Here is a 72089-nt window from a genome sequence, read left to right as displayed (position 1 = left end):
TAACATGCTTATTGTCAAGAAATTTTAAATGTGAACTAGTTCTGGACTTAAAAGCTATAATACTTATAGAAACTTTCAAGAATGTGGAGTCAAAATCCACGCACAGTTTTAAAAGCTCGTGAAATTTATTATAATTTCTAAGGACCTTATTTCAAGGAAGTTCTGGGGAAAAATCAAATGCAATCTGATTTTTAGGTAGTTCTGATGAATTTTAGATTTAGATGTGAAGCCTGAAAGTTTTGAGTAGAATTTCAAGAAACCCTGAATAAATTTCTAATTTATGCTAATTTTAATGAAAACTCTGAAAATTTCTGAGTAGCACAACTCCTTTAGAGCAAAATTAGAGAATAATAGAGCCTTCTGAGGATTATTTTATAAAGTTGTGGGAGAAAACGAATCCGGAGGATAAGTCCTTGGAATCTTTTTGAAAATACTAAAAGGAGGATTACAATTGAATCTGAGAATAACTCCAGAAAATTTTCAAAGGGATTCGGAAAATAAATTCAGGAGGGTTTGCCATACAAATTATGAGAATAAATCTAAGGAATTTGTGAGGAGAAATGCCACTGAATTCTTTGAAGACTTTCAATGTGAGCAGAATTCCAAGAAATGAGATTCAAAAGGAGAATTTCAAGGTAATACCAAGGAAAACTAAAAGAAAATTGAATTAGGAGGATAGCTTTATTGAAATGATGGACTTGAAAGTACCCAAATTTTTCCTGAAGTTAATGAAACTGCCTTGAAGTTCTTTTGTAGTTTGAGAAACTAGCCGGACGCTCACAATACTTCTCATCCAATTCTTAAACTTCCCTGAACTTTATAGGACTTCCTAAAGTTCCTCAATGTTTCTAACGTTGCCTTGAAGTTTCGACAATTTTTCTTATGTATTATAAGCATTATAAACGCTCACTTATTTTTCCTGAACTTATCTATGGTTACCTGAACTTCTCTAAATTTATTAAACAAATTCTGGCAAATTTTCTGATATATATTCATAATTTCATAGAAGTCATGGAATACCCCATAATTCCACGGAACTCCTTGTAGGTCTCTGCAAATTTGCTTAAGTTAATGGGATTATTCTGAAGCTTTCTGATCGTCCTTGAAGTACTCGGAACTTTGCTGAATATCATGAAACTATCTAAATGTATAAGAAGTTCTCTGGAATTTCTTGAAGATATCACTGCTTGCTAAAAGTTCTTACATTTTTTAAATTAATGGAACTTCGTTGATATTCTCTAATAAATTTAACTAAATTTTCGTATTTTTTTAAGTTCTACTTACTAATACTCTCACGTTTTCCAGATGTTCATATAATTTTTATCACGTTCAAGAAATTATTTCGGAGCTTTGCTGAAGTTTCCAGATATTCCCTGAGTATTTCGCAACTTCTTTAAGGTTTCTACAATTTCCTTGAAATTATTCGAACTGCCCTTTGATTAGGAGTTGGTTGGAAATGCTAACATGAAGCTTTAGTGTGATAATTTATTAGCTAGAGAATGATCTTTTTTAGAAGAGAGTAGGTGGATAGTTCCGTTAGAGTACGGCAGTATGAAAATTGAATAGAAGTTGAAAATGAGCGAAGGGCCATTAATGCGACAATTTTTGAAGATAGACGCACATCTTTTGCCTAACCCGTACGATGTACGCGGAGACTTGAAGTATGTCTCCAAGTCTACAGGCAAAAAATGTGCGTCCCTCTTTTGCTCATAAACTGACTGCGGCTGTGGAATAGTTCTAGCGACGTTTTCATCACTACCTAAAGCCCCACGTTGCGAGAGCATTTCCAGTCGATGGTGTGTTATAATGCAATTCTTCTTTACCCAACTATTGTGTTGCTCCTCTCGTCATGACCAACGTGATCATCTCAGAGAGAAAGCAGTAGGGTGGTTGTTGCGTGCTGTACCATCATCAGCATTGTTGACGGCTACTCCCGCCGTGAGTTGTTACATTCAAAGTGTTTTTATGTTACTTCATACGCAAGTTAGCGATTTTCAGAGTTGGTTGGAAATGCTAACATGAAGCATTAGTGTGATAATGCCCTTTGATTCACTAATCTGTCTTGATGTTCTCGATCCTTTCCTAAAGCTCTCAATTCTATTGAAAATCTCGATTCTGCTCGGAAATAAATGGAATTCCCGTAAACATCTTTAAATTTCCCTGAAATTCACTGGACTTCTGTGAAGTATCTGGAAAATTTCTGAAGTTTTCATAAATTCTCGGAACATCTTGAGGGTTCCGATTTTTTTTAGCACATCATGGAACTATCCTGATTTCCATTTTTTTATTCCTGCTCCAAAAGTCTGGACTAAAGCTTCGGAAACTGCTCTTAAGATCTGAAATTCCCACAAAATTTCTAGCTTTTCTGAGGTACTTAGAACTTCTTAAAAAATTGCACAATACCCGTCATGTTTTCTATATTTCTCAAGTTCGCTTGACACCTGTGAAGTTCTTTGAAATTCTAGGAGCTTCATAAAAGTTCCCGAACATTTTCGGATGCTTAAAGAACTGCTTTGAGGTTCTTGAAGCTTCCAGTAAGTTCCCCATATTTTCAGCGTATTAGCTTCTCTTATGTTCCTGCAGTTTGTTTATGGAGCTTTACTGAAATTATCAGCATTTCTTTTTATTACTTAGAACTTCTCCAAAGTTCCTACACTTACGAATTTTGAAAAAAAAAAATTATTTTCTTGATTCTGGAGTTTTAAAATCTTTCAATATCTTGAACATGGAATACAAAACTTCAAGATATTGAAAAATTTTAGATCATAGACTTACTCAAATACAGTAAGATTTTTTTTAAACTTTATTAAGTGAGAAATTAAGTAAGCGTTAAGCTTAAACATTCAATGGATTTGATTGTAAAACTGTTTCTTTAAAACTGATTGCCATGTCTTAAAAAGTTAATGGAAATTGCTGTAGTTTTTTATCTACAAAAAAAAACATATTTTTAACGCATTTAAAGAATAGCTTTCATATTATAAAATACTGGAAAAACCTGGAAAACTCAGGTAAGTCTATTTAGAAAAATGAGTAGACACCCTGTAGATAGAGAAAGACGACTAAACGCCACAAAGCAAATAATGATCAATCTTGAAATAAATTCACGCTAAAATAGTTGAAAATAGTGACTGATTACAAGAAAAAGTGACTTTAGTTACTTCCCGGAAAAAAATAACCATACAATTACCATAAAATAAAATACAGTTACACGTAAATCTATTGCCAACAATCGATCTTATTGTGTGTATATAGTACACGAAGTTTTAACATATTGTTATTACAATAGATGTACAATAGGTCCCATATAGTAAGAGTTTTCAACAATAGAACAACAACACAATTAATGGTAAATGGTTCAAGTTTGTTCGGGAAAAAGTGATTTTTCGTATGGTTAAGATACATAATCTATTGTATATTCCCCCATTTACCATAGATCCTATTGTAGAAACAATACATTCTATTGTTATTTAATCGTTGTCGAGAATACGATTTATTGTAAATACCATAAACTATATTGTATGGTTACAATACATTTCATTGTACCTCTACGGTTCTTTTTTTTTACGGGTTGGCCTTAAAAAAGAGACTTTTTAGTGACTGGCTTGAAAAAAGTGACCAAGTCACTAAAAAGTGACTCGCTACCAGCCCTGGAAGGGGCTCATGGTACCACTCATCATGTATAGTCATCTTCTTCTTCTTCTTCAGGTTCTCCAATGTAATAGTTTTATCTGAATACCCAAATAACCGTATCTCAGTGACATTGTATCACTCTGAGCCCACATTCAAAGCTACTTTGTGATTATTTGGTTAATTTGGTAGTCACATGAAATTTTGTGCAAGCACCACAAGTTCAACAACGAAGAAGAGTTTCACTGGGTATTTTTTTTTCTTGGTGCTGGCGTTCTGCCTTCCGGAAGATGCACGCGAATGAGGTGTCAAGCAAAAATTCGGTGCAAATGGAAAACTTCAAATGTGATTCAAAATGTCGTGTTGGGTTGTAAAAACCACGCGGAAGATTTTTTCGATTACCGCGAGTGAACAAACCGGTCCTTTTTCGGAGGCAGAATTTGGTGAGATTCATCTGATTTATAATCAATCATAAATGCACACACTAATCGAGTCAGTACGGTTTTACCGAGTTTTTGAATTGCGGAACTGTTCGGTAAAAGTTTAAAAATCTGTGGAAAATTTATTAATGAGAATATTTGTTCTGAACTTGTACATACTTAGTTCTGTTAACTCCATTTAATGGTAGAAAATAAAATTGGTCGATTTCATTGATTCCTTACGGATAACGGTCATTTGAATTTTTACCGACTTTTTCAGTAATTCAAAAACCCAGTAAAAAAATACTGACTCCTGTAAAAAAATCTTAGTGTGCATATTTCCATATATTACTAAATACGCGCCAGATTTCGAAACATCACATTTCGAAATCTGGAAGTGTGTTTGCAGTACCATTATTCATATGATAACGGTAGTGTTTACACGCGGGGCTTATTGTATGTGAAAGTAACCTCGGAATGGACGTGAATTACCAGGCATTCTGAAATGAGTTGCTGGATCTGCAGTAGAGCTATCGCTTTCTAACTCCCGGACTAAACTTGCTTTAAATTATTACATCAAGGATTGTTGTAAGCAAATTTCTTCCATAATACCACTGCCGGCCAGTGGGGGTTAGATTGAATACACATACACACACACATACACATCACATGAACTTAAGTTTACTTTAATTGATTATAATTCAAATTGAAAAGACATAGAGGTTTTGGGCCTACGGGAGAAGAGGTAGTACAATTATTTTCACTTCCGCGAGTTTTCCTCTCAATCAATAGAAGAAAAAAAAAAGATAAAACACAACATATTTCCTTCATTTTAATTAGCTACGGGTGTGACAACGATGGCGAGTTCACTATGTTATATTTTCATTTTATTTCAGCAACCTTATCTTTCAGCAGATGATCCGGACAGCAATTTCAACATTAATAAAAAAAACTACATATGCCAGCAACACTGACTGGGTGTATCCTATGGCTTACCTTCCCTACTAACATAATTCCTAAATTCCCGAGACATTTATGAGGGGTCGTAGAGTTCTCTGCATCTCTCTTAAGTAAATGTTGGACTAACATACCTTTCCTATCCCTACCAGTTGTAAGGACGTGGCCAGGACAATCCTTAACTGTTGGAGCGGGATATGTCTTTATCTGGGAGATAGTAATTACTTCCTACTTACTATCTGTCCAGTAATAGATATCCGTCTTGCTCTTAATAGTTTTGAATTCGTACCACCTACGATATTGTGCAACTTGTTCGATGCTAATGCTAATGCTAATGCTAATGCACCACAAGTTCAACAACGCCCAACTATGGACAGCTCAATGTAAATACCATTTACTCTCTGAATCAACGTACACCAACAGGAGAATCTGCTAAGAAACACCTAAGAATGTATAGAAATAAAGCTCAAAAATACAGTTTTAACTGATGGTCCTTTATACACATCAAACTGTCCAATATTGGACCCCGCCAACACACGGCGCCTGCACGGCATTGTCAGAATGGTTTATCGGTTGCGAAGTGAAGTGTTTCTCAAACTGAAGCGATACATTTCTCAATTTTTCAACGTTATCCTAACGTAAACTTAATATTGTCTCCCATATGCCCGTCCACGCTCGAAACCCATCCACCACACAATCAAATAAAAATGTTTCTGTATGGCAAACACGTCTAGACAGAAACGAGAATATCTTTACTGTAACAACTACGGGAAATCATCGAAAGTACTTGCATTTTACTTAGGCACATTTGAGCAAACTGCAATCACTCTCTCATACTCGAAATGTGCCACGACCAAATTGGCACAACGACGCCCTATACGCTATCTGACTAAAGCGCAGGGTACCTGGTAACAATGATCGAGATTGGTGAAAAGTAAGGGAAGTTGTTAGTTGATTTTACCATCACAGAGTTTGGGAATAGCGTGATGGTATATTATTATGGTGCTGATTAGACGAATGCAGGGAAAGTATCATCCTCGTCATCAGAGAAACCTCTGAAATCCAGAATGTTCAGTTGATCATCGGTACTTGAATCGCTGAGAGTATCTTCCGAGTCTTCGTATTCTGATTCCGACATTTCAATGAACAATCTTTTCGCTTCTTTCTACATCCTACCTTGCGCTGGTTTTTCATGTGAAGCATGAACTACCAATTATCTTCTTCTCCGGGATCCAATACTGTAGGGTTTTCCTGATAAGCTGTTATGATGGTTCTGTTTTTATGAAAATAGAATGATGTTCTATCGCTCTATCATGACTATATGTTGATCCAGCGTGTAGATTATTAATATAGTAATCTTCTTCGAAACTTCATCGTTTTGATCTAAATATAAGAAAATCGCCAAACAATCATGTCAGATTCAAGGGTTGTACCTGTGTGATGACGCATTCCAAAAGTTGTGAACCAAAAAAAAAAAAAATCTTTTTGTAATTGTTGCAGCCATTAGACTCAATTATTTAGAAGGGGTGACCTCGGCGTAGTGATTAGCATCCATACCTGTCACGCCAAAGTCACGAGTTCAAATCTCACCCCCCGACAAGTTACAAATGATCTAAGAGCGTTTAACTTACTATAATTAAAAAAAATATATATATACAGCAATTCCATAGAAAAAAAGTTATAGTGGGTCTCAGAATTTCATGAAAATTGGTATAGTTCTACCTTATCAAAAAATATTAGACTCGTATTTTTTTTATTGCGCCATTAGGGTGACCATTTCCGTGTTAGGGTGGTCCGAAAAATCATTTTTTTTTCAAAAATGTATTTTTTCAAAAATTTATAACTTCTGAACCTTTTGACCGATTTGTACGATTGACCCTTCAAATGAAAGATGTTTTAATGTAGTTTTAAGAAAAATTATGAAACACTCAGAGATATTTGATTTTGTAGGAAAAAAATATGTTACAAATGCTTTTTCTTGATTTTCACTGCGAGGGTATTCAACAACTTCTTATTTTAGTATTTTTAATTGAAAGATCATTTAATTTTACATAACATATCAAAAAATTAGCGATGTCGGAGAAGCAGTTTTGGATATACAATTTTTTTTTAAATAAAAAAATATTGTTCCGCAATATATGCACCACACGTGCATGGAAACGATGAAGACGCAAGGTAGTTCACAATGCGTCTCCATCGAGTCACAGCAGCTGTGACTAATGAAATCTATGAGTAACTTACAAGCTGGGTGCAACATTCAGTTCAGCCTGGAGGCTGTCCATAAACCACGTAGACCAATTTTTAAACATTGCAGATCCTACCTCCCTACCTCGTATACTTTACTAAAATTTTAAAATATTTTTACCGAGCGTATACTGTGGCTGGACTCCCCTCCCCCATTGAAGTCTTCGTGGCTTTAAAACAGGCCCCAGTTTGACATTACTAATTTTGGTATCAAAATTCTGGGAGAATTACTTAAATGCTACAAATAATGACGAGGTCGAAGAAAAATAAGTAAAACATGAAGCATTTATTTTCTTTAATTACAATTTCACACATTTTTCTTCCGTTGAAAATGAATACCGTTTGACAATAATATACTTTTCGTTTTGATGCTTAAAACTATGGAATGACTGTGTCCCCGAAATTTGGTTCACATGTATATAACGGTTTTTCAATTTTCTTTCCATTTTATTGTAATCGGATTCCGAAAAAAACTGATAGTGTATTTTTGAATCTGGCTTAGAAATAGCCCATGAGTAAAGTTCTTAGGCCGTTGTTATATGGTGGCCTTGCAAACTCGCTTTCGCAGCGTTTCGTTTTAATACTCCTCCCAAAGCATCACAAGGGCCCTTTCCATGACAAGTTGCGAAAAAATTCCACTCGGCAGCAATGCCAAAATCTTTTTGCATGTTGCATAAATTAAAAGCGGTCATCTTATTTTTATATTGGCTTCCTGATCCATCTGAGAAAAAGTAAATCTGTTGTAAGCTTGGCAATTTACATTTTATGAACGCTAGACAATGCGTAAGAAATAAACGAACTGCGACATGATTATGTTTAGTGAAATCAGCAATTGCAATAAAACTAGTAAATTTCAAATCGTTAGATTCTTCGTCTTTAAAATAAATAGCACAAGGGTGAATAGTACATTGGGCGTTCGCCCAATGAAAGCCTTGAACTGCATCCGGCACAACGAAAGAATAGTTCTCCGAAAAATCACAGATTATGATGCATTCTGTAGCTTTCAAATTGCTTTTGACGTGTTTCATGTAATTTGCCTGTTGCTCAGCTATAAAGTTATGCGGCAATAAATTGAATAATTTTTCTAAAAAAGTATCAATAAATTCCTGTGTGTCCATTTTAACTAAGTCCATAATGCATCTCTCTACTTGACGCCATTGTTTGAATTGTATTGATTCAACATGTCCGTTACTAAGAATAGTCATTAGTTCTGTGGCCAAAATTTGCGTTCCTGAACAATTTTTGCAACACTGCAGCCAGCATTGTTCACTTGGATTTTGACAAATTATTTTTTTAAACAAATCGTGATAGGAATCAACACCATCTGGGAGTGATTGTCTGCTTTGTAGTGTTTTAAAAATAAGTTTAACGTTCTGATGATATATACAAACGCATACGGTATGCGTGCCACTTGTCCCTGCCAAAATGCAGTGTTTCGGACGGTTACTGGCGAACATGGAAAATCCTATTTTAATATCAGGATATGTATTTTTAAAGATGGAGTACCCCTCCTGCAAGTTACCCAAAACTAATCTTCTTTGTACGTAGATTTTGCCTTCATCATTTTTAGATATTAAATAATCTCTTTTCCCCGGACAAACACGACTTATATCGTCACTATTGTAAAAATCACGAACAAGCATTATCGTTGGTTCTCCTAATGAAGCTCTGCTTAACCTCTTTACAGGCACCGACATTATTCCTTTCTCTTGCCGCAGTGCTTTTGCTTGGTTGGCCATATGTTGGGAAACATTGAACTCCTTCATAATTCTATATGTAGACCAACTTTTGGGAAGTGTGGTTAAAATCCTGTATCGCTCATTGCTGTCTCTTGTTTCTTTATATTTATCCTTAAGTTGTATAAGGAATTCATTTTCGTCCGACAAAGGTGCGTTGTAGGTGGTAACGATCGATTCAGAACTGGTTGTTTCCACTGATTCTGAAAATAAATATAAAAAATGATTGATTATTAGAAAAAAAAACATACAAATGATTTATTTTTTATTATTTACCTTGGCAGGGAACAGGAACCATTCTGGACGGTCCCGCAACGGAAATTGATTCAATGCTGGTTGCTTCGATGGACTCTGAAAAATGATTGCAAAAAAGAAGAGTTTAAGTTAGTAGTTAGAAGAAAAGAATTGAAATTTAAAGAAGAATCACATGAATTTTCAAATAACGTACCTGCAGCAGCGATTCTGGATGGTCCTGCAACGGCTTCTTCGGTCACGGCATCATTGGGTTCATATAGTTTGTGGTAGAATCGTTGACAAATAAAGGAGCTACTCTCATCTATTTTAATCTTTTTTCCACTGCATAATCGTACAATGGATCACATCATTCGAGCAGTTTAAAATGACGTTTCCTACCACTCGAACTTTAACGTGGAACAATATTTTAATATTTTTTCTTCTACAACCTCGAGAAAATAGGGTCTTATTTGTAAAATGCTTGAAAAATTTGGAATTGATTGTTTCATTTCCGTAAAATCGCTGGTAGAAGGTCGTCCCAAAACTGCTCGACAATATGATTAATTTATTGGTGATTTTTCTGGCACATGAACTCAACATCCAAACATCACACATTGAACACTTACGTTTCATTTTTAGATATTCTTCAATTCAACTGTTCTAGTAGGAAACTTTGATTTCTAACTGTTTCTTTCATAACATTCGTTGTTTTATGTGAAGCATTATATCGTACCTACGAGTGAGTGATATACCTACGAGTCTAAGCTGTAACTCATAGGTATATCACCTGTTCGTAAGCAATGACGTCACTTCAAACAGCTGTTACAGGTAAATAGATGAATATTGCGAATAAATACAAACACCACCAAACATTTCCAAATGTCACTAACACCGCGAAGCCTATTGGACTGGAGCTTATGTAAAAGTCATTGCCTACGAACGAGTGATATACCTATGAGGTACAGCTTGGACTCTTAGGTACTGATGCAACATGCAAAAAAATGTTGGCATTGCTGCCGTGTGGCATTTTTTCGCAACTTGTCATGGAAAAGGCCCTATGGGAGGAGTATTGAAACGAAACGCTTTAAAATTTGAGTATACGAAGGGAAAGGTAGGATCTGCCATGTTTAAAACTTGGTCTACGTGGTTTATGGACGGCCCGCAGGTTGAACTGAATGTTGCACCCAGCTTGTAAGTTACTCATAGATTTCATTAGTCACAGCTGCTGTGACTCGATGGAGACGCATTGTGAACTACCTTCCGTCTTCATCGTTTCCATGCACGTGTGGTGCATATATTGCGGAACAATAATTTTTTATTTTGAAAAAATTGTATCTCCAAAACTGCTTCTCCGACATCGCTAATTTTTTGATATGTTATGTAAAATTAAATGATCTTTCAATTAAAAATACTAAAATAAGAAGTTGTTGAAGACCCTCGCAGTAAAAATCAAGAAAAAGCATTTGTAACAATTTTTTCCTACAAAATCAAATATCTCTGAGTGTTTCATAATTTTTCTTAAAACAACATTAAAACATCTTTCATTTGAAGGGTCAATCGTAAAAATCGGTCAAGAGGTTCAGAAGTTATAATTTTTTGAAAAAAAGACATTTTTGAAAAAAAATGATTTTTTGGACCACCCTAACACGGAAATGGTCACCCTAATGGCGCAATAAAAAATACTAGTCTAATATTTTTTGATAAGGAAGAACTATACCAATTTTCATGAAATTCTGATACCCACTATAACTTTTTTCTATGGAATTGCTGTATATATATATTTAGAAAAACAATTCATAACTCATCATAACTCTAAACTACACAATTATTTAAGTTAGGCTATTAGTGAAATTCCAACAAACTTTTGGCTCGCAGCATCACAACTGGCATCGCTAGCGTGCCTCTTTCAAAATGCAAAGATACAGACAAGCCCTGGGACCTGGTTGCAGTTAAGCAATACTTAAAGCTATGCCAATGCCCAGGGAACTTTTCACAACCTTTTAATTAAGCCAAATCAAAAAGAAAAATCATCATTACAAATTATTAGAATAGGCAGTAAAACGAACTACTACTCCTTACAGTGGTTGAAATAGAAGTGACGTTTTCATTTGCTAGTTTATGGGCCTTATTACGGGTGTCACTTCACGGTGAAAACGAAGTGAGGTGACCAGTTGTCACTCACGGTGAAGTGATTACCGTGTAAATCAAATGGGAATCACTTCACCGTGAGTGATAAGTTGTCACTTCACCGTGAAGTGACATCGGTAATAAGGGACTATTACAAGATTGCTTTGATTGTTACTTTGATCTGAACGCCTACTGCTACTAACACTCCTCCTCGATCAGATCCGGACGAATTCCTACCTCGATGCGTAACTTTTCTAGTCACATCCGTTGAAGTGGCTTCGTTAGTAAATCGGCCAACATGAATTCTGTTGGGCAATACTTCATTGTAATTATTTTCTTTTCTTGCAGATCGCGAACGAAGAAGAACTTTGTGTCAATGTGCTTGCTGCGTCGTTCGATACGGTCACCTTCAACCATTTTGATACAGCTTTGATTGTCCTCAAATATGGTGGTCGGATCTCCAGTTTCCTCACCGATTTCCTCCATCAGTCGTTTGGGCCAGACAAGTTCTTGGCACCCTTCAGCAAGCGCTACGAACTCCGCTTCAACGGAACACAATGCGACGCACGTTTGTTTGCGCTAACCCCAAGCAATTGGTCCACCACGGAACATAAGGAGGCTACCTGAGTTTGACTTCCTGTCACGTGAGTCTCCGGCCCAATCCGCATCAACAAACATTTCTAGTCCTTTGGTCGAAGTACCTAGATGGAGCTTATGATTACAGGTGGTATTTAAGTAGCGTAAGATCCTCTTTGCTTTAAACCAATCTTGAGTGTTTGGGCAGCTGGACTTCTGTGCCAAAATCGAGACACTTACTGCGATGTCCGGTCTTGTATGTACTGCTACGTACAGAAGACCCCCGATCAGACTCAAATAATCGTGGTTACTGGGTTGCTGATCCGTCTCCTCCTTCTGATGTAGGTAGCTGATGTCGAGCGGTATCTTCGACGGTTTCGCCTTGTCCAACCCAAAAACGTTGTCCCAACTTCCGGATGTACGTTGCTTGATTTACCTTGTACCCGGATGCACTTTTCTCTATCTCCATTCCAAGAAAATGACGGATGTCTCCTAGATCCGTCACGGTGAAACAAACTCGAAAATGCTTGAAAATCGTCTCGAATTCCCGCTCCGTCTGCGATGATCATATCGTCAACGTAGATAAGATTGTACGTAAATTCACCGTTAGTCCGTCGTACATATAAGCATGAATCCGATTTCGTTGGCTGGAATCCTAAGTCTTTGAAAACGGAATCCACTTTCCGGTTCCATACGCGCGCTGTGTGTAAAATCGAAGTACGTTAAATCGAGGATGCGTAAAATTTAGGAGCATAAAATCGAAGTATGCCTGTATTTAAAGTCGTTCATCTCCGTAAATTTGGCCTAATCATAATATGAGGCCAGTTTGCATTTTCCAAATCTTTCATTCCGTTTATCTCCGTAAATATGGCCTTTGAGGGCTATTTAGGTGTTCGAAATCTTTTAGGATTTGCGGGAAAACGAGGCGAGAGGCTTTCGAATATGTTATGAGAATATTTCCTGGAAAATTCGAGTTACGAAAAAAGCAATTTATTTTCAGTTTATTTCAACCTAGTTAACGATTAAATACCAGCGTTATCCGTTGGTCTTATCAACAAAATTCAACCGAAATAATTTTAAATGACGGGGCTAAATACATTTATAAATTTCATAAATTTTTTTATTGGCAATTTGGCAATGAACAAAATGCGTCACGGGTAATTTTTCTCGTTCCGCTTCACTTCACTGGTTCATAAAGTTATGGAATAAATAGGCTAACTCGTCATCTTTTCACAACAAACATGTCTTAAAGAGTTATAGTAAAAATTCACGCTGTCGACCTCTGAAACAGGTCGGCATCGTGCAGTCAGTCGTATCTAATTGCCCATAAGAATATTAAAGCTCCCATATGGTTCCAACAAAAAGGTCAACAACGAGAATCGTGAATGTGAAAGGCTCAGGCACTGTCACACTTCGCACTACATATTGTAGTTTTCTCCTATATTATTTTGAAGATTACATATATCCTGTGCATCACGCCACCAAACTTAGAATGGAATATATTATTTAAATAGGCGTATGTTGTTCGCGATTCTCTAAAGCTACTACCGACGACCGCATTTATTGGTGGTACTTGTTAAGCTTCCTAATATTCCAAAATTTTCAACTGCACTCTTATTAGAAATTTGATTTCGTCGTCATAGGCAGGGTCACATATGTTGTAGGTACTTACGCAGTTACTCACTCACAGAATTTAGTTACACCAAGCTAAAGCCCTGAGTTTGCTGAATGGCTTGCAGCAGCTTGTACTTGAGTTTCTCCTTCGTCTGGTACTGGGGCAGATCCAGCAGATTGAAGCAGGTATGCGCCACCGGGAGGAATTTGTCGTCTGGCGTCGGCTGGATGTTGATCTGAAATGATGCAAACATTTTCGTAAGGTAACCCCATAATCTTCTTCAACCAGTGGAACTAGTGAGAAAATTATTCCGGCACTCAACCCTTCCCTTCGCTCTTTCTGCGGAGGCTTAGCCGAATGAGTCAATCTTACCTCTACAGATTACCATCAAGGGGAACGAGACAAAACAAAAATAAATCTGTGCTTCCTTCAAAGAAAAATATTAACTGGAAGCACGCCACCGAATCAAACACGATTTTTTAAAAACTAGTTTGTTTATTTACTAGGCTCAGTCGTGTGTGACACTTTGCGGAGCCAAAAATCCGTAATTTTTTAATTAACATTTTAACCAACAGTAAATCTAGGTTAGTATTGGGTACCAATTACTCGTGGCGGGCTCGAGGTTAATGGGTAACAATTTTTATTGGAAGGAGCTAGGTAGGAAACAGGATTCTGAAACCTCCTTCAGATACTACTCTCGGTCGGGTGATCAAATCCTGGCTGGGCAGGGGCGAGTAGCACAGAAACAGGTGGATAATAAGACTGGGATACAATGGCTGAAAAATGTGTGGAAAGGAGGGGATGGTCACCTCAAACTCAAACATCAGACAAACAAAGGAATTCGTAGATCGCCTGCATGTAGAGAAGATCACGGGTTCCCAATACATCTCTTACTTCACGGAAGGGCCACTAGGGTATCCAATAGACATGCTCTGGAGGCGTCATTACCCGGGCAAAGCCAAACGGCGTGATCGATGTAATCATAACCGGTTCTGCAACTACATATATTGCTGTCAACGAGGTTTATTTAGTGGTTGGACATAAGTCTTGACATCACGCGAATTAATCCCCGACTTACATCCAGACCTTTGAACCACGCTCTCGAAGAAACATTTGGAGTAATGGAATGTATCCCCGGCCAAGAGAATTACTCGTCCAATCGTTTTGCCAACTTAGAAGAGAACTCTGATGTACTAATGGGAAACCTTCATCTTGTGAAATTCTTCTATCATAAATCTCACCTTGTTGTGCGCCCACCTTTGCGGGAGAGTTTGTCTTTTCATTGCCTGGGATTGAGCAACCCCCCTTATTCTGCGAGTCACGTGACTCTCTCTCACCGGTGAGGTGACAATTGTCACCTCGTGTGAGGTGACTCTCCATGCAAATCAAATGGAGAGTCACCTCACACGAGGTGACTATTGTCACCTCAACGGTGAGAGAGATTCACGTGACTCGCAGAATAGGGGGGAATGTGAGGGGACCCATACAAAGGTAATCATATATGATCTTTCAACCAGCAAACTCATCTGCTCCCTTACCTTTGAAAGGAAATAAGATGAGTGCCTACCTTATTTCATCGACCGAATAGCCTCAATCGAACTGAGACTATCCGCGAAGATGAAGTAATGGTCTGTGGGCATGTCGGAAATCATCCCCAATGCGAAGTTGATGCTGCTAGCTCAGCACCATAAACGGAACCCGATTTCTCTTAACTGCTAACTCACCCACGCAAACAAACACCATCTCCCATTGCAAGCAGTATCTAAGTGAAGATCAACATGGCTTCACCTCTGGTCGATCTACTACCACGAATCTACTGTGTCTGACATCGTACATCACGCAAAGTATGGTTGAAAGGTCACAAACAGACGTCATCTACACTGACTTGTCTGCTGCCTTCGATAAGATAAATCACCCCATCGCGATCGCCAAATTGGATAGACTTGGGATTAGCGGAAATCTCTGGAGATGGTTTTGCTCATATCTCGCCGATCGTCAGTTGGTGGTAGCCCATGGTGACTGCCAGTCCGACATTTTCGCAGCTACGTCAGGAATACCTCAATGAAGTCATCTAGGACCGTTGATGTTCTACTCTACTTCAATGGCGTGAATTTAGTTATCGAAGGTCCACGACTATCGTATGCAGACGATCTCAAAATCTACTTACGGATCTGCTCGATCGATGATTGTCAATTCCTCCAACGTCAGATTGAAGCGTTTGCCAGCTGGTGCCATTTGAACCGAATGACAGTAAATCCTGCAAAGTGTTCAGTCATCACTTTTATCCGAAAGAAAGAACCAGTTATTGTTCACTATGCTCTCCGGGACACCATTATTGAACGTGTGAGCCATGTAAAAGATCTAGGTGTCATCCTGGACTCTCAACTTACATATAAGCAACACATCTCGTACGTCGTCGACAAGTCGTCAAGGACATTGGGCTTTATCTTCAGAACAGCTAAGAATTTCTCCGACATCAATTGCTTTAAGTCACTGTATTGTTCCCTGGTACGTTCCATTCTAGAATATTGTTCTGTGGTTTGGAGTCCGAACTACAACAATGGTACTGAGAGAGTCGAGTCCGTTCAACGCCGCTTTCTGCGATACGCGTTGAGAATGTTACCTTGGAGAAACCCGTTTAATTTGCCCAGCTATGAAAGTCGCTGCCAGCTGATCGACTTGGAGCCTCTTCGCACCAGAAGAGATACTTCAAAAGCCCTGCTTGTCACGGACACGTTACATGGCAGAATTGATTGCATGGCAATCTTGGAGCAAGTAAACATTAACGTCCAACCCCGAATGCTTCGTAACAATGTTATGCTGAGAATGCCACTACGTAGGACAAACTATGCAATCAACGGTGCAATAGGCGGACTGCAGCGAGTATTTAACCGAGTTTCATCAGTATTCGATTTTCACCTGCCACGACTAACACTTCGGAGACGTTTCTCTTCATTCTTCTCCCAGAAATGGAAACAGTCAATGATCATGTTTTAATGTTTTGTAGTTTTAACTTATGACTTCAATTTTAATTTTAAGTTAAACCATCACTGGAACCATATCGAGTCTGTTGATGCTGACAAATAAATAGCAAAATCAGATACGTCAATTTGATTAGTTACGCTTGTCTTTTTCTTCTAGGCTTTTTACACTTCTGTAGCGATCAACTTAGTAGTGTTCTAGATGAACTGCATGATTTTGTATATTGAGTGGCAAGCACAATGATATTCTATGCCCAGGGAAACCTAGCCCCCTTGGTAAAGCTTTCCAGCAATCCACTGAACATGCCCGATCCATGTCCAAAATCCAACAATCAAACCGCACAAAATCGCTGACAAGACTCACCAACTCACCTTGATTGCTTTCATGCCTTGAATCGGTATACGATCACAGCCCGTCAGGAAGAGCAAGAACTTCTTCTTCTCCTCCAGCGTTAGCTCGTGGAAGACCTCCCAGAACCACCGGATCTGCAAGAAATAAACGATTAAATCCACCACCCACACCCACCAGCATCGGTCCATCCTCAAAAACATACCGAGCGATCACCGGAGCTGTATCCATTCTTGTACTCGGCATTCTCCTCCAGTATGTGCCAGTCGTACTCCTCGTTGCCGATGACCACCGCCATCAGTTCATGGGCCTTGAACAGCTTAAGCACACGGCCACCGCACACCTTCATGAAGCCGAACCGGAACTGCTTGAACGACTTGTCCACCGATTTGTTCAGCACATAGTCGATGTACAGTTTGGCGAATTCTTCTCTGCAATGAAAAATTCCATTCCAAATAAAACCGCTTCGCTCGGAAAGCGTGTCTCCAAAAACACCTACTTATTATCCAGCGTCACCCGAATCCGCTCGCCACCCGGTTTCAGTTCAATGGTTTGCATTTCGCCAAAGTAGTCCCGCGTGGTCGAAAACGTCAGATCGAACACCTTTTCAAAGTCCGGTTCCGTGTAGTCCAGAATGCTTTGCATCGATTGCGCCACCATCGGTGAGAGATCCTTCAGGTCGGTGAGATCTACTTCCTCGTCCAGAAGCTTCTTGTACAGTGCCAGCGGGAAAGGCAAATTGATGATCGTGAAATTGTAGATGGCCAATCCGCACAGTATTCCGATCAGAGCGAACATGGTGTCTTCGTTTTCGAAGTAGTCTTCCGTAAACCAAATCGCTCGGGAATCTTCGTACGTTTTGAACATCCCGTACTTGGGATCAAGGATGTCTTTGAGTAGCAACATGAAGAACTCCTTCCGCAGGCCACCGGCGTCCTCGGCTTCCTCGCCGTGGAACTTAATCTTCAGTGGTTTCTTCAAATCGTTCGCCGTGTATTGCGCCAATTCTCGAATCGTGTCCTGGACGATGTTTTCTCTCGACACGTTTAACACGATGAACTGCGGGACGCCTAGATCCGGGTGGAAAACGGACATAAAACTCGCATGGGCTGCATCCTGCATCGCTTGATGCATCTGCAGTCCCTGATCCGTCTGCAGCAGGTAAGTCTTGGCGGAAGCGTTGAAGATAAAAGGATAATTGCACAGCGAGAAATAGGTCCCGTTTGTGTCCGTCACCCAGCGCAAGTAGTCCAGCCGGATGTCGATCAGATCGTCAATTTCGTGGATGTGGAATTGTTCGTAAAGCAGTTTTTGTCGCCGATCGGTGTGGTTGATTTTGTATAGAATTGCTACCACGTTCAACATCGCTGCCAGGTTGGCTTCGTAGCGAATTTCCTGCTTTTCCACGTTACAACCGATCGCTTTCGGGAACTTGAAGTTGAGTATGTATACTATAACGTTTTTAAAATTCTCCAACATGCGTTCGAAGTACTCCACCGATTGATTCGCCCACCAACGGGCCACGATCGTAAAGGGGTTCTTCTGAAGGTTCTGCACGGCCTGGCTGAAGGGTGTATGCAGCTTCTGGTAGTTTTTGGAGTTGATAAATTCGTGGTACATTGGCAGCATCAGATAGACTCGCAACGTTTCCACATCTGCCGGTGAAGCTACGAGCGAGCTGATCAGATCCGTGGAGATCGATTCCCAAATCAGCTGCTTCAGAGTATCGTGTTCAATTTTGCGAATGCATTCGAACGATTCTTCCACGGCTTCCATGTTCACTCCGGAATGCTTGGATGTGCAGCAAAAGTGCTGTTCGTTGGGTAGCAGCCAGGATCCGTTGAAGCATGCCAAACTTCTGAATACGGTTTCTACCACGGTCAGCAGGTCGATGTCTACGGTTTCGTCCGGTTGGATCCGGCACAGGCTTTTGCTGATGTCACTCGACATGGAAAGGATCTGGGAGTTGGGATCGTGCAGACGGTAGTCGGCGGAGCCTATATTGTCGGAATCGTTGGCTTGCAGCGAAACGAAGCACTGATCACCACCGGAGAAGATTCGTCCCACGATCAGTTTGACCGGGGGTCCGGGGTTTATAGTGACGATTTTATCCGATCCGGAATCGATCTGGGGATGCGAAAGGGATTGGAGAAAAAGAAGACAATGGTCAACATTGAGAAGGCTTCAACGATTAAATGGTAGTAAGGTAGTCGATATTACCGAATATTTCCCACCGTCTGTACTTACCCATGGTCCGCGAACGATCTGCGGCGTATTGGAGCTGGTACTGATTCCCACGCCCAGCTGCCCAACTCCACCTAGGCCAAATCCGTAGATCTTCCCCCTGGAAGGCACAAACGCCAACGTATGCCTCCGTCCGCATGCAATCTGTGTAATCTTGCTTCCCATCAGTTCAAACACCATCCTCGGGAGAATCTCGTTGCTGCACGTCCCATGTCCCAGCTGACCAAACGTCCCCGCTCCACAAGTGAACACTCCCCCTTCCTGGGTGAGAAACACGGAGAAGTCATCTCCGCAGCTTATGTACCGAACGCCTAGATTTCGCAACGTTTTCAATTGATGTGGATAACACCGAGAGACGAGATCGTTCAGACCCAGCTGACCGAAGGTATTTTTGCCCCAGCCGAATATGGCACCAGATCTGAAAGGGAATCAAAATATATAGTTAAATCTAACCTAACGCCGCCATAAAGCGAGCAGATCTTACTTGGAAACAGCGAAACTGTGATTACCTCCGCAGGCTATAAATGCGATGGGGATTCCCGCAAGCGACTTGACTAACGTCGGGGTCACAATCTTTTCGCTGGTCGTTCCCAGACCCAGTTGGCCGTAACCGTTGGCTCCCCAAGAGAACAGCTCGCCACTGTTGGTCAATGCAAGGGAATGGAACAGACCGGATGCAATTTGGACCACCGTTTTCGCGGCAATCGTTTTGATCGTCCGCGGAATGTTGTAGTTGAGCTGGTCCGTATCGTGACCCAACTGTCCGATGGAGTTAGAGCCCCAGCTGAACACCTGTCCCCAGTTGGTCAGGGCCAGCGAGTGCGCCGTGCCACAGCTGACGTGCGTTATGATGTAATTCTCGAGCGCAGAGATTAATTCTGTCGGGTTAAGAGCAAACAGAGACGTGAGAAAGATTAAGCGTAAGTTGCAGTTGCTTCAATTATAACAACCAAAACAAAACAGACATAGATAGAGGACAGGCAATGCAATTAATGGGATGATTCACGATTTCATGTGGCAAAAATATCACATACTAAATCGGCACGTACGTGGCCGTTTGTTGGGCAGATTGTCGGTATCGTGCCCCAGCTGACCGTGGTCGTTGTTGCCGCAGGAGAACAGCTTCCCATCCTTGGTCAGGAGCAGGGTGTGTGTAATACCACAAGCCGCTTGCTGGACGCTCGATGCATGGCACCAGTCCATTTCCCGGGGAAGCAGCACCTTCAGGAGAAATGAGAACCGAAGATCACGGCATGTTGAAAATGATTGTGCCTTTGTGTTCGAAAGTTGTTTACCTGCTCTTCCTCGATACCGCCTAGACCCAATTCACCGTAGACGGTGTTGCCCCAGCAATAAACTGCCATACCGTTTCAGTAGTGTGGCTTTCGTTGCAGTGCGTTCAATGTACTGAAATGGAAACAAACATCGATAAGCGGATTTCTCCTTTGAAACAGCTCGCTATTCCAGAACGACAATTTCTTTCGGTTATTGTGGTTTCTCGTTTGTTGAACCGATTTGGTTTAAATCAATGCGATCTATTGCGTCACTTTCTCGCAAACAAACCAAATGAGAAAGAAATCTTCATGAACGACCTTTTTGAAAATGCTCTTTCACAAATAGTTCATTGAAGACCCGCGATGCCACGAATGAAAGTGAAAATCAATATTTATTAGGATGAGGAGGATAACCTGCTTCCGCACTATCCGCTGATGTTCGCACCGTGAAATTGCAACCCAATGGTGAACACACAAAATGTTCTAGAAGCATCTCTCAAGTACTCAAGAGAAATCCGGAAAGGTCTTGCGTTCGATCGTACGCTACACGGGACAAATACATTCTACAGCTGTAGATGGAACTACCATTATATGCCTTTAGCAAGGAAAGGTCGCGAACGATATGAAAAGCACAAAAAAAAAGCAAATGAGCCAAAACAAACCTGTTATTGTGGACCGAAGTCGAACGGAGGATTTGCCTATATCAGGAAACGCTGGCCATCCGCATCGAACCGCAAGTTGACACTCTTTTTAGGATCACTGCACTACAGCAAACCGTTTGGAATGACAAATTTTCACTTCAATTGGTGAATTTTCAATGTAAAAAATAATTAAATTTCACACGAGCGGGGACTGCGGTAGCAACTGATAGGAGAGAAAAAAAAACTTCGTGTAGTTTCTCTGATCTGACGTCTAGGCACGATATTGAAAAAGGCGTAATGAGCAATGCAGATATGAGAAGGTTAGAAAAATTTAACAGTCGTATAAATAATTCAAAAATAACTCAATAACTGCTATTGGCGATGTCAGGTTCTTTTGCCGAATGCATAAAATAATGACTTAATTGTAATGAATTATATCCGATTCCGACGCTATACCGATCAAAATAATAATATCGCGACAAGCTCTTTTGTAATCCAACAACTGTTGCATCTGAGCTCGTATCAAAAATACACACACGCACACAGATTCGACAGATTCGAGTGATTAGAAAAAATGCATTGCGAATGCGTTCTGGGCGAGAATGTGTTGGTTTGTTTACAACGAGTGGTTAGAATTTCGAAGCATTTGAGTGTGTGTGCCAGCGTTGCCAGATATACCGATTTCCGAACTAGATACCGATACACAGATAAGGTTCCTCAGAATACCGATTTTTGAAGTTTTATACCGATTTATACCGATATTTTAAATAATCAAAATGATTATTGTCTGCCCGCGCTCGAATTTCGGAGAAAATTTTTGGGAGAGACTTGTATCTTTCTGAATATCACAAATGTTTTGAGCCTTTAACATTTAAAAATTCATCATTAAAAATATCTTATGGATACTCTTTCGATTATTGTTTCAATTTCCTCACCGTTTTTGGCTACCCATGAATCGACAAACAGTCGATGGCTCTTTCTGGTAATTCCGGGGGAATCAAGAAATACTTTTTAAACCCTATTTAACTCCCTGGATTTTCTTCCAACTTTCTCCTGGAATTTTCTTCAACCTTACATCGTAAATTATTTTACGATTCCTCTCGGAAACATATTTCGACTTTCAAAGTGTTTTTTTTTTACGTTACTTCATACGCGAAGTTAACGATTTTCAGAGTTGGTTGGAAATGCTAACATGAAGCTTTAGTGTGATGATTTATTAGCTAGAGAATGATCTTTAGAAGAGGGTATTTCCATACAACTCTGAAAATCGTTAACATCGCGTATGAAGTAACATAAAAAAAAAACACTTTGAATGTAACAACTCAAGGCGGGAGTAGCCGTCAACAATGCTAATGATGGTACAGCACGCAACAACCACCCTACTGCCTTCTCTCTGAGATGATCACGTTGGTCATGACGAGAGGAGCAACACAATAGTTGGGTAAAGAAGAACTGCATTATAACACACCATCGACTGGAAATGCTCTCGCAACGTGGAGCTTTAGGTAGTGATGAAAACGTCGCTAGAACTATTCCACAGCCGCAGTCAGTTTATGAGCAAAAAGAGGGACGCACATTTTTGCCTGTGGACTTGGAGACATACTTCAAGTCCCCGCGTACATCGTACGGGTTAGGCAAAAATGTGCGTCGATCTTTAAAAAAAACTGTCGCATTAATGGCCCTTCGTTCATTTTCAACTTCTATTCAATTTTCATACTGCCGTACTCTAACGGAACTATCCACCTACCCTCTTCTAAAGATCATTCTCTAGCTAATAAATCATCACACTAAAGCTTCATGTTAGCATTTCCAACCAACTCTGATATTTCGACTTCCCTTGGAAGATTCTTCAGCCTTCGCTCGAATGATTCTTCCATCTTCTCCTGCCAGTTTTTTCAACTTTCCCGGAACTTTTTGATTGCGGATTCACACTAGCTGCAGGAACTTTTAAGAAGTTCTGAAACTTCGGAAAAGTCCAGACTTTTTAGCAAGTTTCGATAAGTTGAAGAATGTTTCAATAACCTCTGTTAAAATTTTAAAAGCCAGTCCAACAAACTCCAGTGATCTTAAGGAAACATCATAAATATTTTGGATACTTCACAAGTCCAAAGAACTTCTGGAAAATTTAATGGTTTTCAGGACAGTTCCATAAGTTTCAGGAGAATTGAGAGAACTTTAGTAAGCTCCGAGAACATCAGGACAGATCAATAAATTTCAAGGAAATTGCTGAAATTTTAAAAGAGTTCCAAAAAACTCAGGCTATTTACGAAAACTTCAGCAATGTTCCGAGAGGCTCATGCAAATTTAAGAAACGTAAGGGAAGTTACACGAACATTAGCACATTGTGAGAACATTTTATGGGAAGTTCCATGCTTATTAATGGCAGTGTCGATAACTTTTAAAAATTAAAAAAATCGGGAATATCAGAGAACTTCAATGCTGATGTTACAATAAATTCAAGAAAATTGTGATAGCGCTTAAGGGGAAGCTCACCGGCCCAAAAATAAAAAAATATTTTCGGTACGTTTTTATTTTTCTAAAAATATTGGGAAAAATTATCAAAAATCCAAGAAAATCAGTTTCTTCCTTAGATTTTTGTCAAAAATTGCATGCAAAAAATTTTTTTCTATCCCATCATGAAAAAAAATTGGACTCTCAGAAAAACCGAAAAGTTGATGTTTTGTGGTTTTTTGAGTCCAACTTTATGCCATAATGACTTATAAAACATGTTTTTGCACGTGAATTTTCTTTAAAAAATTAGAAAAAATGTGATTTTTTTAGATTTTTGATACTTTTTTTCAATATTTTTAGAAAAATCAAAACGTAATTATTTTTTTCGAAGCGGTGAACTTCCCCTTAAGACATTTCGTAACTAGTTTCGTAATCTTAAAGAAAGTTTAGAGACCTTCAAAGTTGATTAGAGATATTCCGGTAGTCCCATTATAATTTCAAGGGAAGTTTCAAGTATTTCAAAAATGATTAGAGTACTCCAAAACAGCCCTATTAACTTTAATAAAAATACAAGAACTTTTAAGGAATTCCGAGGAAATATGTAATATGCCTAAGTACATTTCAGGAATGTTCCAAAAACTTCAGGAGACCCTGCAATCAGGGATGTTTTATGACCATTTGGATATTTTTTTTCAAGAACTCTCCCAAGAGCTCTTTTTCTTCCGGAATTATGTCGTTGTTTCTTTCGACTGTTCCGTTTTTTTTTTCTTCCATTCTACCTTAGGAAGTTTCTGAAAGCGTCTCCAGGAAGTTTCTTCCGTCTTTTCCAGGAAGTTCAATTAAACTTCTCCCAGAAATTTATTTCGTCTAGTTTTGGAATTTTGTCCAGTTGGTTTTTTTAACTTCTATTGGAAGGTTTTTCCGAGCTTCTCCTGGCTTCTCCTGTAAATGACTATTTCTGGAATTTACTTCCGATTTACCAAACTTCCGGAGTGATTTGAGAGTTGGGCGTAATTGCATTTGTAAGCAAACACGCAAATCACCGATTTCTCGCAAATCAAAACTCGATCTCGAAAACTAATGACACTATCAGGTAGAGGAAAGATTCTTCTGCCATTTGGTTTTGTTTGTTTACAAGATTGATCTGATATTCACGAGAATTCAGCGATTGATGTGTTTGCTTACAAAAGCAATTACGCCCAAATCTCAAATCATTCCGGACTTGTCTGCCTTCCTGTGAATGTGAAATCCGATTTTTTTCTGAAAGATTCTTTGAATTTTCGCCAGAAGTTACAAAATTTATGTCTTAGAAGTTCCGCGGATGTTTTTCCGACTTCTGTCAGAACTATCCTCAAATTTCCAGAAGCTAATTCAAACTTCCCTGGAGTTTTCTTCCGGAATTTTCCGATCATAGTCCAAAAGTGAAAATTTTCGCTTTCAAAAACGGCAAAAATATAAAATTAATTAAAATAGTAAATACCGATAAATACCGATTTTTTAAAACCTTTGATACCGATAAGCTTTAAAACATTCTGGCAATGCTGGTGTGTGCGATTACTGGTGTGAATAACGGAGTGAAGGCGATGCCCGATACAAAGGGACGTAACTATTTCATGCTCGCGCAACATTTAAAAACGGCTCATCAACTTCTGTACACAAAGCTTGTTAGGCCCTTTTCATGTGAACCGAAGTACGCCCACGCAAACCTACAACACCATCGGGGAGGGTAAATTCTCCCCTTCCCGCTCTTTCGTTCGCGTGAAAAGGGCATAAGAAGTTGTTGATAAAAGTTGATTGGCCCTTTTCAAAAGTTACGTAAGCATTACATCATGTGTTCATTTTTAGTAAACACAGCACCGCTCAAACGTCATTTTTTTTTCGTGAGTTCATTCCGTGCATTGGTCTATAGACGAGTGCACGGATGGATTTGAGTTCACTCACTCGACAAAAAGTGACACAACAACGGGGCCAGGGGCCGGGAGTGTACCAGAGCTGAGCCAAAAAGTTGAGCACGTTATTTCGGGACCTTCTAGTCTTAAAGTTACCTCTATGGTATAAGCACAAACGAAGTGACAGACGGAGCGGCTCGAAAACTTTGGTGACTAACCTGCTATTTCAATTTTTCAGTGTACCACATGGCAACACCACTACTACTGGATTGTACCACATGGCAACACTACTACTACTGGATTGTACTAGCATTTTCACCAAATGTATTAGAATGTTTTGGTTCTATCTCTTTCACTCTACTCAAAACTGGAATGCATAAAAAATGACAAAATGATACACTACTCTTTGCACACTGCCAAAGAATCATTGTACACTAAATCAACTTTGTTCAAATCAAAACAAAAAAACTAACCCATCTGGTGGATGATGGCACAAGCTTCCAAGAAAATTCTATTACAGTGAACCACATTATTTTAATGGATTTCTTCACCAGTTAGTCGTCTGTCACTTCGTTTGTGGTATAAGCATAGAGGTAACTCTAAGACCAGTAGGTCCCGAAGAAACTTGCTCAACTTTTTGGCTCAGCTCTGGTACTGTCTTCGGTCCCAAGCTAATCGATTCACCCCTAGAAACATAGGAAAATCCACTAACCCCTCATTTAATCTGTCAAACTTTCATAGCGAATCAAAACAAACATTGTGTAGTACTAGAATTTCGACGTACGGCGTACGGGGTACGTTAATCGTTTGCTTGGGACCAATAGGCTAGTCAAGCAGTGCGCCAATTTAAAATCGTTAGTATCGTATTGATTGTTGCTAAAACGCTGAACATCAGAACAAAATTTTCGAGAAGCTGCTCCACCAGCAGCGCGGGCCCCAAGCGGTAGTTCTAGTACCTCAAAATGTTCCGCTTCCTCCGCCATTGTCTCTCGAAGGGGACATGGATGAGAACTTCACATTTTTCGAAGCCAACTGGAAGAATTATGCCATGGCGGTGGGCATGGACGACTGGCCTGATGCGGAAAATGCAAAAAAAGTGAGCTTCCTTCCTACTATCCGTCGTGGGTACGGAGGCACTAACACAGTTTTGCAACTTCGATCTAACAGCAGCAGACAGAATATCGCCGGATATGGTACTGGCAGCCATAAAGGTCAAAGTGACACGAACCAGAAATATCATCATGGATCGGCTGGACTACTTCACGGCCAGCCAGACTGCGATGGTAAGTATAGACGATTACACGGCACGTTTGAAGACTCTGGTGAAGCCTAGTATGTTTGGAGCTCTAGAAGCGGAAATGATCACCTACAAACTGGCCACCTGCAACAAATGGCCACATCTTAGATCAAAAATGCTCACGATGACGGGCCTTACATCGGCTAAGGCGATAGATCTGTGTCGTGTAGAAGAGATTACTGCGAAGCACGTACAAACCCTTTCGTCGGACAAGATGTTGGAGGTAAACAAGGTCCAAACATCATCATCGAAGGCTCGTTTGTGTAAGTTCTGTGGAGATTGGCATGCATTCACAAAAGGCTCATGCCCAGCCTACAGAAAAAAAAGTGCAAGTGCAAGAACCGGTCGAGCTCGTCGAAACGGAACCGATTAGGAAGAGTACAGAAGATATTGGCAAGATTTTTGATAACTCTAATGTGGACCCTACACGATTGCTTGTATTGACAATAATCGTATTGTCAATACATTATATATTGACGTCAATGTATCGAGATTGACAATATTTCTGAATTCACATCATCAATATTATTGTCAATAATTCCCCTTCGCGTCAATATATTGATGCGTGTGGGGTTTGCTTAAGAAAGGAGGGAATGTTCTGGCGGATGTGCTCCTGAAGGTGAATGGCAAATGGAAAAGCGTAAAATGCGAGCTGGATACAGGTGCCAATACTAGCTTGATCGGGTATGATTGGCTGTGCAAGCTAACCAGAGAATCAGATATGGATTTGCTCCCGTCACCGTACAAGCTTCAAGCTTTTTGTGGTGGCGTAATCAATGTTCTTGGTCAAGTCAAACTACCCTGCAAGTGTCAATCCAAGAAGTATCTACTTGTACTGCAGGTCGTCGACGTCAGCCACAGGCCATTGTTATCACTGAAGGTGTGCACAACGTTTGGTCTGATCAAGTTTTGTAAGTTTGTCAGCATGTGGTACCTACCCAATCGTCATCGGGAGAAAGTGATCCTTATGTGATGAAAATATATCGCATCGAAGCCGAGAAGACTATCGAAAAGTTCAATGACGTTTTCCATGGATACGGGAAAATGAACGGAGAAGTCAGCTTGGAGATCGACAGTAGTGTTGCACCGGCAATACAACAGCCTCGCCGGGTCCCAATCGCTCTTCGGCCGAAGCTGAAGGCAGAACTCGATCAACTTCAGAAAGACGGAATCATCACGAGGGAGTATCAACACACATAATGGGTGAGTAATATTCTTGTCGTTAAGCGTGGTACTGCAGGATCCGAGTCAATGCGCATTTGCTTTGACCCTATTCCATTAAACAAGGCGTTGAAAAGACCCAATCTCCAATTCGTTACCCTGGATGAGATTCTGCCTGAGCTGGGTCAGGCTAAGGTATTCTCGACAGTTGACGCACGAAAGGGGTTCTGGCACGTGGTGCTAGACGAGGCAAGCTAACGTCGTTTTGGACACCATTTGGGCGCTACCGTTGGCTGAGGCTTCCTTTCGGCATCTCATCTGCGCCCGAAATATTCCAATCAAAACTGCAGGAATAATTCAGGGGTTGAACGGCGTAGCGTGCCTGGCAGACGATCTTCTGATTTATGGTCGAGGCTCAACCATTGAAAAAGAAGCACTTCGCGACCACAACAATAATCTATAGAAGCTACTCGTACGTCTGAAGCAACTCAACGTAATAAGGCATTTTACGAGACGTTTCGAGTCAGCTGTTTTTTTTTCTGTTTACCTATTTTGACGTTTACCAGCGGGCCGATTTGTTGACATACCACGACCAAAATCAAAACAAAAACATCAGACGTAAACAATAACAATGCCTCGAGCGCGTTCGAGTGGCCCGCTAGGAACTGTCATCAAGACGTCACGTAAAATAGCTTATACCATAGAGGTATTACCAACAATCAATACGAAACTAACGATTTTAAATTGGCTCACCACTTTAGTAGCCTATTGGTCCCAAGCAAACGATTAACGTACCCTATTCTAGTTGAAATTCTATTACTACACTATGTTTGTTTTGATTCGCTATGAAAGTTTGACAGATAACATCAGGGGTGTGTGGATTCATGCAGAACATGCAGGGGTGAGTGAAATAGCTTGGGACTGCTTGGGACCGTTGTTCTGGTACTGAGTGAGCCAAAAATAATAATGATTTTCTTCGGGACCCAGTGGTCTTAGAGTTACCTCTATGGTATTACTGCACTTGGAACACACGCTCTGCGCCAAGCAGACCTAGAACCAGAGCAACAGATTTGAACAATTTCCCACAACGAACCAACCATACCTTCAAAAATCAGTTCATCTTTTGGCATTCTATGTCTTTGTAGATGAGATTTTTCAAAGAAAGGCTTTCTAGGTGAAGATTTGAGCTACGTCAGAAAAATTTAAAAATTCCATGTGGAAGATGTTTAATTCATCAAAGCATTTCAACCAAAATATTGCTCTTATTTTTCTTAACTACAATTACCTGTATGCTCCAAAATGGAACCTATTAAACGACATCATTAATTTTCATAAGCATCACCATCAATTTAACGAACGTGGAAGCTTGAATCGAACCATTTTACGAATATTGGAAATTTTACACCGGGAGAAAAATTTACGATTCCCGTTGGGAAGGACGTTAGGCAGGATTGCCTTTGCAATGAAACGAGATGTGTGCTCAACGCAGTTAAATCGACGAAATCGATTTAATGAAATATGCAAAGGATACTTAGCTGCTCGGTTAACTGGCATGGTGGTAGACCATCGAAGGATTGGGTTTTATGTTTGCAGAGCCTACAATCAAACACATCTACGTGGTGAGCGGTAGGCAAAACTTTCTCTTTGGATTCGGCGATGGCAAAAGGCAGGAGGCAGCACATGCATAGTTAAAACGGCATATCGGCGACCCTCGTCCACGAGACATGCGGAAAGCCAAATTAGGATTGATTATTGAACACGAGTGCGGCTGATGCGAGAAAAGGACCAGTTTGGAATTGTCGATCGTTCAAGAATGTGGCAACAAGTGGCTACGCTAGAGGAGTTTATTTGATTTAGCTCGAAATTGTGTTATCAGCTACGGATGGTGCTTTTCTAGAATGCTTTTAAGGGGTTGAATAGAGCCGAAAACTTTGAGACACGTGTTTGAATATTGATCTATTACTTTACGATTAATTTATTTGCTTTGTTTAGTTTAGATAAATAACGTTTGGTTGTTAAGTTTGGGGTTATGCTTCGTCTATCCTTTTGCATTGTTTGTTATTAATGTATGGTGAATTTGATAGAGAAACACTAATAATTCATCTGTTTACAATGTGTTCTAACGTATTGAATTATCAAGTTTAGCGACGAATTGTCTAACTAGAATGCATTGTAAAAATCTGTCTGGCAACATTTAATCGAGTAGTGTGTCGTAACAGCAACTCCAGGCAATAACCAAAACCTTAAGGCTTCAACTGCGACGTTATAAACGACACCATTAGCGCTTCGTGGACGGAAAGCTTCGCACTCGGCTGAAACTCCCATCTCTGGCAAACTTGCAACCATGCCTTCTCCGCACTCATCGACATCGGCGTCTGGAACCAGCTATTGTAGTCAATGTCCAGTTGTCCACTCAGCAGCTGATCGAACGACTGATTCCCGATGTGGAACATGATATCGATCAAGCTTTGCTGGGTTTCCTTGATATTTTGTCCCGGGTTCGGTTGAAGCGGATTTATCTGAACGTCACTTACTCCCAGCTGTTGAAGGATCCACTCGATGTTTTTCCGTATGTATTGGTAGATCATCTGGAACATTCCAAAATTTTAAACGATCGATAATTATCTGAACCGATGCTTACTCACCTTCATGCTAAGCTTTCCCACGCCCGCCATCAGCACATCGCTAACCAACATCTCGGCAATGTATTCCGCATTCTCCACGTCGAACTCCTCTTCGGATCGAACGCTCGGCGACAGATGTATGTACGCATCCAGTTCATCAATCTTGGAGGTACTGGCAAAGCTCAACCCAACCGCTTCTTCCATCTCATTGTCCAGCGTGTTCGAAGCTCTCTGACTCTCACGGGCCTGGTTGATCAACGACTGGATCTGTTCCGTGTGTTTGTTGTCTTCGTCGATGAAACAGATCGCTTCGGCCAGGGTTTGACAAATTACCGATCGTGGCTTCATGTTGATCGTCGATGCATGTCCGCCTTCCGTTACTGGAGTCGGAGGAGTGGTCGTATCTTTGTTTTCTTTCTGTTCCTTCAGCTCAGCTTCCGATTCACTTTCCGACGCCTCCAGTAGCTTGGAGTACAGTGCCATGTAGAGGAGCTGTATGAGAACCGAATCACCAAGAGGTCTGATCTCGGCCGGTAAAATCTCCGTCAAGCAGCTGACCACGGTGTAGAGACAGTCCGGAATGCAGTCCCACATTTCCGAAAAACAGGACAACGACAGCGACATGGCTTGGTAGATGCTAGCGGTAGTTTGGACCGCCGAGACCAGCATATGGATGATCGGTCCCAAGATCGGATAGATCAGGTGAAGGGTGGCTTCCAACCATGGAGGACGCTTCTGGTTCCAGACCTGTCGTCGATCCAAGCAAGAAGCCCAGTCGTTCAGCTTGCACTTCTCCAAAGCGGATATGAGGGTCTTGTTGACGTCGGAGTTCTTTCCGGCCATGATTACAATGTAAGTCAGCCCCATTAGGACTTGGTAGTTGGTTTGGCCGATGGGATCTAAAAGAGAGAGTGAAGTGATCAAATCGCAAACAACTGTATGAACTCACCTTTTTGCTCCAAAGACCACTGCACAATGTCGTTACACTCCAGTCCGCAGAGGAATCCCTCGCACTTCTTTGACATGCTTTCTCGGTTTATTGACGGTTGCTTGGAACTGGGAATGAAATTATCGCATGTTGGCAAGTTTTTTATCAAATGGTGAAATATCAAAGAGGAGAGGTGTGCTTCCCGCATCAGGAGGACCTTCAACAGAAGCCACCAGTTTGCTTGTGGAGCTGCCAGAAGAACCTTCAGCTCCAACGAAAGTGCCGTATTGGTCGGTAGTTCAGAGCAACGAGTAGCCCAGTGTCCATTCTGGTTGGTGGGGAACAACTTCGGTAAGGCGAAGATTGTCCACGGGGTAATAAGTCCCTGGCGCAGGTTGAACATTGCAATCGAGTTGACTCCCTTCTTGGTGATCTGAAATTAGATGGTGGTAGAAGATCATGACTTTCAATCAATCATTAGGTTACCTTGTAAAGCACCCCAAGTGGAACACCTCTCAGTAGTAAGCAGCAGAACAGTTCTTGACACTTGGAGTGGATATCTCGAATGATCTTGCTCTGGTTAGTGATGTTGAGTCCGATGAACGCTTCGCCGTTTTCGCAGATTGTTGGCAGAAGTTCACCGACGCAGAGCAAGATATTTGAAACGTCCACCAGCAGTAGCTGGGATCGTGAACGACTTGGCACGGTCTGCGTGTAGCGAACTGTAAGAACCGTCAGTGTTTCGTTCAGCATTCCGGCGAATACCCGTTGAGCCATGGTTGGTGGAACTGAGTTCCAGAGGTCTTGTTTCGTCCCTTGCATGTACAGCCACCACATTTGGATGGTGTAGGAGCCGCGTTCCGATTCGAAGAACGGATGTTGACTTTCCCAGTGGAGACAATCCGCATCTTGGATAATGTACAGCGTGAGCAAACGACAGTGCAGATCGAGCAACCGCTCCGCCAAGGCTTCCGTCATCTCCGAGTACTGCTTGTAGCTCATCTTCAGTGATCCTCCCTTCTCGTCGCCCTTCGGCGGGCACACGTTCTTGGTGACGCATCCAAGCCATATGATGAGACTGTTCTTGACCAGCGCAGCTGCGCCTATCGTGGCCGTCAGCACAGTTAGGTCAGCGTGATCCAGAGCTTCCTGGGACAGCGTGTGGATATGCTCCAACAGGTTGTCTACCGATTTGACCACCAACAGTACAAACTTCTCCGGATCCGAAGACTTAACTATACCGCCACATCCGGCCGCTTCGTCGGTTTCCTTCCCCTGGTGATCCTGCAGCACATCGCTTAGATGTAGTAGTCCCGAGTTCTTCCTGTAGGCAGCAAAGTACTCGTCCTCTAACCAGACAACTATCTTAACCGATGCAAAGGATGCCGACCGGGGGAAGTCCAACTTTCCGCCGACCACTCCGGGGCAGATGTTCTCCTGCAGCACCTTTTGATTGGCCTTGAATATGAAGGTATCGTTACGTAACGGTACAGGAAAGGGTACGCAATTGAATGATTTTACCTCGTAATATTCCAAATCCCTTGACAGCAGGATCGGAATCCTGTCCATAAGGTTACCTTCTTCCATAACCTCCATGATCGGGCGGTTTTACTCACTCAATTACAAATTTACAAGCAAATTTCAATCGAACAACGAATCCACGTGTCTTCCCGCTCAAATTAGCATTGGAAAGGAAAATGTTTATCGATTAAACAACGACCGGTTGTTTGGAAACGTAACGCCTCAACGGAATTGGGGTTACCTCACAATGAGCTTGACCTTGACCGCGTGAACCTCCGCAGGCGTGTCTAGCGAACACGTGGCCGTCGTTGCTAGCATCTGTTGCGCCTGAATGTATGGTACAGTGAGTCGTTTCCGTGGTGGAGGAAGAAGCACGCTTTTGTCAAAATAATGGATGTAAACAAGTTGTTTTTAAAGCTGGTGCCATTAGGAAATTAGCAACCAGATTGGCTTTATGCTGCCAAGTGAAAGGTAGAGTACGAAAACTTTAGCTATTTCTGGCGTCGTATGCCGCTCCATTAGACATAATCACATCTGGGAGTTTTCCGGTGCGTTGTCGCATCCATTACGGCGAAACGACGTGGAAACGGATTTATGAGGCACGCTGTCGCCAATGACAACTAAACAGAATGGAAGTGAGTGTAAAGTTTTTGAATATTATAAATTTTAACATTTACGTATTAACTAACGTCTGGATCGATTCAATCCGATGTCAGTCAAATCAACGCGATATCCGTCTCACTTAGCGAACGTTTAATGTACATTGAAACACCCCGCGCATCCATATATAGTGTCTCTGTCAGGTCCAGTGATTCCACCGAGCTTCGAATGAAATGAAACCGCTTGGTGTTTTACATGCACACGTGCAGCATAATTACATCATGGTAAACTGAAAAAGACTGTTCAAAAATATACTTTTTTTTTGCTAATTAAACGGATCATGTACACAAACTACTCGGTTCTTCTCTTCTCCAAAACATTCACCGCAAACATCGTCATTTTTAATTAAGCAGCCCTCAGTCATCTCATTGACATCCTCTTTAAAATATGTACACATTTCTGAAAAGCAAATCTCTACTTATTTACCCAAGTGCCATTAGGTGAAAATACCACCGAACAGCCCCCCAACGCCCCACCCTTCACAAACACATCCCGTTAGTTTTGTCTCTAGATATTTGCTGTTTTGCTATTCTAAGTGGAAGCAAATTTCCTTTCGTGGCCAAGCACCATACGAAGGTGCCTTTACCACAAGACTGGAGTGGTTAACATCGTATGCGCGCAGCCATGGGAAGGGGGTAGGTTGACATGATAGCATTCCAGCGGTAAAATAGATTAACATAAATCATATGCCGCTGATGTTGTGGCTTCCCACTAACTGCTGATGCGACTGCTCTTGAGATGCTCCTAGGTAAAGGTACCCAATGTGTTGAAGATTTACCTTCATTTCCCCGTGCATCGTTGTATAGTAAGCTGCAATGATTGCTTGTATGTATTTTCGCTTCTTTTTTTTCTGGAAATCGCGAGGATCACACATAAGATGTGAGTGTTCCATATGTCTTTTTGTTTCCTCCGATTTTTAGGGTCCATAAAAATTTCCAAAAAAAATGATATGGAAGATTGTCTACTTGGGGATTCTTAGACCTCTATAAGGTGGTCTACGTAGTTTATGAACAGTTCCATAGAAGTACATAATAAGGGGTTGTGTGTGTGTGTGTGCGTGTGTGTGTGTGTGTGTGTGTGTGTGTGTGTGTGTGTGTGTGTGTGTGTGTGTGTGTGTGTGTGTGTGTGTGTGTGTGTGTGTGTGTGTGTGTGTGTGTGTGTGTGTGTGTGTGTGTGTGTGTGTGTGTGTGTGTGTGTGTGTGTGTGTGTGTGTGTGTGTGTGTGTGTGTGTGTGTGTGTGTGTGTGTGTGTGTATGTCATCCTCTATACCTCACCCAGCCGGGGGCGTTGGACAAGTAGACCTGCCTAAATTTGATCAAATCTCATGCTCCGTAATGGTGCCCTTTATGTTGTGAAAACTAGTACTTCAAAAAGGGTAACTTTTGAGGCAAGACAGGGTGTCCTCAACAATTTAAGGGAACAGGATGCACCACAACAACTACAACAGAAACAACGACGACTACAACTGCAACACCAATCCCGCCAACTACAATAGAGACATCTCCAATAACTATAACAACTATAACAATAACTGCAACAATAACAACATCAGCGCTCAGGGTAATCACATAGTAAGCAGAAAAAATGTCAACCATTTGCTTCCGCCTGACAGAGTACTTCTAGAGATATTGAACCCGTACCCGGCGAGTGCTGAATTTCCACCTCCTATAACAGCACATCCAACCAACCGGTCAACTTCAGCTTCATCAGCGGTGCCGGTGGTGTAGTGGTAAGCGTGATTACCTCTCACCCCAGCAGGCCTGGGTTCAATCCCAGTCGGCGCCGCCGGGATGTTCTGAGGTATAACATCTCTGATCACGCCTTCCTTCGGAAGGGAAGTAAAGCCGTTGGTCCCCGGTTCATGAGTTGATGAGTCGATAGGTAGGGTCCAGGTGTGGGAGCTGCCTCCCTGGCGTCGGTAGCATCGGTGCTCAGCACGGAAAACAAGATCGACGGAAAACAAATCAAAGGAAAAAAAAAAAAAACTTCAGCTTCATCGTATGAGGCGTGCTCATGCAGGCACTCGTGTTTTCAACGCAATTGACGTACGCTTTGGAGGAAGAAAATATGTTTCTGCGTAACCTGATGCTCTCTTCAGAAGTAGTCTGTGACGTACCGGATGCGGCTGAGAATGAAATTGACGAGGATAACGACGTTTTGCAGGAGATGGACCTGACGCACTTTTCTGAGGCAGACTGTGACGAACCGGATGTGACTGGTAATGAATCCGATATTTTTAATAATATTCTAAGCTCTGACGAACAAACAAAAATTTCATCTGAAACACATTCTACGGGAATTGTGGTATATTGTCAGAATTTTAATCGTATGAAAAGCGCAACAAAAATGAATGAGATTTATAAAAATATACTGAGCTCCTCTTTTTCAGTTATTTTGGGCTAAAATGACATTGGATGAAAAGGAAGGTAATAATTCTGATGATATATGTAATCTTTTCGCCACTTTTTTTTCAAGAAACATACACGAAATTTTCAGATAATGATCGTGATTATGAATATTTTTCTTATTTTCCTGACTTTTCAACTACTGTTAGCGTTAATAACATTTCGCTTCATGATATTTGGAATGGCCTACGAGATTTGGACGCCACTAAAGGTTCAGGACCAGATGGAATCCCACCTATTTTTATGAAAAACTTAGCAACTGAACTCACAACCCCTTTATTCTGGCTGTTTAATATGTCGCTTGAATCCGGTATATTCCCGAAGGAATGGAAAAAATCTTACTTAATACCCATATATAAAACAGGTAAAAAATCCGATATTCGAAATTATCGTGCGATTGCTATCATTTCGTGCATTCCAAAACTCTTCGAATCAATTATAAATAAAAACATTTTTGGCCAAATAAAACAAAGAATAACTAGTGCAAAACACGGTTTTTTTAAAGGCCGTTCAACCACCACAAACCTTTTGGAATTTGTGGACTTTGTATTAAATGCAATGGACAGAGGTAACCAAGTAGTAGCTCTATATACAGACTTCAGCAAAGCGTTTGACAGAATTGATATCCCAATGCTGATTTTTAAATTAGAAAAAAATGGGAATTGAGATGGAGCTCCTCACCTGGATTAAATCGTATTTAGTTGATCGCCAGCAAATTGTAAGATTCAACGAGAAAACATCTAAGCCAATTCATGTCACGTCAGGGGTTCCCCAGGGATCGCACCTAGGTCCTCTTCTTTTTATTTTGTACATTAATGACGTCTCTCTTATTTTAAAAAATATCAGGGTGCTTATATACGCTGATGACATGAAGCTATTTTTAGAAATAGGAAGCGATAACGATATGAATGTGTTTCAGAATGAAATACATGTTTTTTACAGATGGTGTAGTAAAAGTTTATTGAAACTAAATATCAAAAAATGTAATCTTATAACGTACAGTAGAAAACTAAACAAACAAAATCTTTGTATTACATTAGGTAATGAAAATGTTCAAAAATGTGAAAATGTAAGAGATTTAGGTGTTATTCTAGATTCTAAATTGACATTTGTGGACCATTATAACACAATAATACATAGAGCAGGCAATATGCTTAATTTTATAAAACGTTTCGGTCTCCACTGCAAAGATCCTTATACAATTAAATCACGTTGCTTATGTTAGGTCAATTTTAGAATATTGTAGCGTTGTTTGGTCACCCTATATGAAAAAGCATGAAGAACGAATAGAGTCAATCCAAAAGCATTTTTTATTATATGCACTACGTAAGTTAGGTTGGACGGCTTTTCCTCTCCCGTCATATGAAGCACGTTGTTTGCTGATCAGCATTCAAACATTGAAAGAACGTCGGGATTACGCAAAGATTTATTTATTAAACAATATCATTTCGCAACGCATTGACTCAGCTGATCTATTGTCAAGGTTAAATTTGTATGCACCTTCCCGACAATTACGCAATCGACAGTTGTTCGCAGTAGATCGCCATCGGACCAATTACGCTAAATTTGGACCGGTAAATCAGATGATGACTGTTTATAATCATTATTGTGAAATGATTGACCTAAATATGCCCTCAACAGAATTAAAAATAAATTTCAGAACCCTGCGAAGTCATAGAACATAAGTCCTAATGTTAATATGTAGTCTACGATTTGATTGATTGACGAATAAATAAATAAAAATTAATAAAAAAAAGATGTCCACAACAGGTACAGCAAAACATCACATAGACGCCCTTATTCACACTAACTACTCAGGGGATAGAAGGTCAAGAAGAGCCACCGCCGCCAACTAAAGCTTGAACTGGGTACCTAGGACTCCCACGATATACCCACGGCAATGGTCAGCAGACGATGCCCTGTGCGTATTTAGTATGTAATATGTTTTATTTGGATACACAAAATGTTTGAAGCCATGCGTCATCTAAACCATAGTTTGCATCACCACAAATACACTTTTCAACAATCTTCAACTGGAACGTACTCACCAAATCACTACACCCGGGAGCGAATTCCCGATGCTTCCACGCATATTTTTCTCTAGTCATCCCTAAACAATTCCTCCTCCAGCGACTCCAACCACACAACAACCAAATATCACTTTTCATCGAGCTTTTCTTAGCTTTTCTTTTCAAGTTACTCCGTGCACAAAAGCAATGCACATCGCAAAACCCTGACAATAGATCAGCGCCGTTCTCATCACTGCGTAAATAAACTGAAATTCGAAATACATAATTGGGGGTTGTAAGGCCTGTACTCGAAAAAAAAAATGCACCAGACAAAAGTGTTCGCCAAAAATTTATTTTAAGTCGGATTTTCTTGAAATTTTCAGGGAATGAACTAGTACATATGGATTATGTTTCGACATAATTACTTTATTCAATTTCCTTTCCATCGCTGAAAGCCCGCACCTTTCCCTTAAGACCCCTCATTACATTTTGTGCAATGATGGAGCCGACCTTTTTGGTCACTTTCATCCATTCTTTCTTCAACTCCAGCTCATCTTAAATACCTTGGACGATTTACGAACTTTGGCCTTCATTATAGCCCAAAATCTTTCCACCGGACGAATCTCTGGTGAATTTGGGGGGTTGGCGGTTTTTGGTACAAAAACAACATTATTGTCTCTGTACCAATCCAACGATGATCGCGCGTAATGACATGATGCCAGGTCCGGCCAAAATAATGTCTCGCCTCCGTGGGACCACAGAAAGGGCAACAGACGCTTCTGGAGGCACTCGGTGCTGTAAATTTCGCTGTTGATGGTACCCATTGTGATGTACGGTTTACTCAGTTTACCGCATTGGCATATGGTCTGCCAGAGCAAGTATTTTTTGGCGAATTTGTCCACTTTCTTCTTGCTTATGTCTTCCGGAACATCAAACCGTGATTTGGCAAAATAGAACTCCAGCCCCGGTATCTGCTTTGCGTCTGCTTTGATGTAGGTTTCGTCATCTATAATCACACACATCGGTTTCGTTAACCACTCTCGATACAGCTTCCTTGCGCGGGATTTGGCCGCCGTGTTTTGTTGATCACGCCGGTTCGGTGCCTTCCGGACCTTGAATACACGGAGCCCAGCTCGTTTCATGGTTTGCTAAACGAACCAGGCCTTCAGAGCCGCGTTAAGAATCGAAAGGTTCGGATTACGCTTGAAATAATTCAACACCTTCCTGGCCTTCACAGGGTCAGTTGTCTTCGATTTTCTTCCACTTTCAGCCCACCTGGGACTCCTTAAACGATTTTACCACCCGAGACACAGTTGTATGGGTGATTCCCAGTTGTCTTCCGATCCATCTCATGGTCGCAGTCGGATTTTCCATGACGGCGCGCAAAATTCTCCGCCGATTTTCTTCTTGTTTCGATGGCATCTCAATAACCACTGAACCGATTGTTATGAAATTTTGCACATGTAAACAATTCACTCCAAACTAGTTATACCCAGATTTTCATCAATTTTTACCCACGGATAAAAAAAGTTACACACGGATAAAAATGGTGCATTTTTTCGAGTACAAGCCTTATACGAAAAACATGAATTTATTCACCTGTCAAAAAATCTCACACTAGTGAATTAATCTTCGAAAAATCATCTTTCATTTCGTGCATCTACTTGCATCGCGCATCGTCTTTTTGCAGGAAATCTTCAGAATCGTCATCAATCTTCTTTCTATAAACTCATCAGTGTGCGAACAGCTAGCCACAGCAAAACACAATATTTTCTGCATCGTAGATAGAGTTGTCTCCCTCGGTGACAGTTCAGTAGGCCTATCGGCAGAATTACAAAATGTTCAAGCATCAGCCTGTTTTCCCACGTTCTATCGCAAAAAACTATTTGTCCAAATCATGTGCCCTTGGAAACACATCTAATAGAAGAGTTTTCCAAAGTGTGGTGAAAATTTGAGCCCAAAATATTAAGAAATAAAAAATCCCGTTAATGTTGAAAATAAACCATTTTTTGACAATTTCAATACCTGCCGGTAATCAATCTGTTTACTGTAGTTACTATAACAAAAACAAAATGTTTGTACATTTATATGAATTTAAATTAAAAAACCTTCAAATGGACGTTCTAAGATCATGAATAGCTTATTTGGTTGTGAAGAAATCTCTTCTGAAAGTTGAAATTTTAAAAAATCTCGAAAATCCAGGGTTGTAGCCCAGAAGGATCTAGGCACTTTAGAGCAAAATCAAAAAAGGTGTTTGTTCAGAATGCCAAAATAAGCGTTTTGGCCAAGTTTGGCTCAAATCGGGGACATCGACCACAGGTGGTGTACCCACTTGAGCTGGAATGACCCATATTATATTTAGTTGAAGATGCTTATTTCAAATAACTGACTAAAGTGGTAATTTTTATTTATTTATTTATTTATTAATTTAATATTTCTCATCTGACTTTGTGTTGTCTTAATGAAATTTGATAATTTGATGGGAAAAAGCCGAAATGGCGTAAAAACCTGTTACCGATCCACTTGAAATCGGAACAATAGATGTTCATCTGACTGAATGTCTAGATTTTATGAACATTAATTCCTAGTAAATAACTTTTGCTGGCTCTCATTGAAAACTGCGAGTAGTTTATTAATTATAATACAAAAATCTAGCATTGTTAACTTGAATTTAAAAATAGTTTTACTATCAAGCCACCGCCTGAAAGCAAGTGGTATAAAAGCCTTTGTTGGAGTAAACGCTGTAAATGGGCAATTGGTAGCGCCACATCTACACTGGATCCGGGAGGAAAAAGGAAAGGATGATGGGAGAAAAGGAAAAGGATGGAAGATGGAGGGCTTGGATAGCAGATTACCGAGGGAGCGATCGTCACTCAAGTCGGGACTAGGAAACAAACCAGAAGCTAATTAAAACCCTCGCATTAAAAGGTTCGGTCGATACGGTGTAGTGAAGCTCCGAGGAGCAACATAGTGAGTTGGTGATAAGATTACCCTAAGGAGTAATCAGGTGATTAAACCAATAGCCCGAACACAGAAAAGTTCGCGATTGTGAGGTCCGTTTTGTACCACGCTACACGGTACAAAGTCGAGTAAATTACCGTTTGACTCACTTCACCATTCTGTTGCACGCTACGCTGTTTCCCAGCGTGCCAGCAGGTGAATTTCATCCCGAGCACCTCAGCTTGCGATCTACCGCTAACGATCCGCAAGGCTGATTCGACCGACTCCACTGTACGTGGAACCCACGTGGCAGAGACCACTAGGATACGGCACACATCTCCACTGACGTTGCCGTCGTTCGTTCACCCCTCGAGATCGGCAGCACCATTCGGTAATTTCGACGAAACCACCACGAAGCAGAAAGGTACGTGTCATCCCTCCTTCCAATTCCCACCGTCAACGGGGCCCCAGCGCTACAGTGCAACAAGAAATAGGCTTTAATATATGTAAATCAAACTAAAAAACACTTTCCAATTACTTATCTTTTTGATCGAAAGAGCCAGCATGTTCGGCAGATGAGGGTTTATTGTCCGCTCGTTATTTCATTTCGGCACAGCAAGGTAAGCGACGGTTGTTCTGAGTCCTCCCGAGGTCGGTGGCCGACCCTGAGAAATTTGAATTATAAGGTGAGCTAGTAACAAAAGAGGCGTGTGTTGCCCACCCCAGACGACCTCCGTGGCTTGACCAGAGGTTAGGGGATCTTGGACGTAGCCCTTCAGGCTCGTTACTTTCAAACCCCACATCTTTTCACAATACAAAATACAAAATACAAAATTAGGAACATAACATATAACAAACATGATGTCAGCAGCAGTCAGAAGCATAAAATGTGTAATTGGCGTGGTCCATCGTTGGAAGCAAACCTCGTCGTCAAGTAAAATATAGAGAACATGAAACTAAAAAGATTCAGGTAGCACATTTCTTAAGCTGTGAGAGCATTGGAGTGTTACCAACCGGTGAACACTCGTGTTTATTTCAGTTACCATGGAGACGTAATTTGTGATTAGTCCCGGTCCCTTTCAAATTGTATCATTATTTATGAACGGTTCTTATATTTGAAATGACGTTTCACATCCATCTAGTGATGTCCGATTTTCATTCGAATAATCGTTTAATCGATTAACGAACCGAAAAGTAAACTATTTATAATCGGTTACATCATGCCGATATAAGCATTAACATCACCACAGGATCATCACCGATCGTTTCAAACATGTGCTGCACTCTCATTGGTATAAAAATGGCAGCACAGCGAACAAAAAATAATCGATTAGTTGTTAATCGAGTAATTAAAAAATGGGACATCTCTGACTTTGGTGTGATTGTTTTGATAAAAATGAGCGTAAAATTTCATCTCTTCCGAGGGGGCAGCACAACCACAAAATTACCTTGAATACGGGGGGTTCTCATTGGATGAAAGGGACCATGAAAGAAGACACTAAAATAGAAAGTTTTTCTTCCGACAGTTTCATCTTAGTATTCATCTTTGGTGTTACTCACCTGTTGCAAAATGTAATTTTGCCCATCATTGCACGTCGAGTTATTCCAATTTTCAGTAGATTTCATCCCTCGTGCAGACTTCGTTGAATTCGGTTACGAAACGCAGCCGCAGAAATGTTGAAATCGAAGTATTCGTAGAAGCTGTTAAAACTAGCAGACATGAATCTTATTGGATCATGCAGGCCATAATTTGTTGCGCGCACCCCAAGATGTAAGAAATTCCTTGTCCGCAATGATCGTTCAGGAGCATAAATTTCTAATTCTCCTAGCATACTTGGAGAGTCGATACCGCCCAAAAATACCTCAGCAACGAACACTGCCTGAGCGATAGTGCGTCTACGTTCTAATGTATCAAGGCCCAAAACTTGGCATGGTGGGAGATTGACAGGGATGTTCGTATGGTGGGAGATTGACAGGATCGTTCCATGGGAGGTGGCGTAATGCATAACGTACGATTTTTTTTCTGAACGGATTCGATTCTCGCTATCCAAATCGCTTGGTATGGGCACCAGATGACATCTCCAAATTCCAATATTGAACGCACGAGAGAACAGTACAGTGCTTTCAGGCATGTTGGATCACGGAATTCATCATCAATCTTGAAGATAAACCCGAGTTGTCTATTAGCTTTAGCGATGATCTCAGAATAATGCAGCTTGAATGTAATTCCAGGATCAAGCGTAACTCCTAGATCGCGGGTACTGCTCACACGTTGCAAAGGTTCATTGTTGATTGTATAGTTGAACATGATTGGCTTCTGCTTGCGATGAAAAGAGATGATGCTGCATTTTTGAATACTCAGCGTGACGAAGTTCCTGGAACACCAATCCTCAAAGTCTTCGATCATATGCTGTAACTGTAAACAGTCAGTAAGGTTAACGAACTACAAATAAATCTTAACATCATCTGCATAGAAAGAGAGGCAGGCAGCTGGAATAATCAATCCAACCTCGTTAATGAAGATTGAAAATAGCAACGGTCCTAAGTTGCTGCCTTGAGGGACACCGGATGTATTGGTGAAAGAGTTTGATTGTGCTGCTCCGATTTTTACGCAGAGCTCTCGATTTGTCAAGTAAGACTTGAACCAACGACACACCAAGCTTATCCAGTTTAGCTAGCAGGATAGCATGATCAACTCGATCAAAAGCAGCCTTCAAATCCGTATAGACGACATCTGTTTGTGCTCCTGCTTCCATATTCCGAAAGCAGGAGGATACGAATGGTGCTACACGGTAAGAAAAAAGTACCCAACGGCCAGTTCACTTTTACCTACTTTTGACTAGTTTGTCTCATTTTCTCCTTCTAATGTTGTCAAAAAAGAAGGAGCGAAACCACCCAACAGGGGTAGTAAAGTGTGGGAACCCAACGTTGAGTATAATCATATTTACCTACTGTTGGGTACAACTAACTTACTTTTGGTTAAAAAGCTAGTGGAAAATTCCATAAGAACTGTACACAAGTAAAGGAAAATTACATTGACCCGCTTCACCTACTTTTGGGTTCCTGCACTATAGTGCCGAGATGAGTGAAAAGAACTTTATTTTGGGTACTTTTTTCTAACCGTGTAGATTTGTAGAGACAGATCTCTTAGAGTAGAACCCATGCTGGTCCGGTGAAATATAGCTACAGCAGCTTGCAAATAGGGCCTCATTAAGGATTATTTCAAACACTTTAGAGCAGGCACAGAGTGAAGTGATTCCGCGATAGTTTTCAATTTTGCGCTTTTCTCCTTTCTTGAATACTGGGAACATAAAGGAGGATTTCCAACTCCTAGGGGTCTCCCTTAGCTCAGTCGGTAAAGGCGCAGCTACAAAGCAAGACCATGCTGGAGGTGGCTGGGTTCAATTCCCGGTCCGGTCTAGGAATTTTTCGGGTTAGAAAATTTCTCGACTTCCCTGGGCATAGAAGTATGATTGAACTTGCCACACAATTATACCAGTGCAAAAATGGTACAGGCATCGAAAGCTCTCAATTAATAACTGTGGAAGTGCATCTAGAACACTAAGTTGAGAACACGCAATAAGCTAATATGCGATATGCAATAAGCTTGAAATGTGAAGAAGAAGAAGAAGAAGAAGAAGAAGGGAATTCACCTTGCTGCAGTGAAAGGTTGAACAACTTCGTTAATGGCTTAGTAAGTGCGGAGGAACATTTCTTCAGGATACATGCGGGGATCCCATCAGGACCAGCAGCAATCGAATGTTTCATCTTGTTAATGGCAGATATCTCAAAGATGTCGAAACGAAACACATCATTTGGCGTGTCTCTGGTTGCCTCGTTCACTTGATCCGCTGAGGCAGTTGTGTCGTTGAAGGCGTGTCTGAAGTGTTCTGCCAGAAGGTTACATTTCTCGAATGGAGTGCGTCTATCTCCAAGAGAGATTTCCATAGGAAGGCCAACTTCGTTTCTCTTAGTGTTGACAAATGACCAAAACAATTTAGGGTTGGTGCGAAGGTTGTGCTGCATTCGCCTAGTATACCGTTTGTAGAGAAACCGATTATACTTCCGATAGTTGTTGCTAGCTCGAGAGAATCATCGTTTTGTGAGAGCGGTGCGTGTTTGACAGTATTTTCGAAGGGCTGCTGATCGCAGTCGCTTGAGGTGACGGAGTCGAGCGTTTGACCAAGCGGGTTGTAAAGGAGGTCTTCGTAATGGTACACAAGTAGTGATTAAGCGGTTGACAATCCCAATGAAATTTTCGACAGCCTCGTCGACGCTGGGTGATTGCTCAAGTATTTGCCAATCGACTTGTTCAAGCGCATGAGTCAGTGCAAGAAAGTCTGCTTTGCGGAAATCAAGACCTTGCACATCTTCGGTGGGTTCAAAGCTGATGGGAGCATGAACGCTGATGGATGTTTCCAACGCGGGGTGATCGGCATCAAGACTTATCAAAGGATCTGCAGCTTCAGATACCGAGCATTCCGGGAGAGCGAGCTCGTTCGCCAGTACAAGGTCAAGCAGTCGAGCATTCCTATTTAAAACGGTGTTGATTTGCGCTAAGCCATGCAGGTTGAAACCATCAAGTAGAGTGCCACATGATGCAGATATACTTGAATAAGAACATGAACAGTTCTCAACGTCCCGGTAAGGTAGCCCAAGCCCCCCGTTCGCTGCTGGGATACTACCAGAACGTCGGTGGCATCAACACCTCCATAGTAGACTATCAGCTTGCCTGTTCTGATGCCTGCTACGACTGGTATGCCTTCACCGAAACTTGGCTGAATAGTAGCACAACCTCTCGGCAGATTTTTGACGACTCGTTTACCGTCTACCGTCAAGACCGTTCCCCGCTCAACAGCCATAAGCGTACTGGTGGAGGTGTTCTGCTAGCGGTTCGCTCCAGCTTGAAAAGTCACCAGCTGTATCCACCCAGCACATCTGAAATCGAGCAAGTGTGGGTGCAACTATCGTTCGAGGGCATGTGCATTTTCGTCTGTGTCGTTTACTTCCCTCCGGACCGCATCAACGATGATGAACTTATCGACAAACATCTTTGCGCGATTGATTGGGTCGTCTCACGTATGGACGCTAGAGACAATATTCTCATCCTCGGCGACTTCAATCTGCGTGAAATCAGCTGGCGAGTCGATTCGAATGGATTTTCGTACCCCGATTGCCGTTATTTGAATTTTGGACGAACAACCACATGTCTTCTGGATGGATACAGCACCGCTAACCTGCAGCAGATAAATGTGGTACCTAATAGCAACAACCGGATGTTAGACCTCGCATTTGTCAGTGAAGACCTCCGACCCAATTGCTCTGTAACACAAGCTCCTCATCCTCTAGTCAAAGACTGCATGCATCATCCAGCTCTACTGCTGTCTCTGAACAACTGCACTAATTGCCAGTTTCAGGATACTACCGAAGAGGTGCTTTTGGATTTCAACAAAGCTGATTTCGATGGCATGAATCTTTTCCTATCGAGTATAGACTGGAACACTACGTTTCGTGATTGTGACACCGATTTGGCGGCGTCGACCCTTTCGAACATCGTATTCTACGCTATTGACCAGTACGTGCCGACAAAGACCAACCCTGAGAAGGCTTTCCCAATCTGGAGCAACACACGCTTGAAACGTCTCAAAACGGCTAAAAGGCGTGCCTTAAGGAAGTTCATTCGACACCGAACCGCAAGAAACAGAGCACGCTACACCAAAGCAAACAAACGCTACAAGATCCTTAACAAACGCCTATTCAATTCTTATCAAGAGAGGTTGCAGCGAAGTCTCAAACTCAATCCTAAAAGCTTTTGGAAATACGTAGATGGCCAGCGGAAAGAAGTGGGACTTCCCTCCACTATGCGTAATGGTGACACAGAAGCTTCTGCCCTTGACGACATCGCTGACTTGTTTAGGAAACAATTTAGCGGAGTTTTTTGCAATGACCCAACTAGCCCGCAGGATATTGTTGATGCCGTGAGTAATGTGCCTGTACTTCCTCCGCTTGGTGAACTTCCTCCGATATCAAGTGACACGGTGCTTTCCGCTAGCAGACGATTGAAAAATACTACCGGAGTCGGCCCAGACGGTATCCCGTCTATAGTGCTGAATAAATGCATCCACTCTCTTTCAGCACCTCTCGCTACTGTGTTCAATCTCTCATTGGAATCAGGCGTGTTCCCGACTATTTGGAAGGAATCGTACGTGTTTCCTGTACATAAGAAAGGTTGTAAGCAAACAGTTTCAAACTACCGTGGCATAGCCGCTCTATGTGCAACCTCAAAACTCTTCGAGCTGATTGTTCTGGACTTCCTTTCACACGGCTGCTCGCACTACATCTCGGAAGATCAACACGGCTTTATGCCCAAGCGCTCTACTACCACAAACTTAACCACGTTCACTTCATTTCTTGCTCGCTCGATAGAGCGTGGCTGCCAAATTGACGCAATCTACATGGATTTGTCAGCAGCTTTTGACAAGATGAACCACGAAATCGCTCTGGCCAAGTATGATAAATTAGGCGCTGATGCTAGGCTACTCAAATGGCTACGTTCATATCTGATGGGGCGTAACATGCGTGTACGGCTCGGCAACCAGTTTTCAACTTCGTTTCCTGTTACATCCGGTGTACCGCAAGGAAGTCATCTGGGGCCATTTCTGTTTTTGTTGTTTATGAACGACGTCAACTCAGTTCTAAGGTGTCACAAGAAATCCTATGCAGACGACTTCAAGATTTATGCGATCATCAAGAAACTAGACGATGCCGAGTTCTTACAACATCAGTTCGAAACGTTTGCTGATTGGTGCAGAAGAAATCGTATGGTATTAAACACATCCAAGTGCTCAGTGATTTCCTTCACTCGCAAACGTTCACCGCTCATCCATAACTACAGCTTGTCCGGAGTGTCTCTAGCACGAGAATCCTTGGTTAAAGACCTGGGAGTGCTTTTGGACTCGAAGCTAACGTTTAACGCTCATCTGACATACATCATCTCGAAAGCATCTTCCCAGCTAGGCTTCATATTTCGCTTTGCCAAGCACTTCAAAGATGTATACTGCTTAAAGGCCTTGTACTGCAGCTTGGTGCGACCCATACTTGAATACTCCTCCGTTGTTTGGAGTCCATACTACCAAAATGGAATTCAACGCGTTGAGAAGATTCAACGGAAATTCATCCGTTATGCTCTACGACACCTTCCCTGGACTGACCGTCTGGATCTTCCTAGTTACGAGAGTCGTTGCAAACTCATTCATCTGGACCTACTCAGTGTTAGACGTGATGTTGCAAAAGCTTGCTTTGTCAGTGATCTGTTAACGTCTCTCATCGACTGCCCTTCGCTACTTACACAGCTAAACATAAACATTAGGAGACGTCAGCTACGTACACACGCCTTTTTGTTCATCGATACTTCCAGGACAAATTATGGTTTGAATGAGCCAGTTCGTAGCATGTGCCGTGTGTTCAATCATTGTCAACATGTATTTGACTTTAGTTTTTCACGTGCGTCCAATAGGCAGAATTTCTTGAGATTTATGTCACAGTAGCAATAGTGCGATAGTTCTAAGTTTTAATTGTCATTTGGGTATTTTAACCTGTTGACTGTAACAAACTACAAATAAATAAATAAATAAATAAAAACAGTTGGCAGCTGATTGTTCGTGTCTGTATTCCAAATCAAGCCAGATTGGTTGTAATCACCGAGTAGCGATACGATAGTGATAGTGAAAATTGTATATAGAGAGTAGAAAGCGGGCAAGGACAACTTTTTAGGAAGGTACAAATCGGTTCGATCACTCTCTTTACCAAACTTCCCCGTTGGAGAAGGATGGTGAGGGGTATCCCTCCTCCCCCCCAGCCACCACTGGCAAAAAGAGATGATCTCCGACTCGCTCATGTACCGACGATGTGTTTTTTTTTTATCTAGTTCGTTTATTTGGAAGGCTCAATCGCGTTAGCTTTACGGAGCCGATAATTCATTGTTCACTGTGTGTAACAAAATTCACTTAATTCTATGTCTAGTAGGAGTTGGGCCGATTACTCGCGGCTTACTCGAGGTTAAAAGGGTACATTTTCGAAGGATAGGATCAGGGGAGGAGCTTGGGGTAGGGTTTCGTTGTCTCATCAGAGCGTTGTCGCCAGTATGAACGGTAGTGCTGTTCTAGAGTTCGACCGGCTATGGTGGGTGACCAGTGGGCGACGATGAGACTCATCGAGACGGGGGGACAAGACAAACAAAAACTAATAAAGAGAGACAAAAGACAAAAGGAATTAAATTCTTATACTAGACATTTGAAGAAAAACATAAACGGACTGCATATAGCAGAGATCACGGGTTGCCAACACGTCTCTGATAGGAACATAGGGTTGTCTTCCTTGGGCCTCGAGGGTATTCAAAAGTCGCTCTCTGGCGGCGTCATTATCCGTACATTGCCAAACTGCGTGTTCGATGTCATCGTAACCGTTTCCACACCGACAGATGTTGCTGTCCACGAGGTTTATTCTATTGAGATGAGCATCTAGCGAGTAGTGGTTGGACATAAGTCTACTCATCACGCGAATGAAGTCACGACTTAAGCCCAAGCCTTTAAACCACGCTCTCGAAGAAACATTAGGAATAATTGAATGTAACCACCGTCCAAGATTTCCAGTGTCCCAATCGGTTTGCCAACTCGAAAAGGTACTCTGACGCACTAAATGGTAAAATTCATCGTGTGAAATTTGCCTGTCATACAATTCGCCTTCCTGCGCGCGACGATGTGTTTGAAACAGTTCTATCGATTTTACCGCACTCAGGTTGTTATCTGAAGGAAGGCATCCAGTCGTAGGTTTGAAAATTGCAGCTATTGTTACCTCTTCCACGGTATGTACTCCTGTCATCGTCGACTTGACGATCTCGAGGGGACACGGGTAGGGTAGGTGCTCCATCGTTTTGTGGGTGATGGAAAGTTTGGTTTTGCCAGATCATCATTTTCCGAGCGAATTCATCGGCGAAAACAAATTTGAATTTGCTGGCGACATTACCCCGTGCTGTGGCCAGATAAAACCAGATTTGTCCGGGAAGCTGCCTGAAATCCACCTCGACATAGGTTCACCACGTCGAGTTTTCGGCGTTGGTGTGCAGGATCAATTTTCTTTTCTCGTCTTCCATCTAGTTCAACTTTTTTAATACTGTCCGTATCGAGTCGAAACTTTCACCACTGAAACACGTTTACTTTTAAAACAAATCGCTGTCAAAACATTCTAAATCCGATCACTAGAAACGCTGCTACACTGAAAAAAAATTTCGTTTATACAACGAAATCGCTGTTTGTTCTACGAATTTTTTCGTTGTTTTCTGCAACGAGATTGATTTGTACATTATATGAAGCTAGTTTCGTTAGAACTGTCACATTCGCTATCGCTACACTCAACCAGCGGGCCACAAGTGTTGGTTGTGGAAACCGAAAAATGTGGAGTGTGTTAGTGAGGATGGGTAAAAATAACTTCATCATTAGAAGGAATACACATGACAAAAAAAATATAAATAGGCTTCAGACCGGACTCGAATCATGAACCTTGCGATTGTCAGATCTGTGCTTTATCCGTCGTAAGGCTAAAGGCAAATAAGAAGCACTCATGGAACGGTAATTTGATTTCGTTTGTTTTTCTGCTGCTTGTATGTATTTTTTTTTCTCTGACATAAAACCCCCACGACCAGTATTTTGATTTATTGTGGAAGCTTGCATGTATTGGTCAAACCGAAAATATTTCAAGAAAAAAGTATCCCTTCTCCAACACACCATAAGCAATTTAGGAGATAAGAAGCGCAGTTGTTGGTTTGTGTGTACGAAGTTGAATTTGTGTATTATACAAATAAGGTGAATATCAGCATTGTGCCAGATGACAGGAAAAACGAATGTTTCGTACCATTTATGAAAGATGTGTTTTATGTACGAAATTCATTTTTACGAAACGGTTTTCAGAGAAATAACGAAACTATATTTTCAGTGTATAGCATAAATAAAATGTCCGGATTCTAAGTAGACCAGATTTTTTCATTTTCTCTTCGGACCGCCCTGATTTGCTTCATGGTTGCCACAAATCTTTGTTCGCCAATAACACAGGCATTTCCGCTGAAGGAAGAAGTGTTCGTGTTATTTGCAGCAGACTGCAGAAAAGTTTAGATATCTTCTCTTCTTATTTAAAAAAATTGAAGATTTCACCCAACGCTTCCAAAACTCAACTCATAATATTTCTACATAAGCAACTATGAAACCTGGATCGCAGTAGGCCGCGCCTAAAAGCTGACATGTTTTTCTTTTGCTGCGTATTTTTCGTCAGCGAATTAAACTTTTTTTGCTCTGAATTTGTTATTTTGTGTGCTGAAATTCAGTTCCAAGCAAGGGGTGAGACAGGTTTACTCTGAGTTGCTTTTTTGCAGCGAGTAACTCGCGAGTAACTCAATGTACATCAATATTTTCTCTGCCTAATCCGTTTACTCTTTTTAAGCATATACGTCTTATTTTAGACGTCGGTTTTGTTAGCAAATAAAGTAATCCCAAGTGTATTCTGAGCCTTTAGAATAACTGGAATATTATGGAAGAACCTGTGCCGGTGCCTGCTTACTATCAATAACAACCTATACTTCCAACCAGCTTTAAGGGTTGTGCTTCCTCCTCAGCAACCAGTCCCAGTCGTCACTCCAAAAGGGTCATCTCTGATCAAAAAAGCTCTCCAATATTCTTCTAAAGATCTGAAATTACACCTATAATGCAGTGATCCCATCCTCTTCGATTTCTCCAGTCGTAACAGAAGTCCCATTGGAAAATAACTAACTCCGATCCCCTTTAGACTACCATTCCCGTTTGCACCATGGTAAACATAGAGAAGTGAGTAATATTTCAACCATGGTCCCTCCAACGGCACCCGCCGCCATAGTTTTCCGTATAGAAAATATCTTCCGATGGGACAACAACCAATTAACACCCAATTCCAGCTCCGAAGGCAACGCTACAAACCATTACCATAGAGGTAACTCTAAGACCACTGGGTCCCGAAGAAAATCATTATTATTTTTAGCTCACTCAGTACCAGAACAACGGTCCCAAGCAGTCCCAAGCTATTTCACTCACCCCTGCATGTTCTGCATGAATCCACACACCCCTGATGTTATCTGTCAAACTTTCATAGCGAATCAAAACAAACATAGTGTAGTAATAGAATTTCAACTAGAATAGGGTACGTTAATCGTTTGCTTGGGACCAATAGGCTACTAAAGTGGTGAGCCAATTTAAAATCGTTAGTTTCGTATTGATTGTTGCCATTACCCCGTGGAATGTTCAGCCAGAGCATCAGTGCAGCCGCTGCTACTGCCGAAGCCGAAGAGGAGGATGACGATGAAGTAGCAGCTGTTTCCGGTGAGTGCGATCCTCGTTTGAACTTCATACCCATTAACGATCTACCGGACGAAACCGAAGTGAACACCCGTCAGGAAGACGAAGCACAAATCAAGCTGACAGATTCTCTTCGTCGACTTTCTCCTGGAGACTTCGGTCGACTGCCGTAGCAAAATCTCGGTGGTGTATAGCAAAAACGGGACCGAATCACAACCATCCGGAAGGCCCAGATGAGCATTCGACCGTCGTAAGTGTAAGGTTGGAACAGGTTCCTTTCACGTTCACGGTTGGTAAGGGCCGAACAAAGGTTATTAAACTGAGATGATTTAAGTGTCTCCGAGTTCCACTTTTATTGTTGTTTTATTTGACAGCAGCTTTTCGGCTTCGCATGAAGGTGCATCTTAAAATGTTGCTGTGATGCGAAAAGTGAGAAAGCAAATTACAGCGATCTTGCTCACTGAGCAATGTGAGTTACTCGAGGTACCTCAAAAGCAACTCTAAAATTGCACATGATTAGCAGCTGGCTTGCCCCTTGGTTTCAAGTGTTCATAAAGTTATCATTTAGTTATATGTCGTGTTTTTCCTGTGTTGAGGCGTCCAGTTTTGGAGCTAAATTTGATTAAAGAAAAGAGAAGAATATAGCAAGTGAAAATAGAAACATGCAGTGAGAAAATCAAGAAGCAAGAAAAAAACGGTCCGCCTTGAGTGATTCGGTTGAACTTGAATTTAACCTCCAAAATCTACGACGCAGTTTCAGTTCTATTGTTAGGTGTTGGTTTTCATTGCCTCCCGGGAGCCCAGTTCTCCTATTGAGAGATTCGTCACCGTGGGCGAGTTTTAACCCTGTCCGCTTGGTGAATTAGCTCGGGAAAGTGTTGATAATGTGTCCGTCGCGAGTTTTGGTGGTGATTCAGTGGCAGACGTTGCCAGTTTTTCGCTTGGAAAAGTTTTCGTCTGCTGGGCTCTTGCCGGTGTCGGAGATTGTGACTAATCTGAAAGATGCCTCGCTGGATACGCCCAAGACTGGACGGGGTGTAACTGGTGACCGCGAAAGGTTCTTGGGGAAAGCACTAGACGCAAACATCCTCCCAGATGACTATGGTAGTGCAAGAAAATTTGTGTTCGGAACTACGGACCCATGGATTGGAGGATTAAATTAACATGGTCCTAATACTTTTACAAAAAAAAAAAAACAAACCAAATACGTGCCAGGATTCAAAAGAATATTTTGAAACTGGAAGTGTGTGTGTTATAATAATATCCAATTGATAGAGGTAATACATACATGCTGGGCTTATTGTAAGTGAAAGTAACCTCGAAATGGGCGTGACTCTCTGAAATGGGTTGCTGGATCTGCAATAGAGCCATAACCTTGTGACATCCATAATAACACTGTCGGCCATAATAACACTTTTGGTCATGTCAAGAGAAATATATTGGATTAATACTTGACCAAAACTTAGCTTTAAAGATCACATTGAGGGCATTCAAGCCAAATGTAATTATCATATAAAATATTTGTATCCTCTTATAAACAGGAAATCCAAACTGTGCCTGAAGAATAAACTTTTAATATTTAAGCAAGCTTTTAGACCGGCCATGCTTCATGCTGTGCGAATATGTTTTAGTTGTTGCACTACCAGTAAAAAAGCACTGCAGAACAAAGTTCTTAAGATGATTTTGAAGTTGCCTACTGTACCAGGGACTACCGAGGTACATAGAATTTCGAATGTTGAAACTTTAGAACAAATGTCCAACAAAGTAATTAATAATTGCAGGTAAAATCAATTGCAACGATGTACTCCCCTTAAGATAAGATTTAGTTCTAGTTTTTAGTTTTAAGATGGCAATTGTTATACTGACATGCAGGTTTAGAAAACCTGTTTATAATACTGATTTTCCAAAGCAAAAATAATGTAACTTAGATAAATATACAGTTAAAAACAAGTTTTATAGGCTTTTAAGCAGCTAAATTAACCGGTGGATTTATTTTGGTGATGATAAATGGGTCTTCTATACTTAAGATAACTCGACCTCTCTTTTCTATGGCAAAAATAATAGTTGTTTTTTGCTGACAGCCATTGCTGTTTCTTAGCTATCTTTCATCATATTGTAGTGATTTCTTTTACTGAGGCTTTGCTCCATTTGGTAAATATTCACTTAAATTTGACACTTCGAAAATAAATTAAGATGTTCGAAAATCCCGCTGTTGTTGATCGGTCGATTTTCGAGAAGGTGTAGGGGAAGGAGGGGCATAGTGAGCATCCCGCAGTTTGGCCCTGGATCTCTAGTTGCATGAAACAAATCAACTGGTAGTAGGTTCAATATCATTATGATATTGATCCTACCACCAACCAATTTGTTCCGAACGGCCGGAAGTCCAAGCTGGTGCAAGGGATGCTCAATATGCCCCACCTGTTCACTATGCCCCACCTGTTCACTATGCCCAACCTGTTCACTATGCCCCTCTAAGCCCTATGTAAAAATTGATTCCTTGTCTGTCAGAAAGAAGTCTGCTGGAATAGCAAGTTTATTTGAAAATTTTCCATCTGTCAATTTTAAGTGAAAATTCACCAAATGGAACACAGCATGGAATATTAGACTGATGCAAAATTTGAAATTTTCGCTCCACAGTGCTCAAACGGTTCCAAATTGGGCCTTGATTAGCCTTCCAAAATTTGAACTCATTTAGTGAGAAACTGACTTGGCACAAACCATTTGAAATTTATATGGGAATTACTATGGAGAAACCATAATTTCGGTTCATCTCTATCTCAAAATTTACCAGTTTACTCTGCTTTAGAAAATAATAGCTGAGCTTCTTGAAAATTTCAGCTACAACTTTGTTATATACCACTTTTCGATCAAATGTAAGGAACAAAAATTATTAATGATTCAAGTCACTAATGTCTTATGATTATGCTCCATCAACTGTTCAGCAGGAAACATTGGTGTTTATGGCGCGTAGAATAGAGTACAAAAATCATGGCTACTATGTCACACTGCAAAATACAGTGTTGCCCACAATACAGTTACTTAATCTTGCCATAAGATTATCAATCCCTTAAACAATTAATAACTATTTAATTTGACGTTTGGCTGAAAAACAATTTTCTGCAAAGTTGTAGCTGATGAAAATTCCCATAAGAATAGTAATAGAATTTGTTGAAAATACAATATGTAAAAAGGCTAGAAGGCAATGAACAAAAAGTTTTGTTTCCCCATAGTAATTTCCATATAAACTTCAAATGGTTTGTGCCAAGTCAGTTTCTTATCAAATGAGTTTAAACTTTCGGAGTCTAATCAGGACCCGATTTGAAATCGTTTGAATACTGTGGAGCGAAAATTTCAAATTTTGCATCAGTCTAATGGAATATCCTCCATTTAAACATGCCCCTTCTACTCATTTAGATTTGCCCCATAGGGTGTAAAAAGGTGGGTAAAATACAGGTTTTGCGAAGATTGAAGCAATGTGTAAAAAATGTTTGTTGTAAATCAAATATGAAATAAAAATAAACTAATCTGAGGAGCACGCTAAACTGTTTGTATGTACCTAATTTGACAGCCGTAGGATGCATTTAAGTTTATATGATACTGTTAGAAATAATCAAAGGAACTCACTTCCGCATATAATTATGGCTTCCGTATCAACTTACCCGGCATTTCAATTTGCCCGGTGTACCTTAACTAGTTTACGGTTGACACTAATCACATACAAAACATCAGCGTAATCGGTTGACGGACAGCCGAGAAAGTACGGTCGGTACCACCCACCCCATAAATCGAGGAATTACTTCTAACAAACAACTTAAACTGCAGACTAGCTTATAGAGGCAAACATTAGCTGTTCTCAAATATGAGGAAAATCGATAGAGGTTTCACTCAGTCTATTAGTATAGTCTTAGAATGAGTAAAATTTTCTTGGATTTTCCTCATATTCGAAAAGTTTTCCTGGTTTCCCACGATTGTTGGCCGGAAAATTCTCAAAATTGAGTCTACTCGAATCAATTTTAAATCGGTCTGATCGACCGTGTGGAAACGAGAGGGTTAAAGTTTCATCCGGGATTTCATCACGTTGCATCGCATATCACTTCAGTGCCAACATTTCAAAGGGGCGTAATTGCTTTTGTAAACAATGGCTTTAGCCGTAGATTTCTCGCAAATAAAAGCTCACTCCTCCAAACTAACAATGCTAGCTGGTAGAGGAAACATTCGTCTATCTGCTGGTGTAATTAATTTTCATGAGTGAGCTTTTATTTGCGAGAAATCGACGGCTAAAGCCATTGTTTACAAATACAATTACGCCCCTTTGAAATGTTGGCACTGACTTGTTTACGTTTATCGATATACATACACGTTGCATGCATCATCTGACTGTGTAGTGCAACATCGTCTCCCTCCCCTAGCGTGCAGTACTAGAACACCCTCGCTGCTGTGTGGGGGTGTGAAGCGATTCTCTCCGCCAGCCGATGAGCTTTGTTTTGCGGAGCGGTGTTGAATGTTGCTGGCGGTTGGGTTCCGGGGTCGGGTACGGATTACCTACTAACTGCCCCGTTTGTAGGTGTCATGCACGCTCGCTGAAATTTGTTTGATGTTATTAAGCGACGTGTTTAATCGGGCGAATGATGCAAAGTCCGTTTGAGCGGTAGACGATGTTATCCGTTGCGCGTGCCTATCGGTTAGGTTATGTATGTAGGTAGGTACGTACATTTTCGGTTCAAGTTGAAGGCTTCGTTCGCCAGCACATCATTTGCGGTTTTCGTATTCCTTAGCAATTATATTGACATAAAATTGATTGGTGTAGCAATTGAATAATGCCTTGTTTGTGTATTACGTTGACTGACCATGGGCATCGACATTCGATTTGCAATGTCAGAATAGATTCAGCTACTCTCAGGAGGTGCAGCAATATCAGGGTAATTTAATCAAACCGTAAATTAATGGATTGACTTTCATCTACAAAGAATTTATTATTTATTCACCTGTTGAAATGGCATCATCTTCCTGGATAGACAGGTATCGTATCGTCTACTCAATAAAGTGCACACTTCCCCAAAGGATATCATTCTGGTAACCAGGTCGCAATGTACCCGCCACAGGAAAGTTATTACTTTCCGGCCGTGTTGTGCTGTGTGAATATTCTGTACATCTTGTACGAGCAAATAGAAACCGGTAGACTTTGAAGTGCATCCGATCCATCCATTGTTGCCCTTTCGAGATTGCGAGCCATTCACAGGATGCCGTACCATACTGAATGATTTCACTAGCTCCTACAAGCCTGGCTGAGTCCCCATCTTCATCTTATGTTCTAAGGTTAAGGTAGGTATCTTGTTGAGTCAAATAGACATACGCACATCATCCATGCATAACAGCATATTCCCTATTTTCTATGGGAGAAAGGGGGAGGGGGGGGGGGGAGGGTTATTTATATAGAGAACGAAGAGGATGTTACAGAACCGAAGAAGGATTGTCACGTTGCTCATACGAGTGCAAGAGGCTTTGGTTTTGCTACTGCTACCAACCAACCATCTGACGACGACGTATGCTGTTTGAAGAGACTATTTAAAATTCTATTATCATTCACCGACACCTCCCCGGTGGTGATGGTGGGTGACAAGATATCTACGTGTGCAAAACTAGTCATGGTTGCATGATTTTCTCCGGAACAAGCATTTGAGACAGTGCCGGCGGTGTTGTAATGGAAATGAGGGAAAATGTTTGATTTCCTGTCCTGTCGGAAGGTACGTTGGGGACAATTTCCTTATACATTTTACCGTGTTATTTTCCAATAGATCTGTGCGAATTGTTATTGATTCAATGAGTTTTAGATTGTGGAGCACAGCAGCAATCAAAGTTTTTGTTTGTTGAATGTTAGACAGTGGCGAAAACTTGGCGTGATTTTTAGAAGAAATATTTGGTATTCTGAATTCGATTAAATATTTGGAAATATACTGCATCGGACAAAAAGCTGCAACTTTTCAGGATGTGCATCAAAATTTCTCTACTAGTTGATCATTATTATAATTTATCAGTATATTTTTAGACTTGATTGGATGATTCAATTAAAGTTTGAGCAATTATAGTAGAACGCTTCGTATTTGACTGCTCTTTTTCAAACCGTTATGCCCTAAAATACAATGTATCAAATCAACTGAAATCTTGCACATTTGTAGACAAAGTATTTATATTTGAAACGCTAAACTCAAATTTTACCATAGGGGAAATGGCTCTAATATTGGGCCCATCGCTACTATTTATCAATTTTATCTCGATGAATGCGTCATTACTAATGGATATTTTGGTCGCTATTGAAAATTTAGTCGATGGCTGAATTTATGTATGGGCCCAAATAAGGGGCATTCAGGCCGACATTACATCCTTTTCCCCTACATAAAAAATATGATCAATTTATAACGTCATTTCGAAATACACGATGGCGACTTCCGATAGATAAAATAAGTTCATTAGCGGTGTCATCACTCATCGTCATCATTCAGCTTTGGCTGCTTTCGTTTTATTTCTACGTTTTAAAATAGGAATGTTATAAACGTAATTTTTGAATAGAATGCGTGCTCCGTTGGCCAAGGAACACGGCATATGTTACTTAGCAAGGAAATAATTTCACCATGTTTACTTCTATGCTTATTAAAATTATTTCGAGCAACAGCTTCGAAAATCATGAATTACTATTAGAGATTTGCATTTTACTGATACCGGTGATGATATTGGAAATTATTTCACTCGAAAGCAAAATATATTACATGCTCATCATTATACAAGCTTGGATGTGTGATAGTTTCCTCAAGTGTTTCTGTTGCTAATAAAGCCTGATACGCAGTTGAAAAGTAATGACGTTTTAACGTGCTACGGGATATGACACGGAATGCTAAAGAAATTACTTTTCCTTACCATTTCTTGACCCAGTACGCAGTTCAAAAGAGATCGGTTAAGGAAAGATCGATTATATTAGCAATGATTGACATGAAGGTGGCGCATTCTGGATGCAATTTCCCTTTCCTTGCGGAATTGTCTGATCAAGTATTCCGTTAGGTAGCAAACGACACCTCCCTATAGCTGTCAAATTTTCTTTTGGGATTATTCCTCAAAATTTACTTTTCCGTCTTCTTTTGAACTGCGTACTGGGTCAATAAATGCTAAGGAAAAGTAATTTCTTTAACATTCTGTGTCCTATTGATGAATTTACGTTACGGTCGACCAGCAGATGTGAAAATGATACTGACGTTTGGCTACCTGTCAAATCGTATGGAATATTTTTTTAGTACATCATCAGTTTTGTAACGGCGCCGGTGGTGTAGTGGTAAGCGTGATTACCTCTCACCCCAGCAGGCCTGGGTTCAATCCCAGTCGGCACCGCCGGGATGTTCTGAGGCATAACATCTCTCATCACGCCTTCCTTCGGATGGGAAGTAAAGCCGTTGGTCCCCGGTTTATGAGTTGATGGGTCGATAGGTAGGGTCCAGATGTGGGAGCTGCCTTCCTGGTACGTCGGTAGCATTGGTGCTCTGCACGGAAAACAAGATCGACGGAAAAAACAAACCAAAGGAAAAAAAAAATCAGTTTTGTAATTGCAAATCTGAAAACTAGGTGTCGCATGGCCAGTTTTACCTTTGCGTAAATTCATCAATCCCGTAGCACGTAAAAACGTCATTAATTTTTGAGGTTTATTCCCAAAAGAAATTTTGACAGTTATAGGGAAGTGCATTTTTAGATTTTGAGATCATATAGCGAGGTGTCGTCAAATTTTAAAATCAACATTTCTAGATAGAGCTGGAATTAGGGCCTAACAGCTTTTGTAAACAATGACTTCTCTTGATGATTTCTAGAAATTTAAGGCTCGCCCAGGCAAACCAACATCCCCATCGGGCAGGGAAAAACTTCCCCTATCCGATGGTTAGGTTGATCTGCGTGGACGTGCCTTGAATTCCTAGAAAGCATCGATATAAGACATTGTTTACAAAAGCTGTTACGCCCTAATTCCTGCTCTATCTAGAATTATTTTTTTTTTTATGTTGTTAAAATGCATTCAAAGCATCATTTTTACAACAAACGTTAAATTTACATACCTAACGGAATAATTGATCAGACCATTATTTCGCAAGGAAAATGAAATTTCATTCAGAATATGCCACATTTCAGCATTACTTTTCAGCTGCGTACCAGGCTTAAAGCCCCAGAACATCCCGGTGGCGGCTGATTGGGATTGAACCCAGGCCTGCTGAGTTGAGGGGTAATCACGCTTACCACTACACCACCGACACCACTAACTGCTCAATATTAGAAATAAATGCCAAGAAAAACACAGCCACACCACGAAGAAAAATATTTTCTGTTAGTCACCAGTAGAGGCCGCTAAAGACATCATTTATGTATCCCTTGAAAGTTGGCGTAAAGAAGGCCATGATGGGGTGAAATCCGTCTGAAAAGGACACTATTCAACGATCGAGTGCTTTGAAGAACGAACCACCATGGCCTAGGGTATGGGTAAAACATTTCTGCAATCAGTTCTCAATAAAACTTAAAAATACTAATCTAAACGCTACGATGTTTTATGCCAGACGTTCCGGTCTTTCGACTTGACCTTTCTCAGGGGACATAATGTTATGCCGTCCATCGTTCAGTGCAAAAAGTTCTACGATCTTAAACTAGTCGCGATGAAGATCTCATCCCCTGGATTGAAACGTTGACGATGATAAAATTGCAATCAGCACTTTTTCTTGTAGACTGAAAAACCGGATCAAAATTACAATTTCTTCTAGATTTTTGAAATTGTAATCCTAAAACCTAGTTTTCGGTTCTTCCGTGAAGTTAATGGTACTGTTCGAAAGGTCTCTAAGCTTCAATAAAGATCTCTAGACTTCTTAGAACTATGTAAAGTACCCGAAATTTCCCTGAAGTTAATTGACCTGCTTTAGTCTTCGGTCTATGGTGAAACTCCCAAAATTTTCCTGAAATTATTGATGCACACTTCCTTGAAGCTCATGGAACTTATTTTAGAATCTATAAAATTCCTTGAGCTTCTCTGGACTTGGCTGGAGTTTTCGTTCTTCATAGAGTTGCCTATTTTTGAAAGAAATTTGAAAGTTCCGAACTTCTCTTGGGTTTCAAAATTTTTCCTGATGATCGTGGGATTTCTCTGAAGTCCCCAAAGTTTCCTAGAAATTTTTGGTACGTTTCTGAAATTCTCGGAATATTCTATGATTCCTCGGCACATCTTGAGAGCTTATGCAATTAATTAACGGAGTGACTTGAAATACTCGAAATATCATTCACTGATTGGTTCATGAGTTATGAATTTTCAAGGTACACGATGACTGGGATAATCCAAAAACATCTACTAAAGTCCAGGAAAATTGGCCAACGCAAATTTTCTGGATTTTTATTATAAGCATAAACTCTATCTGTAGGCGAAATTTCGTAGCCCATTTTGTCCGATAGTAAAGAAAAATCCCCAACTGTCATATAAAAATACTAGAGCTCCATAGTCTCATAAAACATAGATTTAAACAGGTGACAATTTGCTTCTTTTGTACGGTAACTGTAAGCATGGTAATCCAAGTACCTGTTTCTGTCACGACTGTTACCGTTTTGGTTCCTGTACCCTATTGATTCTCTTCGAGCGAGAAAAATCAGGAGATAGCAAGAACGAGGAATAGGGTATATATGTATTCATTGTGAATTCAATCAGTATGTCAGTTTCTTGTATGCAATATTATCTTGTTTTTGAATGTTAATATAAATAGAAATGGAAGTCAATTTAAAGAACACTCCCAAACCAACGGTCCAATTAAATATTGTAACCCAGTCACACCAACAACACATAAGACACATAACGGGAAGGAGTAAGGATGAAGGTGGGTGTTGGAAACAGGAGAAGGATATGGACAAGGCGTGGTGGAAAAGTGGGAGGGAGAAGGAAATGGGCTTAGATCAAGAGGGAAGCTACTGGGTCAAACTGAAGAGAAGGATTTCTTTCACTTCAGCCATTGCGCGAGATAGATCGATCTGCCAAGTTAAGTTTGTTATAAGTTTTGAAAAGAAGTGAAAAAATACAGAGTCGCCAACAAATACCGGCTAATACCACCGAATACAGAATCAGGACCCATTAATTACACTCGTGTAGCAAGCGTCCAACGGTAATACACCGAGGACCAATGAGAGACCACCGTCGATCACCCGATCGAGCCCCAATACAACATCCCTCGTGCCACACGGTGACAACCGTCGAGCACCGGCATCCACTGTGAACAGTCCGTTCATCCGCCGCCGAAAAACCCCACCCACTGCAGAATCCCGTCATCGCTGGCCAGCAATCTACACACCCACACTACAGACATAACAAGTGAGTGAGACAATAAAGAGTAAAAGTGATTAATAGGTGTTTTGTGCTTCTGATCAGTGTCGACAAGGCAGGAGCCGACCTTCGAAGCTCCAGGGTTTCAAGTTCGAGCTAGCCAACAGAAGAGGCGAGTGTAGCCCACCCCAGACGATCTCCGTGGCTAGACCAGAGGTTAGGGGAATCCCTTTAAACTAGCCCTTTTGGCTACGACCTCAAATTCATTCTTATATCAAAGTTCCTAATGTTTAAAAAAAAAACTGCGGGGCTCTAGGATCAGTTTAATTGATTGACCACTTTTAGGATGTTCCGGATCTTCTGGAGGACGGTCCCATAGCTATCCGGGATCATGTTTATATCACAACCCCAAATTCTTTCTTATAGCACAGTTCCAAGTGTTTTCGATAAAACTACGGAGCTCTAGGATCAGTTTCATGGATTTACCACTTTTACGGATGTTCCGGAACTTCAGGTCCCATGGCCATTGGGGTCCATGTTTATGTAACGACCCTAAATTCTTTCTTATATTGTAGTTCCAAGTCTTTTCGAAAAAAACGAGGAGCTCCAGGACCAGTTTCATGGATTGACCACTTTACGCATGATCCGGATCTTCCAGAGGACAGTCCCAGTTACGTTACGAGCACATATTTCTTCTTATATCACAGTTATAGGTGTTTTCAATAAAAAAGAGGATCAGTTTCGTGGATCGACCACTTTTACGGATGTTTTGAAGGACCGTTCCGTTGTCTACATGATCCATATATATTAGAACCATGACTGTATAATGGCTAATAGATAAACATTACAGATCTTGAGCCATTTGCAAAACCCATAAACAGACCTTAAAAAAACCGACTCTTTTCGCTTTAAAAAAAAGTTAACGACTCTATGTTCAATCTTTTTACAATCAAAATAATCTACAGAGCCTAGGAATTCTAGTGGTATCACTATTTTTGAGATTCATCAAGAAATGGCTGAGCTATGTAAGTGCAAATATGCAGTTACACGTTTTTCGGAGGCTTCGTAGTCGACGTAAAGTTTTTTACCCACTGTGTTCGGAGTGTTAATACTTATGGGAAACAGTCCTATTGTTGCGGTACGTTAGAAGCGTTAGAAGCCTATTGTTGTGTATGGAGGTCTTCATACACATCATTAGGCTCCTAACGCTTCTAACGTATCGCAACAATAGGACTGTTTAGTTAAAACACCGACAAACAGACATGAAACTTAAACTTAACTCTTAATCGAGAATCCATAACGGTGGATTCAAATGTGCAGCGATCCCATCTGTTAGAAATTTGTTATCTAGATAAAAATAATTTGCCCGGAATAGATTAGACCCGAACCAAGTCATACATTTTGCATGCGTGTTCGTGGCTAGGATACAAAATTTTCGCGAACATAGCGGCAGATGTCAGTTTTGTGCTTTGATCATAAATGTGTTGATACTTTGTATGGTCATTCATGTCGGTTTGTCGGTGGTTAAAGCTGATGTGTTCAATTTTTTTTTAGAAGTTCCCGCAGTTTGTTCATGAAACTTCCCGAAATGCTCGGTATTTTTTTCCATTCCTCGGAATTTATTTCTTCTATTTCTGTGAACCCTCTTGATGTTCTCTAATCTTTCCTACTACTTGTTCTTGCCACCATGCTTGGCATACACAGTTGTACACACCAACTGCTCATTTGTTAATAACTTTTCACTCAGTTGTTGAAATTTGTTTTTCTTTAAAGTAGTTGATAGATTAGGATCATAGTTTACTATAGATATGCAAAGAGTTAGTAAATCTTAACATTTGAATTAACGCCAATGATTTTTTACACTTAAAGTCCGAGATGTGCAGTGAGCATTTCTCACTTCATTTTTACAACGCAAAAACAAATACAGTTCATTACTAGAATTAAAATCTATTTGTTTTTACGTAGCTCAAACTCTATTCTATCAACTGCTTCAAAAAGAATTATGTTACGTAAACTGTGTGTGAAGTTATTAGCAAATGAGCAGTTCGTGACCAGAACTGTGTATGTCAAGCATGCGTGCCACTCTTCTAATTATGTTCCTGGAATTGCCTTGATATTAATAAAAGTACACTTAAGATCTTTTTCTCTGAATTTTCATGAATTTTTCGCAACTTCAGTGAAGTTTCCGATACTTTTCTTAAGTTCTCTAAACTTCCTTGATAATCTCAGTAATTTTTTTAAACTTCTACGTTTCCACTGGTTTCCTGAATTCAATGGAACTGCCCTAAGGTTCATGACAGTTACATGGAACTTCCCTAAAATTCTCGAATTTATCCTGATAATCATGGTCTGAGTTCTTCCAATAAGAGCTTCTGAAAACCATCGAACTGCTCTGAAGCAATAGGAACTTATCTTAAAACTTGCCCGTAGTTCTTGCACCGACAACCCGACATGACACTTAATTCTAACTTATGACCGAAAATCGTAAACGGCCGATTTAAATGTGCAGTGATCCGAACTGTCAAAACCATAGAATTTTTTGACCTAGAAAAAAATAACACTAGTTTACAAAACAACATAAAAAGTGTGAACTTTAGTGGTTGACCAACGTTTCTAATGCAAAATCTTACGCTGAATTCAATGCCGTGGTCAGAAAAAATTAAAGTAGAGCCATTTTTGAGATATACAAAAAAAAAATGATTTTTGAATTTTGGACAAAAGTACGATTACTAAAATGTAAATATCTTTGGAACTAGTGCACCAATTTTAAATCTTTTTTTATGAAAAAGAAGCCAAATAAATTTGCAATCGTTCACTGGAATATCATGTCTTGATTAAAAATTTAATTTTGAAGTCATTTAAAAATTTACAGCATTTTTTTTTATTTTTCCTGCGAATTTTCCATAAAAATCTTGTTTTAATCAACATTTTTAATGGGATAAAAAGATTCAAAAAAATCATTCCATAATTTATTCTTAAATTCCATTAAAAACTGGAGAAAATGAGCCTTTAATGGATGAATTCGGTTGGAAATTGTCGAAGCTATGAAATTTTTTGTAAAATCATGGAAATTGAATGTTCCAAGATTGGCCGTTGTCCCGCTCCTAGGTTCATGCACCACTTCCAGTAAGCCTTTCTGCGGACTTGTACGCATACGGTGCATTTCACTAACACTACCAGCTGTCACGCAAAATTAAATGGGATATTTTCAACAATATAATTTACGCTAGTGTTTAAGAGACCGCTCGGCGAGAACCTAACGCAACCAACTCAATTTGACAGCTTTCTTTCTTTAACATTGCTTAACGATGTATACGACAAAACGTGAATTCAAGTGTAAAACTGATCCTCAAAAGTTTTGTTACACGTGTGGCAACTATATATTTACAAAATCGGTAAATTTCACTGCTTCGTTGCAAACTGCATACAGGCTTTATTTTAAAATTGATCCTGGAGACTTTGACGAACCGTGGATTCCAAAAGTATTATGTAGTTCGTGCAAAACGTGCTTGGCTAGGTGGATGTCAGGCGCAAGGTAAATTGATTTTTTGAATAACTTTCATATAAACAATTTATGTACAGCATGGTAGTGCTTTGTTCTTTCCTGATCGACATTATCTTACTTCATCTATTTTTGATAAGTGTTAAGGTCTTACTTACTAACTCACTTATTTGTTATCTGTCAGTCGCTATTTGTCCTTTGACATGCCCACCATAAGGCGTCGACCGTTTTGTCATGCAACGGATTGTTATTTCTGCTTGACAAAAGTTAAGCAACAAGGACGTCACAAAACAGTTGAGTATCCACAAGTGGCTTCTATGACAAAACCTGTTCCACATTCAAGTTCGGTCCCGTATCCTGTTTATCCAAAGTGGAAACGAGCGCCCTCTGTTGAATCGACCGTTACAAAAAGTGAGGAGGAATTCAAGGAGAAAGGAAGACTTCGAGGTGGAATTGGAAAGAAACCCAAAACTGTTTACACAATCCGAATTTAATGATTTGGTGCGAGATTTCGACTTATCGGAGGAGAAATCCGAATTGCTGGCATCACGCTTGAAAGAAAACAACATGCTGAGCAAGGAGGTCAAAATTTCTTGTCACAGGAATCGTCACAAGAAATTTGACAAATATTATTCTACAAAGGACAAGGCATGTTTTTTCCATGACGTAAACGGCTTGTTTGAAGAGTTTGGTGAGCCATATGATCCAGCTGAATGGCGTTTATTCATCGATAGCAGCAAGTTGAGCTTGAAAGCCGTTTTACTGCATCAAGGGAATGAGAAACCTTCTATTCCATTAGCTCATGCCGTTAATATGAAGGAAACGTATGAATCAATGGCTCTATTGCTCAATTTGATAAATTACAATCAACACAATTGGAAAATTTGATCCGATCTTAAAGTGGTTGCCATGTTGACTGGATTGCAACAGGGATACACAAACTATATGTGTTTTTTGTGTAAATGGGACAGTCGAGCTCGTAAGGAACACTACGTCCGAAAAGATTGGCCAAAACGGGATAATTTCACAATTGGTAAAGACAACGTTAAAAATGATCCTCTTGTGGTAAATGAACGCATAATACTTCCACCACTACATATAAAACTTGGGCTATTCAAAAATTTCGTCAAAGCGTTGCAAAAAGAAGGGCCGGCATTCCAGTACTTGAAATCAGTATTTCCAAATTTATCTGACGCAACGATAAAGGAAGGTGTATTTGTTGGCCCACAGATCAAAAAACTGCTCAATGATGGTGTGAATATGTCTTTGAAGATACATTTCCTACATTCTCACATGGATTTTTTCCCGGAAAATCTTGGTGACGAGAGTGATGAGCACGGCGAACGTTTTCACCAACAAATGAAGATGATGGAACGTCGTTACCAAGGGTTTTGGGATGAAGCAATGATGGGTGACTATTGTTGGTTTCTGATTCGAGAAACAAGCTCAAAACATCGAAGACAAAGTAATTCGATTCTCAATCATTTTTAATAAAACCTAAATAACGTTCCTCGGCTCTGTAAAGTTAATTCGGTTGAGCCTTATCAAATAACTTAATGAACAAAAAAAAGCTCCTACTTTCCTGATTTTTTTTCTGAACCTCCCTAAATGTCTCAGAATTTTTGTAAAATTCGTGTATTTTTTTCTGAAATTAGTTGAACTGTCCTGAAGATCCACATAAAAACCCCGTTTAAAAACCGACCAACTACGGATGATTCCCATGCTAAACATAGTTTTAGATGTTTGGGTTATGTTTTATTATGTTTTTTTTAATTAACAAAAAAATAAATCAGATTTCGGAGGTGGTTACTTATGCAGTAACCATGAGTAACCACCATGACAGGCATGCAACTGAGTCTTTGCAGAAGTTCAGGGACCTTCTTAGAAGTCATAGTTAGTTCGTAGAAGTGAAGAAAACATCCATGCCGATTGTAAACCACTGGGTTCTACTTCGGATAGAGTCCCTCAATGATGTATCTAGGCACATTTCGGAGGACGTCGTTGGGTCTCTGATTTTTACCAGATCGAATCAAACACAAACGCATGCTTATTCTGCCAAAACATATGAACCGCTAATTGAACCGCATTGATCGCATAAATTGCTAGACAATTGCCAAACAATTGTCAATAACTGTTACCGTATCGCTGAGCCTTACCGCGAAAGCGTTGTCACCGGAATGAATTATTCATGCAGTTGTTTCAATTATTCCAATCATCTCACGGGATTGCACCAAGCCTAAAACTGCGGTGGTGGTGGATTTTTGTGTTCGTCGGTGGATGTATTATTCATCCGTAATTTTTTCGTCTCCTTCGACCGGAACCATTAAAATTGTGCTCCTATTTGCTTACCTAACCCATCCAACTGTGCACTCCCGCTGGGAGTAGCAGCGGCATCATCATCATCATCATCATCATCATCATCAACAACAACGATCCGATTGCCATCGTGGACCGTGTTCCGGCCGATGAATTGCCCCCACGGGAGTGGGAGGGGGAGTACTCTATTTTTCACTGCTCAATTTGCTATGACGATGACGGCTCCGCGAGTTGGACGGGGTGGAGCGAAGAGGAAGCATCATTGTTTCAACTTCAACCCCATAACAGCACGTCGGGTTGCCGGGATAAAATTCGCCTGAAAACGCGGAGAGTTTGACATCGATTCCGCTGCGGTGATCTGAAAAATTGTGGCGAGTGAGTTTGATTTAATGCGGTTTTTACGTCGGCGGTCCTGTGTGTGTAGTGTGTAGTTGATTGATGATGGCGGGAACGTTTGGCCATTTGTGAAATTTCTACGAAATCGGATTTTAATAAATATCGAATTGTGCTGGTATGTTGGACATTGGTTCTATGGGGTTGAGTGGCATGTTTGCACATTTGGTTAAGCTAATTCTGTTAATGATTACTATCAAACTAATTGACGAATCAATTTTGAAACCCCCTGAACAGTGCGTATCTACAAATGTTTATTACACTCCCCGTGTTTTTGATTCGCTGGCGACCGTAGTGTCGAATCTATTCGAAACTTCTCCAGAGGAGCTTGCCCCTGGTCACGCTTTTCTTACTAAAAAAATAAAAGGGGCAGTATAATAAATAGCACACTTAGAAATAACTAATTTTACGCTCGGAGGAACCCATCTTTGACATAAAGAATGGGAAGTAAACAAACATGTCATGTAAAATTAAGTGCTCCGAGACTGAAAAGTTCGTTGCTCGACGAAAACCACATTTGGAGACTGAATTACACGCCTGTTATGACCCAATTTTATGTCAAAATTGATTGTAACCGACTGTTACAAATTGTTAGTATTTTTGTAATTTGTGCTTTTATTTTGAGTACAGTCACGTCTCTAGTGTTAAGTGGTGTTGGATTAAATTTAGGGTCAGTAGTAGGGTTAGTAAAATGTACCTATTGTCTATTAAAAATGTTATAAGTTAGTAGAATTTGAATTTTGTACAAAATAAGTGGGGTGAATCGCATGCAAGCCAGTAAGTACAACAATTAAATGATAGAAGAGTAGACCAGCAGGTGACGTGGGCCAAAATTTCCAAAGGTGGTGATAACAACCCCCCACCCCCAACCTCACAGGCAGCAACAAAGAAGCTTCAACGGGGTTGAAGAGAATAAGGAGGAGCATTGCTCATAAAGTTACAGGCGTTCGTGTGCACAAGAGCCATATTATAAAGTGTCCTTCACATTGCTAAGTGAGTGGTATCCAGTGAAAAAGGGAGAGGACGGCGGATTCGTCAGGTACGCTAATGACCTATCCTACGCTTAAAAACTAACTAAATCTAGCTCACTACTAATGACTAGAAGATTAGTACGGCTTCTCTAATACCTCCAATTCCCTCACAGGACCTTTTGTATTCTGTTAATGCAACTGAAAGTCGCCATTTTGTCTGATCAGAAGCTCGACCAGGTGCACACGATTCGGAGTAGTAGATCTCGGTTTGCTACGTCTAACCGCAAAGGACCTATTCCAACCTCTGGGTCAGCCGCCCGTAAGGAGACTTTTCAAGCTCGGGGCGAAACCCTTAAACGTAAAGGAGCATTCCCTCTCTTGACACGGTCACTCTGGTATCGTCTTGGGCCGTGTCAATCTCCGTCAACGAGGGAGGACGCCTGAAAGGCTTACACAGCCATACACCATCGACAAACCCCGCCAAACCATCGTGCGGTTAAACTGGTTAAACGGTAATTACCCACTGTTTTCGGAACCAGCTTGCCAGCTCGTCGTCAGCAGCAGCGAGCGCTCACAGGACGTCGCCATATCGTCAGCATAAGCAGTGGTACGTACCGAAGAACACAGTTAATTTTACCCACACCCACAAACAGAAAAATAGACTACAGAAATCTAAACCAATCCCACCAACACCACAATTTGTTAAATAAAAACCCTCAAAGTCAAAGTAAATCTTTAAATCAGTAAATTCACACTACACAGTACCTCTAGTCAGGTGACCATACCATAGAGGTAACTCTAAGACTAGTTGGTCCCGAAGAAACGTGCTTTTGGCTTTGCTCTGGTACTATCTTCGGTCCCAAGCTAGTCGATTCACCCCTCAAAACATAGGAAAATCCACTAACCCCTCATTTGATCTGTCAAACTTTCATATCGAATCAAAACAAACATAGTGTAGTACTGGAATTTATACCAGAATGGGATACGTTAATCGATTTGCTTGGGACCAATAGGCTAGTCAAGTAGTGAGCCAATTTAAAATCGTTAGTTTCGTATTGATTGTTGACCGTACGCTGCACATCTTGTCCGCGAAGTTCCTCGTAATTACCAAGTAGTAAGCCGATCCTGAGACCCAGCTCGAGGAGTCTCTTGCTACTGAACTTACCGGGAAAAACATGACGCTCGTATATGTCAGTCTCAGTCACAGCATCGACACGGACTGGTTTGGTGGTACAATGTAATTCTTTTCGAAAAAAATAAATAAAATCTCGAAACCTTTACTTGCTCGTGGGGCTTGCACATGACCCTTTTCATCGTCGTTAAGAGTCAAGCCCAGTTCTACATTTGCGAGAACTTTTTCCTCGCATGCTACGCTTGCAACCCTCCACAATCCAGCTCTAATTCACTCTCCTGATGAATGCAAAAATGCAATGCCTACCTCACATGTTCCTGGCACCTGTCGACGTCGTCTGGAAGAAGCGTCTCACTTTAGTATGGCGATGAATGCGAAGAGATTCGCATCTCTATTTTCACACAATATACGATGAATGCGCACAAGTAAGTAGGTACCTACGGTGGTGCACTCGAGAAGTAATTGCAACCCCCAGTCACCATCATCGCAGGAATCGAATAGCGCGGCACTAATTACATGTGACCTTTCTGCTCCCGGTTTGCTTACCTATATGTTTTAGCCGAGATCGACGCGCAACTTGTCGTCGTAATACAGCCATAAAGAGAGTGCACCTTTTGTGTAATCTTGCCTATCTGCCATTTCACGGGAAATCTACGAAGAGATTGTAATTACTGCTTCGTTGACATTGAACCTTGTGCGATGAATGGGTTGCATGCAATGTCACATTGTACGAGTGATGGCTTGTGTGCCTTCTACTAATGATGTTTGTTTTGAATTGGTGTTTTTGTGATGATTTGGGAGATTATTTTAAAGCAGGTAACGTCTTAAAAAGTATCAAGTGTTATCTATTTCCGGTGGGAAAACAATGCATCTTGACTGTGGAAAAACTATCAATACTAAATTATTTTTGGAAATTTGCATTTAGTTTTGCAACTTTTAATGTTATGGAAGCCCTTTTTCATAGCAATATCGTCGAATATAATGCAACCTCTTAATTCTGCATTTAATATTTTAAGTAAGTTATGGAATTTTTCTACTCATTCTTAGTTTTTTGTTGGCTTACTTTGATCTGTTTAAGTGCAAGATGTGAAGGATAGGGATGTAAGTGACAAACAGAAATGGGCACATCCCCTCCCTTTATTAGAATTTTTACGTGATCTATTGACAGTCCCTAAT

General features: G+C 40.7%; 2 protein-coding genes across 3 annotated transcripts; both read right to left on the bottom strand.

Annotated features, from left to right (window-relative positions):
* Positions 1 to 12899: 12899 nt before the first annotated feature.
* On the bottom strand, positions 12900 to 21241 carry Herc4 (HECT and RLD domain containing E3 ubiquitin ligase 4). Of its 2 annotated transcripts, none has more exons than XM_065230303.1 (9): positions 21046 to 21241; positions 20405 to 20516; positions 20144 to 20330; positions 19594 to 19987; positions 19113 to 19527; positions 17365 to 18992; positions 17071 to 17296; positions 16889 to 17002; positions 12900 to 13770 (listed from the first exon to the last, which is right to left on the bottom strand). In XM_065230303.1, exons 2-9 carry the CDS (start codon positions 20471 to 20473, stop codon positions 13618 to 13620), a joined length of 3186 nt encoding a protein of 1061 aa, XP_065086375.1. In that variant the 5' UTR covers positions 20474 to 20516; positions 21046 to 21241; the 3' UTR covers positions 12900 to 13617. The 2 variants fall into 2 exon arrangements, with proteins under 2 accessions (XP_065086375.1, XP_065086376.1); XM_065230304.1 differs by having other exon boundaries at positions 20159 to 20330.
* Positions 21242 to 30065: 8824 nt separating this feature from the next.
* On the bottom strand, positions 30066 to 32970 carry LOC135708585 (uncharacterized). Its single transcript, XM_065230691.1, has 5 exons — positions 32896 to 32970; positions 31861 to 32832; positions 31396 to 31807; positions 30468 to 31345; positions 30066 to 30410 (listed from the first exon to the last, which is right to left on the bottom strand). The coding sequence occupies exons 1-5, from the start codon at positions 32968 to 32970 to the stop codon at positions 30066 to 30068; spliced, it is 2682 nt and encodes an 893-aa protein (XP_065086763.1).
* Between the last annotated feature and the right edge of the window lie 39119 nt (positions 32971 to 72089).

This window comes from Ochlerotatus camptorhynchus, unplaced genomic scaffold (genome assembly GCF_037179485.1).
Source record: "Ochlerotatus camptorhynchus isolate MF236.1 unplaced genomic scaffold, CSIRO-AGI_Acam_v1.1 ptg000330l, whole genome shotgun sequence".
Taxonomy (NCBI): domain Eukaryota; kingdom Metazoa; phylum Arthropoda; class Insecta; order Diptera; family Culicidae; genus Ochlerotatus; species Ochlerotatus camptorhynchus.
Note: the sequence above shows the minus strand (reverse complement) of the source record. Positions and strands in the feature narration are given on the sequence as shown.

What these genes read in the sequence shown, in the direction of transcription:
- LOC135708585 (XM_065230691.1), bottom strand. Translation starts at nt 32,970, where the DNA reads ATGGAGGTTATGGAAGAAGGTAACCTTATGGACAGGATTCCGATCCTG. An exon ending in GGGATTTGGAATATTACGAG is followed by an intron (nt 32,833 to 32,895) that starts GTAAAATCATTC and finishes TTCATATTCAAG; the next exon opens with GCCAATCAAAAGGTGCTGCA. An exon ending in CACTTGGGGTGCTTTACAAG is followed by an intron (nt 31,808 to 31,860) that starts GTAACCTAATGA and finishes ATCTAATTTCAG; the next exon opens with ATCACCAAGAAGGGAGTCAA.
- Herc4 (XM_065230303.1), bottom strand. Translation starts at nt 20,473, where the DNA reads ATGGCAGTTTATTGCTGGGGCAACACCGTCTACGGTGAATTGGGTCTA. An exon ending in AGATCGTTCGCGGACCATGG is followed by an intron (nt 18,993 to 19,112) that starts GTAAGTACAGAC and finishes TCGCATCCCCAG; the next exon opens with ATCGATTCCGGATCGGATAA. An exon ending in AAGGCATGAAAGCAATCAAG is followed by an intron (nt 13,771 to 16,888) that starts GTGAGTTGGTGA and finishes GCATCATTTCAG; the next exon opens with ATCAACATCCAGCCGACGCC.